The following is a 72,089-nucleotide window of genomic DNA, read 5'->3' as shown; positions in this document are numbered from 1 at the left end:
GAGGACATAAATAATCTTCCGGAAATAGTAAGGGACCGAGGGTCGAGTGAGATGGAGGAACTGAGGGAAATACATGTTAGTAGGGAAGTGGTGTTAGGTAAATTGAAGGCAGATAAATCCCCAGGGCCAGATGGTCTGCATCCCAGAGTGCTTAAGGAAGTAGTCCAAGAAATAGTGGATGCATTAGTGATAATTTTTCAAAACTCCTTAGATTTTGGATTAGTTCCTGAGGATTGGAGGGTGGCTAATGTAACCCCACTATTTAAAAAAGGAGGGAGAGAGAAACTGGGGAATTATAGACCGGTTAGCCTGACATCGGTGGTGGGGAAAATGCTAGAGTCGGTTATCAAAGATAAGATAACAGCACATTTGGAAAGAGGTGAAATCATCGGACAAAGTCAGCATGGACTTGTGAAAGGAAAATCATGTCTGACGATTCTTATAGAATTTTTTGAAGATGTAACTAGTAGAGTGGATAGGGGAGAACCAGTGGATGTGATATATTTGGATTTTCAAAAGGCTTTTGACAGGGTCCCACATAGGAGATTAGTGTGCAAACTTAAAGCATACAGTATTGGGGGTACGGTATTGATGTGGATAGAGAATTGGTTGGCAAACAGTGTTACACCTGTAGTCCCCTCCTTTGTGAGAATCGCAAGATCACTATTGATTTGGGTCAGGAGACCCAGGAAATGAGAGAGAGAGACGTGCAGAATGTCGTGTTCCCCGGCGATATAAAGCTACGGGACACGGCCATTGTCTCTTAGAGACGAACTTGTGTATTGCAATACTGGGCTACGTGGAAGCCCTCAGGCAAAGTGGGCTGGTTGAGGGAGGGATTGCATCACCCCCAACCTGATTGACATCTGAGATCCTGTGAGTCAGGATAAAAGAGGGTCTGTGGGAACAGCCCCTCAGACGCACCAGAAGAAATGCTAGTGATCCTATAATAGCGGAAGCCATTGGGAGGAGGCCATGTGTGTTTGGTTCCATTTGCCCCGGAACCGGTGGCTTTTACCACAGAAAAACGGCTTTTAGCTAACAACGGGGAAACCAACTCCCCCGACTCAAAGGATTGGCATCATAAAAGAACTGGGCAAGTTTAACCCGTCTCTCTCTCAAACCCAAAACGCTGCAGCTTGAACGAACTAACAGTGACTTTTATATTTCCATCGGACAATACGTTATCCCCTAGACAACGACAGAGCTATTTCTTATTGATTATTATTATACCCGCGCTTTTAGATTTAATATTGACGACGTATATTATCTGTATGTTTTCATTGATCTTATTTTGTGCCCCTTTATCAATAAATACTGTTAAAAAGAGTACCATCAGACTTCAACAGACCTCTCTATCTTTGCTGGTAAGTGACCCAGTTACGGGGTTCATAACAACAGGAAACAAAGAGTAGGAATAAACGGGACCTTTTCAGATTGGCAGGCGGTGACTAGTGAGGTACCGCAAGGCTCAGTGCTGGGACCTCAGTTGTTTACAATATATATTAATGATTTAGACGAGGGAAATAAATGCAGCATCTCCAAGTTTGCGGATGACATGAAGCTAGGCAGCGGTGTTAGCTGTGAGGAGGATGCTAAGAGGATGCAGGGTGACTTGGATAGGTTAGGTGAGTGGGCAAATTCATGGCAGATGCAACTTAATGTGGATAAATGTGAGGTTATCCAGTTTGGTTGCAAGAACAGGAAAACAGATTATTACCTGAATGGTGGCTGATTAGGAAAAGGGGAGGTGCAACGAGACCTGGGTGTCTTTGTACACCAGTCATTGAAAGTGGGCATGCAGGTACAGCAGGCGGTGAAAAAGGCAAATGGTATATTGGCATTCATAGCAAAAGGATTTGAGTACAGGAGCAGGGAGGTTCTACTGCAGTTGTACAAGGCCTTGGTCAGACCGCACCTAGAATATTGTGTGCAGTTTTGGTCCCCTAATCTGAGGAAAGACATTCTTGCCATAGAGGGAGTACAGAGAAGGTTCACCAGATTGATTCCTGGGATGGCAGGACTTTCATAAGAAGAAAGACTGGATCGACTAGGCTTATACTCACTGGAATTTAGAAGATTGAGGGGGGATCTTATGGAAACGTATAAAATTCTAAAGGGATTGGACAGGCTAGATGCCGGAAGATTGTTTCCAATGTTGGGGAAGTCCAGAACGAGGGGTCACAGTTTAAGGATAAAGGGGAAGCCTTTCAGGACCGAGATGAGGAAAAACTTCTTCACACAGAGAGTGGTGAATCTGTGGAATTCTCTGCCACAGGAAACAGTTGAGGCCGGTTCATTGGCTATATTTAAGAGGAAGTTAGATATGGCCCTTGTGGCTAAAGGGATCAGGAGGTATGGAGAGAAAGCAGGTACAGGGTTCTGAGTTGGATGATCAGCCATGATCATACTGAATGGCGGTTCAGGCTCGAAGGGTCAAATGGCCTACTCCTGCACCTATTTTCTATGTTTCTATGTCTTCTGCAAAGTTTTTGACCACAGCAACCCCTGTTCAATTGCTGGCTGCACTAGACCAATTATAAGTTACTGAAGACCAACAATTGAGTGTTTAGGACACCCCAGTTCACAGTCACAGCTTCGAATAAACATTAGTTTTGGCAGCAGAATACCTGAATAAAGTGTAATGGATTCTGATTAACTGTGCCATCAGTTAATCAGGACAGCCTCTTACTTGGGACAAACCCTAAAGAGCCAGGATTCTCTTTGTTTATTTGGGACAGGAGATTGTTGCTGAACAGTTTCTAGCTAACAACAGTCACGTACACTTGCATGGCCATTGGACACTGCACCGTGCTTAGAGAGAATAATTTTTAAATAGTGTCAGTTTCATGAGTTTGTGCTTAAAAGGCAGTCACTTTCTCAATGATAGTTGGCAAGAAATAAGCAGTAAGACGATTTAGAATAGTTTTGTTCACTGCATTTTCAAGTATTCCGGTTTGGAGATGCTAGAAAGATGGCTGTAAGTGAAATTAAAATGATTTCTCTATAGGTATTTTAGTCTGGTTCTATTATGGTTCTATTAGCAAGAATAAATAGATTTCTAACAAGACCCAGATGCAGGGCTTCCACCTGAAATGCTGACAATGCCATAAAACCATAAGATATAGGAGCAGAATTAGGCCATTTGGCCCATCGAGTCTGCTCCACCATTTCATCATGGCTGATCCATTTTCCCTCTCAGCCCCAATCTCCTGCCTTCTCCCCAGATCCCTTCATACCTTGAGCAATCAAGAATCTATCAACCTCTGCCTTAAATATACATAAAGACTTGGCTTCCACAGCTGCCTGCGGCAAGGAATTCCACAGATTCACCATTCTCTAACTAAAGAAATTCCTCCTTATCTCCATTCTAAAATAATGCCCCTCTATTCTAAGGCTGTGTCCTCTGGTCTTAGACTCTCCCACCGCAGGAAATATCCTCACAAACAAGAGAAAATCTGCAGATGCTTTAAATCTGAGCAACACACACAAAGTGCCAGAGAAACTCAGCAGGTCAGGCAGCATCTACGCAAAAAAGAACAGCTGACATTTCAGGACCCTTCAGCAGGACTGAAGAAACAAAGCTGAGGGGTAGATTTAAAGGGTGGGGGGAGAGAGAAACACCAGGGGATAGGTGAAACCTGGAGAGGGAGGGGTGAAGTAAAGAGCTGGGTAGTTGATTGGTGAAAGAGACAGAAGACCATGGAAGAAAGAAAAATGGAGGCGCGCCGGAGGGAGGCGATGAGCAGGAAAGGAGAGAGGATGAGAGAGGGGAAAGAGGATTAGGAACAAGTGCTGTACCTGCCCCTATACCTCTTTCCACACCACCATTCAGGGCCCCAAACAGTGCTTCCAGGTGAGGCAACACTTCACTTGTGAGTCTCTTTGGGTCATATACGGTGTCCAATGCTCCCAAAGTGGCCTCCCGTATATCAGTGAGACTGCTTTGCCAAGCACCTACATTCCATCCGCCAGGACAAGCGGGATCTTTCAGTGACCATCCATTTTAATTCCACTTCCCATTCCTATTCTGAAATGCCCATCCATGGCCTCCTCCACTGTTGTGATAAGGCCACACTTGGGCTGGAGGAACAACACCTAATATTCCGTTTGGGTAGCCTCCAACCTGATGGCATGGACATCAATTTCTCAAACTTCTGGCAATGCCCCCTACCTTCCCCCCACATCACTTTTCCCCATCCCCTTTTCCCTCTCTCACCTTCTCTCCTTGCCTGCTCATTGCCTCCCTCTGGTGCTGCCCACTCCTTTTTCTTTCTTCCATGGCCTCATTCACCAATCAATTTCCCAACTCTTCACTTCATCCTTCCCCCTCCAGGTTTCACTTATCACCTGGTTTTTAAATCTACTCCTCGGCTTTCTTTCTCTAGTCCTGCCGAAGGATTTCAGCACAAAACGTCACATGTATTCTTTTCCATAGATGCTGCCTGGCCTGCTGAGTTCCTCCAGCATTTTGTGTGTTGACAGGAAACATCCTCTCCACATCCACTCTATCGAGGCCTTTCACCATTCAATAGGTTTCAAGGAGGTCACCCCTCATTCCTCTGAATTCCAGTGAATACAAGCCCAGAGCCATCAGACACTCTTCATATGACAAACCAATCAATCCTGGAATTATTTTCGTGAACCTCCATTGAACCCTCTCCAGTTTCAGCACATCCTTTCTAAGGCAAGGGGCCCAAAACTGCTCACAACACTCCAAGTGAGGCCTCACCAGTCCTTAACTTGCTTTCATATTCTAGTCCTCTCAAAATGAATGCTAACATTGCATTTGTCTTCCTTACCAGAGACTCAACCTGCAAATTAACCCTTAGGGAATCCTGCACAAGGACTCCCTAGTCCCTTTGTGCCACGCATTTTTGTACTTTCCATTTAGAAAATAGTCAATCCTTTCCTTTACCAATGTGCATGACCATACACTTCCTAACACTGTAATTTCTTCGTCAATTCTCCTAATCTGTCTAAATCATCCGTATTTCTACTTCCTCAAAACTACCAGCCCCTCCATTATCTTTGAATCATCTGCAAATTTTTCAACAAAGCCATGAATTCCATCATCTAAACCATTGATGTATAATGTAAAAATAATCATTTCCAACACAGACCCCTGTGGAACATCACCAATCACCGGCAGCCAACCAGAAAACCCCTTTATTCCCCTTTATAAAACCCCTTTATTCTCACTCTTTGTCTCCTGCCAATCAGCCACTGCTTTACCCATGCTAGAATACCTTTCCTTTCCTCCCACAGATGCTGATGGTTTAAAGATTAGCTTTATTTGTTCCATGTACATTGAAACATGTGGTGAAATGAGTTATTTCCACCAGTGACCAGCACAGTCCGAGGATGTGCTGAGGGCAGTCTGCAACTGTCACCATGCTCCTTGTGTCAACACAGCGTGTCCACTGCTTACCTGTTGTCTCCGTGCAGTGGGAAGAAAGCCACATGGTCAATGGGAGAATGAACAAGACAATGGTGGCAATTGGACCAAGCTTTGTTAAGCTACTGTGCGAGCCTGTACTCTACAATACAATGAGGAGTTTGCCTGGGATGGATGCTGAGTGAACAGAAAGAAAAGTCCCATCTTCCTGCTCACGATGACAGGCCTGTACTGGCAGACGCCTCCCAGACTCCACTGGGCTCACCTGCCTCTCAATTCCAATCCATGACCTGCAGCCTATTGTAAGGGGTTTCTTCTTTTCTTGCTAAGGCTACTAAAATGGCTTCTTTGTTAAAAGTAAAAATGCTTTGTTATGCTAACTGGTGAGAGAGTGCTTTCTCTTGCAGCTTGTTTGGGTTATAATTACTGAGAAGGAGAATTGTATTCATTTGTTAACCAGTTGGGATAGCTGTTATTCTTTCCTGTGAGTCTATAAGCTAGTGTTGCGCGGACTTTTGAGGAGAAGATGCGAGGAGGTTGGAGACAGAAGACGTAATGTTGTAAACTGGGCAATGGAACGGAACAGTGATCCTCAGTACAGTTCAGAAGATACAGCACCTTTCCTGGTTGAAAACTTCACTTTCTCTAATTGCAGCTGGTGCTCCCAATGCAACCTCTTCTATTAGAGAGTCATAGAGAAGTCCAGCACAGAGGCATGCCCTTCAGCCCATCTAGTCCATGCTGCCCACTACAATTGTCTCACTTTGGTGAGACGAAAGTAAATTGGGAGATTGCTTTGTCAAGCACCTTTGTTTCATCAAAAAAAGCAGGATTTCTAGGCGGCCAATCACTTTAATTTCTATCCCAGTTCCCGTTCTGACATGTCAGTCCATGACCTCCGCTGCCATGATGGAAGCACACCTCATATTCTGTCTGGCTGGCCTCCAACCTGATGGTCTGCTAATTTTCCCCTCCCCTTACCTTCCTCTTCTATTCCCCACACTGGTCTCTTACCTGTTCTCATCGCCTGCCTATCACTTCCCTCTGGCCCCCCTTCTCCTTCCCTTTCTCCTATGGTCAACTCTCCGCTCCTACCAGATTCCATCTTCTCCAGCCTTTTGCCTTTTCCATCTATCACCTCCCAGCTTCAGCACGCTGGCCACAGCTGCTGCCTCCATAGTCGGACCTGTTGAGTTCCCTCAGCATTTCGTGTGTTGCTCTGCTTGCAACTCTTGTTTGTGCTTTCAGCTGAGTTTTTGTCAACAGTTATGGGAAGTCTGAACACCAGATAAATCCATTAACAAGGCTTCTGGGTGTTAATGTTCCCATTTTTCCATTAAAATGATCTGTTTGTTCACTAACTGATTGAGAGCATCACTAAATGCTGAGATTAAAATTCTTGAGCACTTATCTTAATTAACTGTGGCACCGACTCCCTTTTGAGGTACTCATTGTATTTTGTCAGGAAGTTGGTTAAAAGTGTGATCTCAGTTCTTTACGCTCCAACTTCATTCGTATTGTAATCTGCTTCTGAAATCTAATCGCATTGAGCACAGTGCCAGCAGTCAAAGTCACAGTCATTATCAATATACGTAAACTTCCTTCCGTGAAGTGCCCTCTCTGCATATTCTGTGTTTGTTAGTCTTTTTTTAATGGGTTCTTGTCTGTGGCTGCCTGAAAGGAGACAAACCTCAAGGTTTTATAATTTGTACATACTTTGACAATAAATGTACTTTGAAAATTCCTTTCCTTGCAGGCATTTACAGGAAAATAAGGATATACAATAGAACTTATAGAAAACTATACATAAAGAAAGACTGACAAGCAACCAGCGTGCAAAAGAAGACACACTGTGCAGATAAATAAGTGATACCGAGAACAGGAGTTGTAGAGTGGGTGAGAATGAACCTGAACGCTGCAGCAACAGTTCCGAGTTGAGGTTTGTGATGTTATTCACACCAGTTCAGGAACTGCATGGCTGCAGAGCAGTAACTCAGCAGGTCAGACAGCATCTGTGAATACGTACACAATGCTGGAAGAACTCAACAGGTCAGACAGCATCTGTGGAGCTTTGCTGTTGCTTGTGTATGGAAGGGTGGAGCTGGGGGGGCTTTGGGGTTCTAATAACTATCATTCATTCTAGGGGCACTGCTCTGTTTTAGTAGATGTTTGGAAAGAAAAATAATTTCAGGATGTATATTGTATACATTTCTCTGATATTAAATGTACCTATTGACCGCTGGCTTTGCAGGGAGGCACTCTATGTCAAATTCATATGAATTGTTTCACACTTACTGGGCCTCTTGTTATCCGGGCCCATGCTATGAGATTACTGGATTCCCTGCCACCACCTACGTCTGAAGCGTATGAAGCCCCAGCAATGTTATACAGTTCTCCGAGGATTGTCACCTCGTCATGCTGAGTTCCTGAGATCCCGAGAGTGAAGCTGTCTCGAGCTGAGCTCCTGCTAGGGTCAGCCACGGTGGTTACGTCAAGGCAGAGGTTCCAGACAACCAGGAGTTCAGTGGCGGAGATGGCAGAAGCTGGTAACACATCGCAATGGCAGTAAAGATGCCTTGCACTCCATGCCACTGGACCCTGACCCCAATCTGTCAAGGACTGCCCATGCACCAGCCTCCCCACGTTAAACACAGTCACGCACAGCCATTCTCCACCAAGGGAAGAACCCCTGAGGGGAACATTATACTCGACTCGAGTGATCACACTAACACTGTTTACTTTTTAACTTGTGTCGTAAATGCACCTTATGCTAAATCTAAATCTTCTGTGATATATTTTATTATTTGTTAATTTATTTGTCACCTGTGTTATGTGTGTGAGTTATATGTACTGTGTTGTGCACCCTGGTCCAGGGGAACATTGTTTCGTTTGGTGGTATATGTGTGTATGGTTGTATGTGAGTTATATGTACTGTGTTGTGCACCCTGGTCCGGGGGAACGTAGTTTGTTTGGTGGTATACATGGGTATGGTTGAAATGACAATAAACTTGAACTTGAACTTAAACTTGGATTTGAGGGACTGGGACTGCTGCAGTCTAGACCAGAGTTTCACATAAAAGCCAATGTATTCAACAAAGGAGTTAGCAGATCTGACAAGAACTGGCCAACAGACAGAACAGAAACCCAGCTGTCTCGTTTGTAAAAGCCACAGTAACTTGTGATGTTAACTTTGATTGAAGCATTTACAACGGTGTATTGAATGGAGGAAGCAGTTCATCACATGAAACATTACCACTTGTTCTAATCCAACACAAGAGATTCTGCAGATGCTGGAAATTTAGAGCAACACACACAAAATGCTGGAGGAACTCGGCAAGTCAGGCAGCATCTGTGGAGGGGAATAAACTGTCAATGTTTTGGACCGAGACCTTTCATCAGAACTGGAAAGGAAAGAGTAAGAAGCCAGAATAAGCGGGTGAGGAAAGGGGAAAGAGCTTATTCTGGCTTCTTTTCCAGTTCTGATGAAGGATCTCGGCCTGAAACATCAACTTTCTATTGATTTCCATAGATGCTGCCTGACCTTCTGAGTTCCTCCAGCATTTTGTGTGTTGTTCTGCACCGAATATTTACCAAATAACTGTAAATTAATGCATAGATTATAGTTAGTTCTTATTAATATAGTCTTAGATCTGAAAATATGTGTTTGGTTAAGAGACAGTTAAGATAAATTTGTCTTTATAAGGGCTCTTGCTCAAACAACACTGAATATTACATTTCATTACATTTTAAACTCTTGCTAAGTTACATTCAGTGCATTCAGAAGATTAAACCAATTACCAATTACCAAAAACAAAGGCGTGTACATATTTACAAAAATATACTGGACTGAGGGTTAGTTTCAGGAGAACACAGTTTTGCAATCTTTCTCGTCTAATGTGGACTTAAAATCATCTTGGTCTTCTACAGCAGATTAAAAATGTGTCATTTTATTTGGTTATTTATTGAGATAGAGAGCCAAACAAGCCCTTCCAGCCCTCTGTGCCATGCCACCCAACAACCTTAGGCTAATCACTGGACAATTTACGGTGACACGCCTTTGGACTGTGGGAGGAAACCTGAGCACCCAGAGGAAACCCGTGCACTCACAGGAAGGATCTACAAATTTTCTTACAGAGGATGTCGGAATTGAACTGCGAACACGGCCACCCCGAGCTGTAATAGCATCAAGCTAACTGCAATACGACCGTGGCACATCTGGATCCCATGTAAAATTGATTTCAAATTCCAAATCCGTAACAGAAACTCTAATACAAACTTGCCACAAACTTTCTTGAGAAGTTTAAACTGAAATCAAGAGTCAGAGTCTTACGGCATGGAGACAGGCTCACTCTGAAGGAGAGAACTCCCAGTCTTGACTGTAAGTGGATATAAATCACTTAGTTCATATTGTAACCTGCTCGAGGTGTCTGAAATGTTAGAGATTTCAAGAGCATGGATGTGGTGAGACTATTTCCCATTCTGCAGAAAAGCAGAATGAGAGGCCATCACCAAGAAATCCATTGAGGAATTGAGAGGATATACCCAAAGAAAAGTGAGACAGTGGGATTTCCTCCCACAGAGAGGGGCTGGGGTGAATGGTGGAAGATGGGACAACAGTGGGCGTGAAACAGAGGTGTTACTGGTGAGGCAAAGAGGGCTCAAATAGATCAAAATATAGACAGTCTTGACCGTCAGGATCTGTTCCCCAGCATAGAAATGTCAAACGGCAGAGAATATGCTTCTCAGGATGGAGGAGGGATGCTTAAAGGTGTCGTGAGGGGGAAGTTTTTGTATACAGGGACAGCCGATGCCTGGAAAGGGTTACCGGGGGGTAGCGGTGGACGCAGGAATGTGGCGGAGTTTAAGAGGCCTTTAGACAGACACAAGTCTGAAGGAAATGGAGAGATAGGGATGATACTCAGGAGGAGGATATTTGGTATGAATTGGCACAGGAGATTCTCCAGACGCTGGAAATCCAGAGCAAACACACACAAAATGCCGGAGGCACTCAGCAGGTCAGGCAGCATCTATGGAAATGAATAAGCGGTCAAAGTTTCAGGTTGAGACCCTTCTTCAGGTCCAGAAAGGAAGGAGGGAGAAGCCCAAATAGAAAGGTAGGAGGAGGAGGAGGAGGAGGGGGAAGAGGACAAGTTAGAAGGTGATAGGTGAAGCCAGGTTGAAATGAAAACAGTCAAAACATTTCTCCAGCATTTTGTGTGTGTATTACTCTTGTATAAATTGGCATCATATTTGGCACAATATTATGGGCCACGTCGCCTATCCAATGTTGTCCTGTTCTATGACCCATTTTGTTCTAATGGCCCAAATGCTCTGAATGGGCCTGTAACATCCCCTGTAATACTATGCATAAAGTCCCAGGCAGAGTCAATCTTTTTGTACACAGGAATTGGACGTACAATGGAGAAGGGGGTCGTCCTCCCTTAGCCAGCCCTCATCATCCTACCCTGTTCACTTTCCCCTACTTCCTCTTCCCCGCTTACTGCCCCTTCACTCTCGCTGTCTGCAGCCACCATCTTCTTCCACTTTTACCCTCCAATCCCTGCTCACACACCCGCACTCCCTTCACACATTCCTTTTCCTTCCCCAGTCCTTCACTCTTCCCTTTCCCCTTACTGCCATGTTTCTCCCCTCTCCTATCTTCTCCTCAGTCTTTTTACTTCCTGACGCACTCCCCACTCTATCCTTTCTTCTGATTCACCCTCATTCAGATTCCTGCCTCCCACATTCTTCCCTTCACTTACCTCAAACTCTTCCCTTCTATTTCCCTGTACACACATACACACACACACACACACTCACACACACTCACACACACACTCACACACACACTCTCACACACACACACACACACACTCACACACACACTCACACACTCATACACACACTCACACACACACTCACACACTCACACACACACTCACACACACACTCACACACACACACACACTCACACACTCATACACACACTCACACACACACTCACACACACACTCACACTCACACACTCACACACTCATACACACACTCACACACACACTCACACACACACTCACACACTCATACACACACTCACACACACACTCACACACTCATACACACACTCACACACACACACACTCACACACTCACACACACACTCACACACTCATACACACACTCACACACACACTCACACACTCACACACACACTCACACACTCATACACACACTCACACACACACTCACACACTCACACACACACACACACTCACACACTCATACACACACTCACACACACACTCACACACTCACACACACACTCACACACTCATACACACACTCACACACACACTCACACACTCTCACACACACACACACACACTCACACACTCACACACACACTCACACTCACACACTCTCACACACACACACACACTCACACACTCACACACTCACACACACACTCACACTCACACACACACTCACACACACACACTCACACACACACTCACACACTCACACACTCACACACACACTCACACACTCACACACACACTCATACACACACTCACACACACTCACACACACACTCACACACACACTCACACACTCATACACACACTCACACACACTCACACACACACACACACACACACTCACACACTCATACACACACTCACACACACACACACACACACTCACACACACACACACACTCATACACACACTCACACACACTCACACACACACACACACACACTCACACACTCATACACACACTCACACACACACACACTCATACACACACTCACACTCACACACTCACACACACTCACACACACTCACTCACACAGTGACCCAGCACCACCCTTTGATGTTCTGCTGACGGGTGCTGTTTGATGAAACATCTTTATCCCCCACACCATCCCCACCCACAAAACCTTTGAAACAGGCAGTGCTGTTTGTTAACTGACGGTTCATTGGGACACACTGGATTCTGTGTGCACTAACAAAACCTGGACAATAAGACAATTCACGACATTCAGGCAGTCTGTAAGCTCCAGAGAGGACAGACCCAATGCCGGCTGCGTGAGGAGGAGGGTTGAGCACGGGGCTAGTAGCCACATCCCATAAATTCCCAGGGCAACTGAAGCTCCAAAGACAACATTTCTGGATGAGGAAGAATCTTTGTCTGGAAGTCGGAAGATGGGCTCCACCTGCAGACAACGTGAAGGATGGCCAGGAGAGACAGGATGAACAGCGATGGACAGGCGAGCTCTGTCCTGGCTGGGGTGGTGGGTATCAGCAGAAGTGGTAATCTGCGAGGTGGTAAGGGAGGACAGGAGAAGGCTCGTGTGACCACAGAGAAGAGGGGCGGAATGCCAAGTCCTGAGTTCTAGGTACGACCATGTCTGCTGATTCTAACCCTACATTGGATTCTGGACATTCGCTGGCTGGCTGCGGTGGCTCCTTGGTTGCTGTGACTGCAGGCTTTGCTTCCTTCTCCGTGGGACCTCACGACGAGCTGGTGCCATTCGGATTCAAGCTCCACACCTCCGTTTCAATGTTTTCCTTTGGCTGCCTGGTGCCCGAGTAAGAGTAACGCCTGCGTCTGAAGGTTACAAACATAACTGTTACAACAGATATTTTACCCAGTCAATCACTTGAGATACTGGGTGGCTAATAATTCAGATTTTGTTATGGAAACAGCATTGAAGAATCCTTCTACATCTGAGTGTGACGGTATTCCTGAGTCTCCACGGGACTTACATGGCTGAAGGGAATAAAAAACCTGTCTTTACTACTAATCAGATTCAGTAATAATAATAATTCAGATTCAGAACAGTAGAGCACAGGAACAGTTCATCGGCCCACATTGTTATGCCAAACCAATTAAATTGGCCTGAACAGACTAGATATCCCCCGTGATAAGGGATTCTAGGTCATGACTTCAGGATTGAAGGACGTCCATTAAGAACAGAGATGTGGAGAAATTACTTTAGTCAGAGGGTGGTAAATCTGTGGAATTTGTTGCCAGGAGTGGCTGTGAGGCCAAGTCACTGGGTGTAATTAAGGCAGAGATAGATATGTTCTTGATTAGCCAGGGCAACAAAAGGTATGGGGAGAAGGCAGGGGAGTGGGGATGACTGGGAGAATTGGATCAGCCATGATTGAATGGCGGAGCAAACTCAATGGGCCGAATGGTCTACTTTTGATCCTATATCTTATGGTCTTATAAATTGATAATCAAATGGCCAACTAAACTAATCAGTCCTACCTACACAATGTCCAAATCCCTCCATTTTCCTCACAGTCATGTGCCTACCTAAACATTTTCTACAAGCCCCCAATGTTTGTGCCTCCAGCAGCACCCCAGGCACCCACCACTCTCCGTCTAAAAACTTCTCCAACCCGTCTCCTTTGAAATTACCCCCATCACCTTAAACACATGTCCTCTGGTACTACATTTCAACCCTGGGGAAAAGATACCGTCTGTCCACTCTACCTATGCTTCTCATAATCTTATAAATCTCTATCAGATCCATCTTCTACGGACATAGAAACATACAGTGACAACCAACACAGCCCAAGGATGAACTGGGGGCAGCCTGCAGGTGTCAACGCACATTTTCAGCACCGATGTAGTATACCCATAAAGTTTGTCAGAACAACACAGAACACGACAGCAAAACAACCCCCTTTCCTACTTCCAAACCACCCACACAAACAATCGTCCAACCCTAGGACTCCAGCGGACTAACAGACAATGGGCTTCTATTGGATCCAGGCTCAGTAATGGCTACGGCCATTGGGCATCAGCTGCCAGTCCTCCAATCACCCTTTGGGCTTTGGTATCGATGGGTATAAATGGGACGTTATTGATGAAGTTGTATAAGATGCCGGTGTGCCCTAATTTGGAGTAGTGTGTGCAATTTTGGTCACCTACCTACAGGAAAGATGTAAATAACATTGAAAGAGTACAGAAAAAATTTACAAGGATGTTGCCAGGACTTGAGGGCCTGAGTTACAGGGAAAGTTTGAATAGGTTAGGACTTTATTCCCTAGAAAGTAGAAGACTGAGAGGAGATTTGATAGAGGTATAGAAAATTATTAGGGGTATAAATAGGGTAAATGCAAGGAGGGCTTTTTCCACTGAGGTCGGGTGGGACTACAACTAGAGGGCATGGGTTAAGGGTGAAAGGTGAAAAGTTTAAGGGAAATGTGAGGGTGAACCTCTTCACTCAGAGGGTGGTGAGTGGGTGGAAGGAGCTGCCAGCGCAAGTGGTGAATGCAGGGTTGATTTCAACATTTGAAAGAAATTTGGATAGAGTGTGGATGAGAGGGGTGTGCAAGTCGATGGGGCTAGGCAGATTAATAGTTCACCACAGACTAGATGGGCTGAAGGGCCTGTTTCCATGCTGTAGTGCTCTATGACTCTAAGTGCCCATCAGGTGTGTAGCAAGGTTAAAAGGTTTTACTTTTCTTAGTTCATATTTTCCTCTTCAAGGAAAGGGCACTCACTCTGTTGAGCCTCCCAGCAGTCCCACTGTACCACTTCTTTCACTCTGATATTCATCCTCCAATTGAGTTTTCCTCTTGCCCATCTACACTACAGTCCACTTGACCTGCTATCCCACAAATCTATGTAGTATGGTCTTAGGAATCATAAGATATAGGAGTAGAATTGCACCATTTGGCCCATCAAGCCTGCTTCCCCATTCCACCATGGCTGATTTATTATCCCTCTCAACCTCATTCTCCTGTCTTCTCCCTGTAACCTTTGATGCCCTGACTAATCAAGAATCTATTGATCTCCATTTTAAATATACCAAAATGATTTGGCCTCCTCAGCCATCTGTGGCAACGAATTCCACAGTCTTGCTACCCTCAGGTTAAAGAAATTTCCCCTAATTTCTGTTTTAAATGCATGTCTCTCTGTCCTGAGGCTGTGCCCTTTGGTCCTAGATTCCTCCATTGCAGGAGACGTCCTCTCTACATCCAATCTATCTAGGCCTTTCAATATTCAATATGTTTCAATGAGATTCCCCCCCTCCCCCGTTCTTTAAAAGCTCCAGTGAGCAGGCCCAGAGCTATCAAACTCTTCTCACGCGTCTCCCCAATGGAAAGCTCCGTTCCTGATCTGGTATGCATTTTGATAACTCCCCCTCCCCCTCAGCCACAACCTAAGGAGGCTCTTACTTTTTCAGGAAGCAAATCAGGATAATCACGAGGGCCAGGAGGAGAACGAACACCACAACCAGCACTGTGGGTAAGAAAGGAAAAGGGGTCAATTGCGTTGCAAAGTAAAGCCGGTGATTGTGCAAGGCTTGAAGAAGGATCTCCATCTGAAACATCAAACTGTTTATTCATTTTTATAGGGACTGCCTGACCCACTGAGCTCCTCCAGCACCTTGTGCGTGTTGCTCTGGATTTCCAGCATCTGCAGAATTGCTGGTGTTGGTCATTGCTCAGGATCTGCAGAGGCTGTGGTTCTCTGAAGGGGAGATGAGGGAGGCAAGGGTAAGGAGAGAGCAATACTTCATCTTCACACCCAACTACTGCCCTGTGTCTCGATTGAAACCTGGGGGCAGGTGGGATTTCACAGAGGCACACTACGGCACAATGACAGGTAGAGGTAAGCCACAACATGGCAGCCAGGGAGCGGGTGTAAAAAGGAACAGAAGGAAGGGACAATGTATTGGTCTCCGTTCCACGGGGACTGACTGCTAACAGGCCTGATTTACCAAGGGGGGCCACGAGAAGCCCCACTTTTACTGTTAACCACTTACCGCAGTAGATAATTCTATTGCCCAAAAACATCCTGTTCCCCTTTGGGTCTGTCACCCCATTAACTTGTGTTGACATCGACACTTGAGTCAGGGTGGGCATAGTGGTCCTCGAGTCCTGAGGTAGGGTGGTCACCCTGGTGTCCAGGTGGGGCATTGTTTCAGAGCTGAACGCAGGGACTGTCCTCATATCTGGATCCACCGATGATAACTCTGTCACAAAGGGTGTGGGTCGAATTTCTAATGGCTCACAGGCATTCACCCTCTTGGAATCTGGGAAAGAGATGAAATTGACTTTAGATAGAACAGAGAACATTTTCAACATTTAAGAGGTTTGGATAGGTACATGGATGGGAGAAGCATGAAGGGCTGTGGTCTGGGTGCAGGCCAATGGAACTGGGAAGAATAGTAGTTTGGCATTATCTAGATGGGCCATAGAGCCTGCTTTTGTGCTGTAATGCTCCTTGACTGTATTACACTGCTCCACGACTGTATTACACTGTTCACTGACTGTAATGCTCCACAACTGCTCCATTACACTGCTCCAGACCGTATTACACTGCTCCACAACTGTATTACACTGCTCCATAACTGTATTACACCTCTCCACGACTGTATTACACTGCTCCATGACTATATTACACTGTTCACTGACTATAATGCTCAATGACCGTATTACACTGTTCACTGACTGTAACGCTCCATGACTGTATTACACTGTTCACTGACCGTAATGCTCCATTGTTGTATTACACTGTTCCCTGACTGTAATGCTCCATGACTGTATTACACTGTTCCCCTGACTGTAACAAGTATAATAATTTTTGTGTTATTTATTTAATTGGGTTTCCTAAGGTTGTCACAACTGGGGTGCTCCCACTAATAAAGTGCTCCAAATGGAGTGCGATTCTAACAGCCTCTGACAGCTAAGTCCAACTCTTGGCCTTCACGTGTGGCTTAGCTACTAGGCCCGGCGAAACCATTTCTACTGACAAGAGAAGGGGCAAAGAAGGACCACTGGCGCCTCAAAACCAGTTGCTTCGGGCAGGTGGGGCACATCAGCCTTGGACGGCAGCCCACCTCGGAGAAGAAAAACTGTAATTTTAAACCTCAGCTGCCTTGGGGCCATACCCACCCCTGGGAAAGGCTTCGGGAGTAAACCCCGAGGAAGAAATCCAGAGCCGGGGTCCCTAAGGCAGTTTGATGTTGTTTACAACTTCACTCTGGCAACCTCTGCGACGACACTGGTGCCAAGCTGTATCGGCGCTTGCCCTTCCCTCGGACTACATCAGTGGCGTGGAGAGGGGGAGCCCGCTGCATGGGCAACAGTTGATTCTTCAAATCTTCTCCCACAGTCCACCAGAGGCGCAAACCTGGGACCGACAGCTGCCTACTACTATTTAATTGGATTTTCTTTATCTAGTTTTAGGACTTATGTGAATATCTGATCACATTTTAAGTCATATTTATGCATAAATAGAGAAGATTCTAGTGCTCACAAACTTTCGAGTACCACTGTAGAAATGGGATGTGTCAGTTTCTTGAAGCATAGTGTTTGAGAAAGCCATTAATTCAGCTGATTTATCTTTCTTGAACTGGGATGGGTCTCACAAAGAGTTTTTGAGTGAGTTTGTTGACAGCAGATCCTTCCTGCTTCTTACAACATCCTGATGACTGTGCATTTCACCCTTATTGTTCTTCAACATGCCTCACTCTGCTTGCTTCCTGTTTGTTGCTGATTCAGGTTCGGGGTGTTTCCTATCATGTCCAAGACATCTTGCGGTGGGAGGGGTAACAGCCAGAAGTCGTGGTACATATTGGTACCAAAGACATCGGTAGGAAAAGGGAAGAGGTCCTGAAAACAGACTACAAGGAGTTAGGAAGGAAATTGAGAAGCAGGACTGCAAAGGTAGTAACCTCAGGTTTTCTGCCTGTGCCACGCGACACTGAGAATAGGAATAGAATGAGGTGGAGGATAAATGTGTGGCTGAGGAATTGGAGCAGGGGGCAGGGATTCAGATTTCTGGATCATTGGGACCTCATTTGGGGCAGGTGTGACCTGTACAAAAAGGACGGGTTGCACTTGAATCCGAGGGGGACCAATATCCTGGTGGGGAGGTTTGCTACGGCTACTGGGAAGAGTTTAAACTAGAATTGTTGGGGGGTGGGAACCGAACTGAAGAGACTGGAGAAGAGGAGGTTGGTTCACAAATAGTGAAAGCTTGTAGACAGTGCAAGAGGGAGGATAGGCAGGTGATAGAGAAGGGACATGTTCAGACCGAATGTTTGAGATGTGTCTATTTTAATGCAAGGAGTGTTGTGAACAAAGTAGATGAGCTTAGAGCGTGGATCAGTACTTGGAGATATGATGTGGTGGCCATTACAGAGACTTGGATGGCTCAGGGACAGAACTGCTTACTTCAAGTGCCGGGTTTTAGATGTTTTAGAAAGGACAGGGAGGGAGGAAAAAGAGGTGGGGGCGTAGCACTGTTGATCAGAGATAGTGTCACAGCTGCAGAAAAGGTTGACGTCATGGAGGGATTGAGTCTGTGGGTGGAAGTTAGGAACAGGAAGGGGTCAATAACTTTACTGGGTGTTTTTTATAGGCCGCCCAATAGTAACAGGAATATCGAGGAGCAGATAGGGAAACAGATCCTGGAAAGATGTAATAATAACAGAGTTGTCATGATGGGAGATTTTAATTTCCCAAATATCGATTGACATCTCCCTAGAACAAGGGGATTAGATGGGGTGGAGTTTGTCAGGTGTGTTCAGGAAGGTTTCTTGACACAATATGTAGATAAGCCTACAAGAGGAGAGGCTGTACTTGATTTGGTATTGGGAAATGAACCTGATCAGCTGTCAGATCTCTCAGTGGGAGAGCATTTTGGAGATAGTGATCATATCTATCTCCTTTACAATAGCATTGGAGAGAGATAGGAGCAGACAAGTTAGAAAAGCATTTAATTGGAGTAAGGGGAATTATGAGGCTATCAGGCAGGAAATTGGAAGCTTAAATTGGGAATAGATGTTCTCAGGGATAAGTATGGAAGAAATGTGGCAAATGTTAAGGGGATATTTGTGCAGAGTTCTGCATAGGTACATTCCAATGAGACAGGGAAGTTATGGTGGGGTACAGGAACCGTGGTGTACAAAGGCTGTAATAAATCTAGTCAAGAAGAAAAACTTACAAAACCTGTGGAGGGTAAAGTTCAGGCAGACTTTGGAGCTGGTAAGCACCTGATCACATGATGGTTAATTGTTTTGTGGTGAAGTGGAGTAGGGAAAATGGTTGTTCAAACACCATTTTGACGAAGGGTCTCGGCCTGAAACGTCGACAGCGCTTCTCCTTATAGAAGCTGACTGGCCTGCTGTGTTCCACAGCATTATGTGTGTGTTGCCATTTTGAATACCACAGGATCTGGTTTTGCAGGAATTTGGTTTTATAATAAAGCATGTGAAAGGTGAAGACAATAACATGGTAGATTGATTGTCTGGATGTTAAATTTAAAAATAAAATAGAAATTAGTATTAGTATACACTTCTATAATGTGCTACATGTTAATCACATATGTATTGCTTTATACTCTAATCTAGTTTAAAAATATTTGCTTCAAAATCAAAATTTTCCCTTTTTGGGGGAGGTGTTATGAATCCCAGTTTCAGCACCTGGGACAGTTTCTGATGTACACGGAATCTGTGTGTGTTATGTACCCAGTATCAATTCTTGGGAAAGTAAATGATATACTGGAAATCTGTCACTTTGTTTCCTGTACTGTCACACAATGACCTACCCGAACAGTGTAAAACGAGACGCACAGATTGCTCCAGGTACACACTTTGAGGGACACAGTTTGATACACACTTTGAGGGACACAGTTTGAGAGACAGTTTGAGAGGGACACACTGAGAGGGACACACTTTGAGAGGGACACACTTTGAGGGAGACACTTTGAGGGAGACACTTTGAGAGGGACACACTTTGAGACACACTTTGAGGGAGACACTTTGAGGGAGACATTTGAGAGAGACACACTTTGAGGGAGACACTTTGAGAGGGACACACTTTGAGGGAGACACTTTGAGGGAGACACTTTGAGAGGGAGACACTTTGAGGGACACATTTGAGAGAGACACACTTTGAGGGACACACTTTGATAGACACTTTGAGAGAGACACTTTGAGGGAGACACTTTGAGGGAGACACTTTGAGAGGGACACACTTTGAGACACACTTTGAGGGAGACACTTTGAGGGAGACATTTGAGAGAGACACACTTTGAGGGACACATTTGAGAGAGACACACTTTGAGGGACACACTTTGATAGACACTTTGAGAGAGACACTTTGAGGGAGACACACTTTGAGGGACACAGTTTGATAGACAGTTTGAGAGAGACACACTTTGTGAGGGACATACTGAGAGGGACACACTTTGAGGGACACACTTTGATAGACACTTTGAGAGAGACACACTTTGGTGGACAGTCATTGTGTTTGGACAGCAGAATTGTTAGTGAGAGTGAAGAGTGCAAACTTTGATCAATCCCAAAAGGGTAGTCGATAATGCTGTGCATTTCGGAGGTGGCTGACATTTTGTAATTCAAATGTGGATTTGTGGCAGCCACTTTGGTGACCCCTGCAGAGTCTCGGGTGTGTGGTGACCATTCCTGGAAAAGGGACTTCTGTCAGTTACGTGGTGAATTTCTCACTTTTTGTGGACTCTTCGAAACAGACCGTATCGTGAACTTGCTTACACTGTAATGGTACAATGGCCACTTTGGACTATAGCCAAACCATCAATAGGTTCACGCAGCTTGACGCGTACCCCCCACCCCGCATTGCGGATATGGTCAGTCAGATAGCTCAGTACAGGGTGTACTCAACAATAGATCTGAAATCCGCTTATCACCAGCTCCTCATCCGCCCCTACACCGCCTTTGAGGTGGGCGGCAGGCTCTATCACTTCCTGCGCGTCCTCTTCGGTGTCACAAATGGTGTCTCTGTCTTCCAGAGGGAAATGGACCGGATGGTGGACCAGTGCCAACTGAAGGCCACATTTCCCTATCTGGATAACATCACCATCTGTGGTCACGACTGGCCGGATCACAACGCCAACCTCCAACGATTTTTCCAAGTGGCCAAAGCCCTGAGCCTTACTTATAATAGGGACAAGTGTGTGTTCGGAACCACCCGTCTTGCTATCTTTGGGTATGTCGTGGAAAACGGGGTCATTGACCCTGATCCAGACCGTATGCGCCCCCTGTTAGAACTCCCTCTTCCCACCACCCTCAAAGCCCTCAGACGGTGCCGGGGCTTCTTTTCCAAATACGCCCAATGGGTCCCCCATTACGCAGACAAGGCCTGCCCCCTGGTCAAGTCTACCACTTTTCCCCTCTCTGCCGAGGCCCGAGCGGCCTTCAGCTGCATTAAAGGGGACAATGCCAAAGCAACGATGCATGCGGTTGACGAGACCATTCCCTTCCAAGTAGAGAGTGACGCCTCCAACTTCGCGCTGGCTGCTACACTCAATCAGGCAGGAAGGCCGGTAGCATTCTTCTCTTGTACCCTTCAGGGCCCTGAAATTCGGCACTCCGCTGTGGAGAAAGAAGCCAAGGCCCATAGTGGAAGCTATTAGGCACTGGAGGCACTATCTCGCTGGCAAAAGGTTCAGCTTGCTGACCAACCAGCGCTCAGCTGCATTCATGTTCAGCAACCAACAGCAGGGCAAAATCAAAAATGATAAAATTTTGCGGTGGAGAATAGAACTCTCCACCTACAACTATGATATCCTGTACCGGCCTGGAAGGCTCAATGAGCCCCCAATGCCCTATCCCGGGGAACGTGTGCCAGCGCACAGCTCGACCAGCTATACGCCTTCCATGCAGATCTTTGCCACCCGGGGGTCACCCGATTTTACCATTTCATGAAAGCCTGGAACCTGCCGTACTCCCTTGAGGACAACAGGACGATGACCAGGGACTGCCAAGTCTGCGCTGAGTGCAAACCGCATTTCTACCGTCTTGAAAAGGTGCAACTTATCAAGGCCACCCGCCCCTTTGAGCGACTGAGTGTTGACTTTAAGGGCCCCCTTCCCTCCACCGACCGCAATGTCTATTTTCTCAATGTTATCGACGAGTACTCACGGTTCCCCTTTGCCATTCCCTGCCCCGACACCACTGCCACGTCCGTCATAAAAGCCCTGCGCCAGCTCTTCACTCTGTTCGGATATCCCTGCTATATCCACAGTGATAGAGGGTCCTCCTTTATGAGTGATGAGCTGCGCCAGTACCTGCTGGCTCGGGGCATTGCTACTAGTCGGACCACGAGTTATAATTCCCGGGGAAATGGACAGGTGGAGAGGGAGAATGCCACAGTGTGGAAGGCCACACTTTTGGCCCTTAAGTCAAAAGGATTGCCGGTCTCTCGCTGGCAGGAGGTCCTCCCGAGGCACTCCACTCTATCCGCTCCCTGTTATGTACGTCCACCAATGCCACCCCTCACGAACGCCTATTCTCTTTTCCCAGGAAGCCTGCCACTGGGACCACCCTACCGGCTTGGCTGACGTCCCCAGGGCCAGTGCTGCTCCGGAAACATGCGAGGAGCAATAAATACTCCCCGCTGATCGAGAGGGTTCACCTACTTCATGCGAACCCCCAGTATGCCTACGTGGTCTTACCTGATGGGCGGGAGGACACGGTCTCCGTCCGCGACCTGGTGCCCGCAGGAGCAGCAGACCACTACCCCGAACACTCCACGGTAACTATGAACTCTGTACCCGAGGTGACACCGCGCACACCGAGCCCTACACAGACTCCTCACAACACTCCTATACCGGGTGTCTCGTACGCGTATATACCAGGCATCTCGCACACACATGAGGGATCACTGACGCCTAATGGGCTGACACCTCCAGTCAGGCCGGAACCAGCACAACCACCGTCTCCGGTGCAATCACCACCGGCACCTGTACAATCACAGCCGGTGCAATCACCACCGGCACCTGTGCAATCACAACCGGCACCTGTACAAACACAGCCGGTGCAATCACCACCGGCACCTGTACAATCACAGCCGGTGCAATCACCACCGACACCTGTACAATCACAGCCGGTGCAATCACCACCGACACCTGTGCAATCACAGCCGGTGCAATCACCACCGGCACCTGTACAATCACAGCCGGTGCAATCACCACCGGCACCAGTGCAATCACAGCCGGTGCAATCACCACCGGCACCAGTGCAATCACAGCCGGTGCAATCTCCACCGGCACCTGTACAATCACAGCCGGTGCAATCACCACCGACACCTGTACAATCACAGCCGGTGCAATCACCACCGGCACCAGTGCAATCACAGCCGGTGCAATCACCACCGGCACCAGTGCAATCACAGCCGGTGCAATCTCCACCGGCACCTGTACAATCACAGCCGGTGCAATCACCACCGACACCTGTGCAATCACAACCGGCACCTGTACAATCACAGCTGGTGCAATCACCACCGGCACCTGTGCAATCACAGCCGGTGCAATCACCACCGGCACCTGTGCAATCACAGCCGGTGCAATCACAACCGGCACCTGTACAATCACAGCTGGTGCAATCACCACCGGCACCTGTGCAATCACAGCCGGTGCAATCACCACCGACACCTGTACAATCACAGCCGGTGCAATCACCACCGACACCTGTGCAATCACAGCCGGTGCAATCACCACCGGCACCAGTGCAATCACAGCCGGTGCAATCTCCACCGACACCAGTGCAATCACAGCCGGTGCAATCACCACCGGCACCTGTACAATCACAGCTGGTGCAATCACCACCGGCACCTGTACAATCACAGCCGGTGCAATCACCACCGACACCTGTACAATCACAGCCGGTGCAATCACCACCGGCACCTGTGCAATCACAACCGGCACCTGTACAATCACAGCTGGTGCAATCACCACCGGCACCTGTGCAATCACAACCGGCACCTGTACAATCACAGCTGGTGCAATCACCACCGGCACCTGTGCAATCACAGCCGGTGCAATCACCACCGGCACCTGTGCAATCACAGCCGGTGCAATCACCACCGACACCTGTACAATCACAGCCGGTGCAATCACCACCGACACCTGTGCAATCACAGCCGGTGCAATCACCACCGGCACCAGTGCAATCACAGCCGGTGCAATCACCACCGGCACCAGTGCAATCACAGCCGGTGCAATCTCCACCGACACCAGTGCAATCACAGCCGGTGCAATCACCACCGGCACCTGTACAATCACAGCTGGTGCAATCACCACCGGCACCTGTACAATCACAGCCGGTGCAATCACCACCGACACCTGTACAATCACAGCCGGTGCAATCACCACCGGCACCTGTGCAATCACAACCGGCACCTGTACAATCACAGCTGGTGCAATCACCACCGGCACCTGTGCAATCACAACCGGCACCTGTACAATCACAGCTGGTGCAATCACCACCGGCACCTGTACAATCACAGCCGGTGCAATCACCACCGACACCTGTACAATCACAGCCGGTGCAATCACCACCGGCACCTGTGCAATCACAACCGGCACCTGTACAATCACAGCTGGTGCAATCACCACCGGCACCTGTGCAATCACAGCCGGTGCAATCACCACCGACACCTGTACAATCACAGCTGGTGCAATCACCACCGGCACCTGTGCAATCACAACCGGCACCTGTACAATCACAGCTGGTGCAATCACCACCGGCACCTGTGCAATCACAGCCGGTGCAATCACCACCGACACCTGTGCAATCACAGCCGGTGCAATCACCACCGGCACCAGTGCAATCACAGCCGGTGCAATCACCACCGGCACCAGTGCAATCACAGCCGGTGCAATCTCCACCGGCACCTGTACAATCACAGCCGGTGCAATCACCACCGACACCTGTACAATCACAGCCGGTGCAATCACCACCGGCACCTGTGCAATCACAACCGGCACCTGTACAATCACAGCTGGTGCAATCACCACCGGCACCTGTGCAATCACAACCGGCACCTGTACAATCACAGCTGGTGCAATCACCACCGGCACCTGTGCAATCACAGCCGGTGCAATCACCACCGACACCTGTACAATCACAGCTGGTGCAATCACCACCGGCACCTGTGCAATCACAGCCGGTGCAATCACCACCGACACCTGTGCAATCACAGCCGGTGCAATCACCACCGGCACCTGTGCAATCACAGCCGGTGCAATCACCACCGGCACCTGTGCAATCACAACCGGCACCAGTGCAATCACAGCCGGTGTAATCACCACTGGCACCAGTGCAATCACAGCCGGTGCAATCTCCACCGGCACCTGTACAATCACAGCCGGTGCAATCACCACCGACACCTGTGCAATCACAACCGGCACCAGTGCAATCACAGCCGGTGCTACGTAGATCGCAGCGACATATTCGACCACCTGATAGACTTAACCTGTAAATATACTTGTAAGAAACTTCGCCCCATGGGGACTCTCTTTTAAAACAAAGGGGGGGAGGGGTGAATGTGGTGAACTACATATACCTGTCTGGACACGCCCCCCCGCTGACTGAATGAAGGCTCTGTCCCCCACACTGTACTTCCTGCCTTTAGTTGCCACACTGTGTGTCTGCCAAATCGCCTTCGGAAGGGTACGGTGGCTGTTTTGGCGTATTTCTGCGAGACTCGCTTTGCTGTATTTTGAATTTCTGCTTTCAAGATCATCACTTCACTACACTTCGAAACTAAACGTCCCTCCTCTCAGTTACCCCATGAATCCCTGAAAATTTCTGAAATGACATTCTGAGACTGTGCTTCAGTGAGACTCTGTTAAGAATAGTTTCAATGTTTAACCGTTTGGGAGCTATAGACGCATAGCGCTGTTAACTTCGTTTTAAGTTAGTCGCTTGTTTAATTTTCTATGTTCTTGGTTGAGTGTTAATAAACTTAGTTGTTTTGCGATAATACTCTGTCTCCGTTCTACACCTATTACTGCTGGTTCCATGTAACATCATAAACTTCCTAATCAAATCTCGTTCACTAAACAACACTCAAACCTGATTTGCCATTGCTCTAGTGGGATCAACCACAAGCTACTCAAAATAGCCATCTTGTAGGCATTCTATAAATTCTCTCTCCTGGGATTCAGCACCAATTTTAAGTTCCTCGGCATCCACATCACCGAGGACCTCACGTGGTCTGTACACACCAGCTGTGTGGTGAAAAAGGCACAACAGAGTCTCTTTCACCTCAGACAGCTGAGGAAGTTTGGTATGGGCCCCCAAATCCTAAGAACTTTCTATCAGGGTCCAACTGAGAGCATCCTGACTGGCTGCATCACTGCCCGGTACGGGAACTGTACCTCCCTCAATCACAGGACTCTGCAGAGAGTGGTGCGGACAGCCCAGCGCATCTGTAGATGTGAACTTTCCATGATTCAGGACATTTACAAAGACAGGTGTGTAAAAAGGGCCTGAAGGATCATTGGAGACCTGGGTCATCCAAACCACAAACTGTTCCAGCTGCTAGCATCTGGGAAACGGTACCTCAGCCAGGACCGCTGATCTGCCCTCCCTGCCAAGCCACGCCCTGAGCCATGCAAGCAGGGTATCTCCCAGTGTAACCTGCGGCTGGCTCCAGTTACCGTTCTCTCGGAAGCAGTAAGCATCGAATAGGAAGGTATGGTCTTGCTTCCACGTCACTACGCCCGTTCTATTCTTTCCGCAGGGTTCCTTCGGGGTGATCCTTGGAATAACAGGGTATCCTTCTTCCACCCAGCCATACCTAGACAGAGATGTAATCGTTAGTGCCCAGTTGACACGGGGAGAATGGGGTTGAGAGGGAATATAAATCAGCCACGATGGAATGGAGCAGCAGACTCGATGGGCTGAAGGTCAGCCCTGAGGCTGCCTAGCGGCTGGACTCTAGAGGAACTGACCAGTGTTCTCAATCAGCCACGGGCAGGCAAATTCCCCGGCGTGACTGTGGGATTCATTAGAAAGGTCAAATAAAACAAGGCAGGGCAAGGGGAGCGGTTAGTGTGTGAGTGGGCCATCTAGGCCGTGCTCTGTTCTCTCTGCTGCCACCAGGTTTAGGAATATCATCCATCAAGCTCTCGAACAACTTTACTCAACTTCACTCGCTCCATATCTGAACTGTACCCACAACCAGTGAGATCACTTTCAAGGACTCTGCCTCACGTTCTCAATATTTATTGTATTTTGTATTTGCACAGTTGTCTTTTGCACACTGTTGCTTCATCAATCTTTCATTGACTCCACTTTGTTCATTTGTATTTGTCATGAAAGTCCTCAAGAAATTGCTGTGGTTGAGCCCACTATGGGATCAGCTATTCTGGAGTGGGTGTTGTGCAATGAAGCGGAGTTTTGCATCAGTCATCACTGAGGAAGACTCTAGCATTGTGCCGGAAGTTCAAGAGTGTCAGGGGCATGAAGTGAGTGGTTGCCACTACTGGGGGGAATGTACTTGGGAAACTGAAAGGTCTGAAGGTGGATGTCTACTGGACCAGATGGTGTACACTCCAGGGTTCTGAAAGATGTGGCTGAAGAGATCGTGGAAGCATTAGTAATAATCTTTAGTAGATTCTGGAATGGTTCAGGAAGACTGGAAAATTGCAAATGTCACTCTACCCTTCAGGAAGGGAGATAGGCAGTTTGTCTGACCTCAGAGGCTGGGAAGGTGTTGGCGTCAATTGTTACGTATGTAGTGTATATGGATTTCAGCAAGGCATTTGATAAGGTACCCCATGCACAGCTTATTGAGAAAGTAAGGAGGCATGGGATCCAAGGGGACATTGCTTTGTGAATCGAGAACTGGCTTGCCCACAGGAGGCAAAGAGTGGTTGTAGACGGGTCATATTCTGCATGGAGGTTGATCACCAGTGCTGTGCCTCACAGATCTGTTCTGGGACCCCTTCTCTCCATGATTTTTATAGATGACCTGGATGAGGAAAAGGAGGGATGGGTTAGTAAACTTGCCAATGACACAGAGGTTGGAGGTGTCGTGGATAATGTGGAGGGCTGTCAGAGGTTACAGAGGGACATCGATAGTATACAAAGTTGGGCTGAGAAGTGGCAGATGGAGTTCAACCCAGATAATTGTGAGGAGGTGCATTTTGGTAGGTCAAATATGATGGCAGAATATAGTATTAATGGTAAGGCAGTGTGGAGGATCAGAGGGATCTTGGGGTCCGAGTCCATAGGACACACAAAGCTGCTGTGCAGGTTGACTGTGTGGTTAAGAAGACGTATGGTGTATTGGCCTTCATCAACTGTGGGATTGAGTTCAAGAGCTGATAGGTAATGTTACAACTCTATAGGACCCTGGTCAGACCCCACTTGGAGTACTGTGCTCAGTTCTGGTTGCCTCACTACAGGAAGGATGTGGAAGCCATAGAAAGGGTGCAGAGGAGATTTACAAGGATGTTGCCTGGACTGGGGAGCATGCCTTATGAGAATACATTGAGTGAACTCGGTCTTTTCTCCTTGGAGTAGCGGAGGATGAGAGGTGACCTGATAGAGGTGTACAAGATGATGAGAGGCATTGATTGTGTGGATAGTCAGAGGCTTTTTCCCAGGGCTGAAATGGCTAGCACAAGAGGACACAGTTTTAAGGTGCTTGGAAATAAGTACAGAGGAGATGTCAGGGGTAAGTTTTTTTTACACAGAGAGTAGTGAGTGTGAGGTATGAACTGCCGTCAACGGTGGTGGAGGTGGATACAATGGGGTCTCTTAGGAGACCCTTGGATAGGTACATGGAACTTAGAAAAATAGAGGGCAGTGGGTAACCCAAGGTAATTTCTAAAGTAAGTACATGTTCGGCACAGCATTGTGGGCTGAAGGGCCTGTATTCTGCTGTAGGTTTTCTGTTTCTATGATAAGGATGCGGTTTCGGGGTACTTGGAGGCAGATGATAAAACAGGCCTCAAGGGAAATCTTGCCTGACAAATTTGTTGGAATTCTTTGAAGAAGTAATGTGCAAGGTTCCCTAAAGGTTAATTTGCAGGTTAAGTGGGTGTGAGGAAGGCAAATATGATGTTGGCATTTCGAGAGGACTAGAATATAAAAGCAAGGATGTAATGTTGAGGCTTCATAAAGCACTGGTGAGGCCTCATGGAGTATTGTGAGCTGTTCTGGGCCCCTTATCTAAGAAAGGATGCACTGAAAGGGTTCAAAGGAGGTTCACAAAAATGGTTCCAGGTTTGAACAGCTTGTCATAAAAAGAGTGTTTGATGGCTCAGGGCCTGTATTCACCAGAATTCAGGAGAATGAGGGATGAGGCATTTGATAAGGTTCCTGCAAGGCTCATTTAGAAAGTAAGGAGGCATGGGATCCAAGGGGACATTGCTTTGTGGATCCAGAACTGGCTTGCCCACAGAAGGCAAAGAGTGGCTGTGGATGGTTCGTATTCTGCAAGGAGGCCGGTGACCATTGGGGTGCCTCAGGGATCAGGTCTGGGACCCCAACTCTTCGTGATTTTTATAAATGACCTGGATGGGTTAGTAAGTTTGCTGATGACACAAAGGTTGGAGATGTTGTGGATAGTGTGGAGGGATGTCAGAGGTTACAGTGGGACATCGATAGGATGCAGAACTGAGTTGAGAAGTGGCAGATGGAGTTCAACCCAGATAAGTGGGAAGTGGTTCATTTTGGTAGGTCAAATTTGAAGACAGAATATAGTATTAATGGTAAGACTCTTGGAAGTGTGGTGGCTCTGAGAGAGCTTGGGGTCTGTGTCCATAGGACACTCAAAGCTGCTGCACTGGTTGACAGCATTGTTTAGAACGTGTATGGTATGTTGGCCTTCATCAACTATGGGACTGAGTTCAAGAACCAGGAGGTAATGTTACAGCTATATAAGACCTTAGTTAGACCCCACTTGGAGTTCTATGCCAGTCAAAATAAACTCAATAAGATTAAACAGAAAGTTTAATGGCTTAATGACTCATAAGTCGACAATTAACAAATCCAGGTGCACAGGCCCACAGGGCTCATGACGTTACTGGTGAAGTGGGAATCTGGTGGGAGAGCAGAGTGGACCATTAGAGAAAGGGAAGGAGGAAGGGCACCAGGGGAAGATGATAAGCAGGTGAGGAGAAGTTAAGGGCTAAGAGATCCGAGTGGGAAATTCGGAGGGCTGGGGAGCAGAGTCCACCACTTTCCCTGACAGCATTACTGAGACTGTTTGTTTATCCCAGACAAAATGCTGGAGGAACTCAGCAGGCAAGGTAGCATCTACGGAAAAAGGTACAGTGTTTCTCACGTTTCTGTTTATCCCAGATTATCCAATCAGAATTCCCTGTTTTTTCAGGATTTATTGAGATCAGAACAGGCCCTTCAAGCTGTGCCACTCAGCAATCCCTCAACTGAATCCTAGACTAATCATGGGACAATTTACAAAAACCAACTAACCTACCAATTGGTACATCTTTGGACTGTGGGGGAAACTGGAGAGAACGGACAGGCAGCAGTGGGAATCGAACCCTTGTAACTGGCACTGTATGGAGTTGTGCTAACCGCTACACTACCATGCTGCTCCAGCTGAAGCTCCTTCTTCTCCCAGGGATAAGGTCTTTGGAGCTCTGTTGCTGTTTCTAAAGCTCTAGGTTTTTAAAAGGATGGTATTGCTAGTCCCATGCCCCACACTCCTTCCACAACCAGGCTTGGTACAATCCACGGTGGAGTTTACAGATTCCTTCAATGTTGTGAATTGTTTTATTGCCCAGGTTGTGTCAGAGCACACAGAATCCAATGTGCTTGTTAGCCTGCATCCCATCACCCGAGACTAATCAGTGTAAGGGGCCTGCACTTACCTGCACGTTTCAAAACCCTGCGACCATGCCTGTTGTACCTGGGCCTCTGTCGCCAGCACCGTGTCGAAAAGTTGGCAGGCGCTCCGTGCTTGGGTCAGATTCAGATTGTAACCATGCCCCAGGTGGAGGTAGAAAACACCCGCGGTTCGGCAGTCACTGTAGCTAAAATCTGCAATGGGAGACAGATGTCGTAGATAAATCTGGATCTGTCCCAAGACACACATGTACCAATCCAAGCTCCCAGGAGTTTCAAATCCCTGGGAGTGCACACCTCGCACAACCTCTCATGGTCCCAGAACACAATCAGGAACGCTTCCTATCATCGCTACCTTCTGGGAGGCTGAAGAGAGCTGGACTGTGCACATTCGTACTCAGATCATTCTACCAATGTGCAGTACAGAGCATCCCGACAAACCGCGTCACTGCCTGGTACCAAACTGCTCATGGCGGACAGGAAGGCTCGACAACAGATAGTCAAAACTGCCCAAAGCACCACCAGCACCTCGACCCACCAATGAGTACATATACAGTGCCAATGAAAAGTATTCACCTCCCTTGAAAGTTTTCATGTTTTATTGTTTTACAACATTGAATCATAGCAGATTTAATTTGGCTTTTTTTGACACTGATATTTTGGGTCAAAGTGAAAACTGATCTCTACAAAGAGATCTAAATTAATTACAAATACAAAACACAAAATAATTGATTGCGTAAGTATTCACCCCCTTCCCATTTAAAATGACACACCAAATCATCACTGGTGCAGCCAATGGTTTTCAAAGTCACATAATTAGTTAAATGGAGATCACCTGTGTGCAGTCAAGGTGTTCAATTGTTTGTAGTAAAAATACACCTGTGGCTGGACGGTCCAACTGCTGATGAGTCAGTATCCCAGCAAAAACTACACCATGGAGACAAAAGAACTTTCCAAGCAACTCCACAAAAATGTTACTGAAAAGCACAAGTCAGGAAACGGATACAAGGAAACTCCCAAGTCACTGAATATCCCTTTGAGAACAAGAAATGGAAAGAATATGACACAGCTGTAAATCTGCCTAGCATACATCTTGAGCAGCCTCGCATGGTCCCAGAACACATGCTACACAATCAGGATTTTCCTCAAAAACTGAGTGACTGTGCTAGAAGGGGACTAGTGAGGGAGGCCACCAAGAGACCTCTGACAACTCTGGAGGAGTTACAAGCTTCAGTGGCTGAGATGGGAGAGACTGGATACAACAACTGTTGTCCGGGTGCTTCACCAGTCACAGCTTATGGGAGAGTGGCAAAGAGAAAGCCACTGTTGAAAAATCTCACATGAAACAAGTGTGAGGTATCGCATTTTGGAGGGACAAACCAAGGTAGAACATACAAGGTAATTGGTAGGACACTGAGCAGTGCAGTAGAACAGAGGGATCTGGGAGTACAGATACAAAATTCCCTAAAGGTGGCATCACGGGTAGATAGGGTAGTAAAGAGAGCTTTTGGTACATTGACCTTTATAAATCAAAGTATTGAGTATAAGAGTTGGAATGTTATGCTGAGGTTGTATAAGGCATTGGTGAGGCCAAATTTGGAGTATTGTGTGCAGTTTTGGTCACCTAATTTCAGGAAGGATATTAATGAGGTTGAAAGAGTACGGAGAAGGTTTACAAGGATGTTGCTGGGACTTGAGAAACTGAGTTACAGAGAAAGGTTGAATAGGTTAGGACTTTATTCCCTGGAGCGTAGGAGAATAAGGGTAGATTTGATAGAGGTATATAAAATTATGATGGATATAGATAGAGTGAATGCAAGCAGGCTTTTTCCACTGAGGCCAGGGGAGAAAAAAACCCAGAGGACATGGGTTAAGGGTGAAGGGGGAAAAGTTTAAAGGGAACATTGGGGGGGGCTTCTTCACACAGAGAGTGGTGGGAGTGTGGAATGAGCTGCTAGTTGAAGTGGTAAATGCAGACTCACTTTTAACATTTAAGAAAAACTTGGACAGGTACATGGATGAGAGGGGTATGGAGGGATATGGTCCCGGTGCAGGTCAGTGGGACTAGGCAGAAAAATGGTTCAGCACAGCCAAGAAGGGCCAAAAGGCCTGTTTCTGTGATGTAATGTTCTGTGGTTCTGTGAAATCTTGGTTTGAGTTTGCCAGAAGGCATGTGGGAGACTCTGAAGTCAGCTAGTAGCAGGCTCTATGGTCTGATGAAACCAAAACTGAGCTTTTTGGCCATCAGACTAAATGTTATGTTTAATATAAGCCAAACACTGCACATTATCAAAAACACACCATCCCTACTATGAAGCATGGTGATGTCTGAATCACACTGTAGGAATGCTTCACTGAAGCAGGCCCTGGAAGGCTTGTGAAGGTAGAGGGTAAAATGAATGCAGCAAAATACAGGGAAATCCTGGAGGAAAACCTGATGTAGTCTGCAAGAGAACTGTGACTTGGGAGAAGATTTGTTTCTCAGCAAGACAATGACCCCAAGCATAAAGCCAAACCCACACAGGAATGGCTTAAAGACAACCAAGTTAATGTCCTGGAGTGGCCAAGTCAGAGTCCAGACCTCAATCCAATTGAGAATTTGTAACTGAACTTGAAAAGGGCTGTTCACTCATGATCCCCATGCAATCTGACAGAGCTTGAGCAGTTTTGTAAAGAAGAATGGGGAAAATTACTGTGTCCAGATGTGCAAGGCTGATAGAATCCTGACAAAGGGTCTTGGCCCGAAACGTCGACAGCGCTTCTCCCTATAGATGCTGCCTGGCCTGCTGTGTTCCACCGGCATTTTGTGTGTGTTGTTTTAGAGATCTATCCACATTGACTCAAGGCTGTAATTACTGCCAAAGGTGCATCTACTAAATACTGACTTGAAGGGGGTGAGTAATTATGCAATCAATTATTTTGTGTTTAATAATTGTAATAAATTTAGATCAATTTGTAGAAATTTATTTTCACTTTTGACACATTTCTGTTGATCAGTGTCAAAAAGTTAAATTAAATCCATTGTGATTCAACGTTGTAAATCAATAAAACATGAAACTTCCGAAGGGGAGAATACTTCTTATAGGCACTGTATATAGAAAGGTGTCAGAAAAGGGCCAGTAACATTATGGAGGGTCTCACCCTCCCTGCTCACAGACTGTGTGTCCCACTCCCATCAGGGAGGAGGCTATGTAGCACCCACACCAGGACCACCAGACTCAAAAACAGTTCCTTTCCCCAAGCAGTGAGGCTGATCAACACCTCCACCCACTAACCCACCCTCCACACCCCCAAACACCACTACTTTATCATTTCCTGTCAGTCACCTTCTATACAGACACTCCTGTGTCTAGCGTCACTTTATGAACAGACAATCACTCTATGTATGTATATTTATTGTTCTTTTTTGTGCTGCATTGTATCCAGAGTAATAATTATTTTATTTTCCTTTACACTTGTGTACTGGAAATTGCACTAAACAACCTCAAATCGAAGGATGAACTCCTGATTGCCCAATCTACCTCATTGTGTACCTTGAACTTTATTTCTTTATCTGCACTTACTTGAAGTTCAATGTAAATTATCAAAGTACATACATGTCACCACATATAACCCTGAGATTAATTTTAGAGTTATAGAGTCATAAAGAAACACTGCACAGAGACACCCCCTTCTGCCCTTCCCACCCATGCTGAAACCAGCTAAAATGCCCCCCCATCGATCTGCACCGGGCCCATAGATCTCCATACCCCTGCCATCCATGTACCTATGCAAATAGAGAAGGGGGGAATGGGGGGAGAGGGAGGAGAGAGGGTGGAGAGGGGGAATAGGTAGGACAGAGGGTGGAAGAGGGAGGAGAGAGGATGGAGGAGGGGAAGAGGGAGGGGAGAGGGTGGAAGGGGGAATAGGGAGGTCAGAGGGTGGAGGAGGGGGAGAGGGAGGAGAGAGGGTGGAGGGGGAAGGGAGGACAGAGGGTGGAGGGGAAAGATGGAGGACAGAGGGTGGAGGAGAGGGAAAAATAATAACAAAATTTAAAAAAGTAAAAATAAAAAATCATACACTCAAGAGATTCTGCAGATGCTGGAAATGCAGATCAACTTAACCATTCAGGCAGCATCTATACAATTGAATAAACAGTTCATCTTAATCGGGTCGGGACCTTCATCAAGACTGGAAAGGAAGGGGAAGAAGACAGAACAAGGTTGGGGAGGGGGAGGAATACAAGCAGGGAGGTGATACTGAGACCAGGTGAGGGGGGAGTTGGGTGGGTGGGGAGGTAATAGGTGAAGAGCTGAAGAAGAAGGAATCTGATAGGAGTGGAGAGTGGACCATGGGAGAAAGGGAAGGAGGAGGGAGACCAGAGGGAGGTGATGGCCAGCTGAGGAGAAGAAAAGAGGTGAGACATGTCCAGAATAGGAAATGGAAAAATAGGGAAATTGGAGGAGGGAGAAATTAGTGAAAGTTAGAGAAAGAATTTTTCACGTCCTCAGGAGGCTTCCCAGACAGAATATGAGATGTTGCTTCCCTGAACAAGTGCTGCCTCATTGCGGCTGTGGAGACCCTGGACCAACATGTCAGAATGGGAATGGGAATGGCGGTTGCAATTGGAAAATCCCACCTGTTGTAGTAAATGCAGCAAAGGTGCTCGACAAAAGCCCGATGGGGGTGAGGCTGCGTCAGGAGCACTGTATATGGGAAGTGGCCACAAATGAAACTAGGGTGAAGTGTTGCCTCATCTGGATGGACTGTTTGGGACCCTGAGTGGAGGAGAGGGACGGGCTGTATCACTTCTTACACTTGCCAGGAGGAAGATTAGTGGCTAGGGACAAATGGACAAGGGAGTGATCCCTGCAGAAAGCGGAGAGCTGAGGGCTGGGGGTGGGAAGGCAGGAGTATTTAGTGGTGGGGTCCCATTGACAGATGCTCCTGGGTCAGTAGGTAAGGGCAAGGGAAAATGGTGAGGGTGAATGTCCAGGAAATGTGGGTGATGTGGGTGAGGGCAGCATCAATGGTGGAGGAAGGGAAACCACATTATTTGAAGGAGGAAGTAGTTTCTGCTATCCTGGAAAGGAAAGGCTCATCCCAAGAGCAGATGTGGAGAAGACAGAGGAAGTGAGAAAAGGCAATAGTAGTTTTACAAGTGACAGGGTGGGAAAAAATGAAATCATCTGTGGGAATTGGTAGATTTATAAAAAGATGTCATCAGACAGTTTGTCTCCAGAGATGGAGACCGAGAGATTGAGAAAGGGGAGAAAGGTGTCAGAAATGGACCAGGTGAATTTGAGGGCAGGGTGGAAGTTGGAGGCAAAGTTGATGAAATTGACGGGCAGCAGCACCAATGCAGTCATCGATGTAACGCAGAAAGAAAGGGGAGCATTACCAGTGAAGGCTTGGAGCATGGACTGTTCAACACTGCTGACAAAACATCAGGCATAGTCCATGTGGGCGCCCATGGGTTTGGATAAGGTGGGCGGGGCTGAAACAGAAATTGTTTATTGTGAGTACCCATCTCCCAGATGGAGGAGGGTGGTGCTGGAGGGGAACTGGATAGATCTGTTTTCAAAAAGAAGTAGAGAGCTTTAAGGTCTTCTTGGTAGAGGATGGAAGTGTATTGGGACTGACATCCATAGTGAAAATGAAGTAATCAGGGCCAAGAAACTGAAAATTGTTTTTTTTTTTAATAATTTTTTATTGCATTTTTAAATGATTACAAAGTATGAAAAAACAATGTATATAACCCATACCCCCTCCCCTTAACCCCTCCCCCCTAACTGCCCTATAGAAAAAAAAAGAAAGAAAGAAAGAAAGAATGCCTGGTGGTTGGAAGATCTCCACATGCTCCATGGAATTCGTAATAATTTTAATATGTATATTTATTTCTTTCCCCTAATAACCAATTGTTTCATCTTCAAAGCATCCATATATTTAATCCTGTCTTTTGTAAATAAGGGCTCCAAATTTTCAAAAATGTTTCATATTTATCTCTTAAATTATAAGTAATTTTTTCTAATGGAATACAACCATAGATTTCTTTCTTCCAAGAATCTATACTTAAATGTGTATCCGATTTCCAAGTAACTGCAATAGCTTTTTTGGCTACTGCCAGTGCAATTTTTATAAATTCTTTCTGATACTTATTTAGTTTGAGTTTGAATAGACTTATTCCTTTCACAATGGACAACCAACTTTTATATAATTGGATTCAAAAAGGGATTAGATATATAGGGAATTGTTTTGAAGGAGGTATATTAATGTCATTTGAACAATTAAAGAATAAATATAAAATATCAAACAACACTTTATTTTGTTACTTTCAATTAAGGGCTTATTTAAGAGAAAAATTAGGTCAAACAATGTTATTGCCGAAATCTAATGAAATAGAAATTTTAATTCAAAAAGGAAATATCAAAAAATTTATATCTTGCATGTATAATTTGATTCAAAGACAGGTAATTAAGCAAGGAGTCCATAAGTCAGAAACTGAAAATTGTTGAAGAGTTCAAGAGCATTTGAACCAAAGGGGACAAATGCCATTCCCTTTACTCAGTCCCACCATCTCTGCTGCATATTCTCTCAGGCTGAGGCTTTCCTATCCAGAACATCTGAGATGTATTCCTTCTTCAAAGATCAGGGCTTCCCTTCCTCCAAATTTGATGCTGCCCTCACCTGTATGTCCTTCATTTCCCAAACATCTGCATTCACCCCATGTTCCCACAGCAGTAACAGGTATGGGGTCCCCCTTGTCCTCACCTACCACCCCATGGGCATTGTATCCAGTACATCTTTTTCTGCAACTTCCTCCTTCCTTAACATGATCCTGCCACCAAACACATCTTTATCTCCCCCACCACTCTTCGCTTTCTCTGTAACTCTTGTCCGCTGCACAGTTTTTCATAAATTCTACAGCATTTCTTTATTTTTCCTGTAAATGTCTGCAAGAAAATAAACCTGAAGGTTGTATCTGGAAACACATACGAACTTTGATGATAAATTTACACTGAGTGACCACTTTATTAGGTACACCTGCAAGTATCTAATCAGCCAATCATGTACCATCAATGCATAAAAGCATGCAGATGTGGTCAAAAGGGTCAGTTGCAGTTCAGGCCAAGCATCAGACTGGGGAACAAATGTGATCCAAGTGACGTTGACCGTGGATTTATTGTTGGTGCCAGACAGGACACTTTCAGTATCTGAGAAACTGTTGATCTCCTGGGTTGTTTGTCAGTCTTTATTCATGGAGAGTTTCTCGTAAATTGTATTGTACTGGATTTCTTTATTTCTCTGTAAATGTCTGCGAGAAAGTGAACCTGGAAGTTATATATGGTGGCATATATGTAGTTTGAAAATAAATTTACTGTGGCTGTTGGTCTTTCTCTCCAGCTGAAACATCATCTGTTTACTCATTTCCATAGAAGCTGCCTGACCCGCTGAGTTCCTCCAGCATTTTGCGTGTGTTCCTCTGGATTTCCAGCGTCTGCAAAATCTCTTGTGTTTACCCGTTATTGCACATATCCTTGGAGATTAAACAAACAATGGGGAGAGAGGAAGTGAACTTGTGGGTTCATGTGCAGTCCGTTGTATGAGCACCAGTTTACCAATCATTTCCCTTGGTTACCATATCATCAAACTGTCTAAAAATATCACTCAGCCGCTGGGTTAATTCCCCTTTTCTTTGGTTGCTACAGAATCGATATGCCTCATCCTCTGGTAAAACCCTCTTCATGCCACTCAGGGTGACGGTGACTCAGTCTCGCTGTTCTTCCTCTTTGAATTTACCACATTCCTTTCTCTTTCAACCACGCAACTACAGTCACCAACACGTACAAAATCCTACTTCAGGAAGTAGCCATTCAGCCCATCTGAGCTCTGCTGAATCTTTGGAAGAGATTGCCAATTACTGAATTGTACATGCAAAAGCCAGCAGCCTATTGAATTTATGCTGGCACTGAGCTTGTGCAATTAGTGGATACTCTCTCAGCCTCTCCCTCACCCCCTCTCTCACCTTCTCCCTCATTCCCTCTCTCCCCCCTCCCTCAATCTCTCCTGTTGTATATTTGTATCTTATCTTAGTACTTAATCAGAGAGTGTGTCTATCATGCCAGAACACTTCAAGCTCTGAGCAAGTCTCGCTTCCACGCTCCCTCACATCACGTGTTGTTTTGTCCCAGACTGATGATATCATCACTGTACCTGACAAGTGTCAAACTCCATGAACTGACCTTTCCATTTCAATAAGTGACATCCCTCCTTTCCTGAGGAATGAACTTCAATGTTTTAGAAAGCAGTCAACTCAGATTTAACCATTTCAATTCCACACATATTCTCTGACATGCACGTCTATAACCAACACATTTTCTGTCTTAACATAATGATAACTCTGGAATTGAAAACTTCATTTACATCTTACAACAGCTTTCATTATTTCAAAACACACAGCTTCTTCAATACAAAATTGTTAAATTCAGAGATTGTTTTCTAACCCCTTGAGGTCTCTCCACCAGTTTCTCTTTGCTTTCAATGTCTGGCAATGGCTTTTGCTCACTGTGAATCTGAGCTTGTCCTTAACTGTACATCATATTGTCCTTCTGTCCCAGTAACTCATTGTCAAACTCTTGAATATCCTCCTGTTTGTCAGAAGTTTCTCACGTTGAACTTTTTTCCACATGTGGTGTTCCTTGCATGCTGCCCTCCATTTGGAGATTCAAATACCATTTGATTTCCTGTTTTCCTCACCACCCTGTGTGCTGTTGTGTGGTGAATTTGTCCACATTGAGCACAGTGTCCCCAGCTTTTACAGCAGGCTCCCGTGCTCCTCTGTCATTGTCTGCACTGCCCTTCTCGTTCTGCATCCCGATCTCGTACTTCCAGTTCTGCTGTGTGTATTTCCTTGATCCCTGGTAACTTCCCCCTCATTTTGCGACTGTAGAGAGATTTGACAGGACTTTTCCCTGCAGTGACAGGTTCCACTCATCTGTAAAGTCACCAACTTTCTCAGTCCACATTTCCAGTCAAATCCTTCTGCCTGAGCAATACTAATCCTTCTCAACAGCGATGCACTTCACCATTTGCCTGAGCCCACTTTGGTGTTGTTTTCAGATGTTTAATTTCATTATTCTCACAATAGTTCTTGATCTGTTCAGATCTAAATTGGGGTCCATTATCTAATTTGATAGATACGGGCAGTCCATGTCTGCTGGAAATGTTCTCCACACTGTCAATAACTCTCTCTGCAGTTGCATAAGTCAGAATGTCATATTTGTAAAATTGGCTGTAGTAATCTACTACTCCTAGAATGGAATGTTTGTTGATAATGTCCGAGCAAATCACAGCTACCTCCTGCCAAGGACCATCCAGTATTGGTGAGAGGGTCAGGTCTAGATACGGTTGGACAGCCGTGACAAGATTTGCAGTATCTTTCAGCTGCTTTATCCATACCAGGCCACCAAACCTTGGACTGAGATGCTGTTTTGTACCCAAGTGCCCTTCATGAGCTGGAGCTTGTGTGTGCAAGGCTTTCGGTAACACAGTCCATGTCCCTCTGAGGATAAGATGACCCACTACACATACCTACAGTTGCCTATTCATGACGGCTTTACGCACCTCCTGCAGCTCGGATCTGTGGCTGAGGCTCTCTCCACCTCGTGTTGTCAGGGCTTTAGGTGAAGCCCTCACAGCTACGAACCTGACATATTCCTCTGAATCTCGGAGCGCCTGGAGAAGTGGGGCCATGGGCTCTCCATACTTTTAGAGAAGTGAGGAGTGTAGCAAAGGGTGAAGAACTGGGAGACAAGTTTCCCGTAGCTGAGGGCAGAGACTTTAAAATCAAGTTGCTCTCTTTTCTGCAAAGTGAGAGGAAGGAGTTGTCAGATATGAAAGGTCCTTCAGCTGGTGATTTAAATTCTGAGCTCGCTTTGGCTCAACATCACTGGCTGATAAATGTAGACTTACATCTGCGGACAGCCAAAGTTATTGCAGGCTGGCAGTGTTCTCTGGGGTCAAGCCCACACCTAATGGGAAGAAGAATAAGAGGTTGGGCTGAGTGGACATCTCAGTCACTGGATGAATGATAATATGAAAAATCTGAGACTGGTAGAGAGCTTGAGGGGCCCAGTGGCTGATATAGTGAGGTTCCTCAAGGCAGAAAATCCATGAGCCACATCAGCTAATTATCTGAAAGCTCTGGAAGATGCTTTTAACACTGCTGCAAGTGCAGCTGATCTTAGGATGAGGTTTAGGCACACATTTCAGGAGGAAGGAGAGAAGTTGTCTGCCTACATTTTCAGTTTGGAGAAGCTGCTGCACTGTTTGTGCCACAAAGGGGACATTCAACAGTCTGAGAGAAATTGTTTGAGGACGGAGAAAGTTGTGAAGGGCACGTTGTCACATGACGTGATTGCTCTACATATTCAAATGCCCCTCCTCCATCTTTTACCGAGTTATTCAGAGAAGTGAGAGAGGTGGAAAACACGATGGAGGAGTGGAAGGCCTCTGTCAGCAAGGCAAAGTCCTCGGTAGTAGCCTCTGTTGCTAAAGCGACCCCTGATGCCACACAAAAGGGGTTTTGCATGTTGTCGTGAAAGATCTGAGGACCAAGGTATCTCAGAGATATTGGCTGATACTGCAAACAAGCACGACACGGCTGATAGGAAGCTGGACCCACTGGTAGGCCATACCAAGGCAAGGGCTGCTACTGAGCGGGATCCCTTGACCAGGGAAGTGACCGGTATTTTCTGCTACAACTGTGGAGAACATGGACATTTCAAGCGGGAGTATGAAGGACAGGAAAATCTTTGAAAAGTAAAACAGCAGTTAATCAAACAGAGAAGAAGAGGTAAAAAAGTACGGAGGGACCCATGTGGTGAACTACATATACCTGTCTGGACACCCCCCCCTCCCTGACTGCTCCTGTGGCTCCTCCCACGGACCCCGGTATAAAGACGATTGGGGACATAGACCTTTCCTCAGTCTCCAGGATGTCGTCTGATGGTCACTTGCTGCTGGTGCTTTCTTCCAGCCAATAAAAGCCTACCTTAACCCACGTCTCAGAGTTATTGATGGTGCATCAACCCAGTAAAGGAATGGGCTGGCATTTTGGAGTATAGACAGACAGACATACTTTATTGATCCCGAGGGAAATTGGGTTTCGTTACAGTCGCACCAACCAAGAATAGTGTAGAAATATAGCAATATAAAACCATAAATAATTAAATAATAGTAAGTATATTAAACATTCCTATCAGTGTATCAAGGGAAAAACTGAAATACAAAACACTATTCCTGAAGGTTTAGTGGGACCAAGCTGTGATGTATTCAAACGAATTGAAGGTGTTTATGTTACTGCCATATGTGACACAGGTTCTCAAGTTACTTTGCTTTTATAGATCCTTTTATAATCGGTATTTGACGCATCTACCATTGACGCCACTCAGTGCTTTTGAGATTCAGGGGCTCAGTACTGACGAGTATCCATACGATGGTTACTTGTTGCTGAAGATGGAGTTTTCAGAAGTAGATGTTGGAGTAACTGAGACTATTGACACATCAGTGTTGGTCTACCCGGATCCAGTTACAAAGGGTGGAGCTTCCATTCTTGTGGGAACAAACACTGCCATTGTGAGAGGCTCAAGGAGAGAAACAGGGAGAACTATTTGAAAACTTTGTCCGTTTACCCTGTGTTCAGAGCTGCTTTTGAGAAGGTACAAGTTCCTTCTAAGTAGGATGATGAGCAGAAACGAGGAACTTTGTGGTACACCCTGTCTAAACCTGTTATGTTTTATCCTGGAGGAGTAGCTAAAGTCACAGGAACCCCAGAATTTGACAGAGTGTCCGGGGAATGGAAAAGAACATTAACTGCTGAGAGGTTGGGACATGAAGATGTGTTTTCCACTGACGAATCTGATGTTGATTACTCGTCATACTATGAGAGCAGCAACCCTTTCCGAGAGAGGTTAACACCAGGAGGGGTTGAAGATGTTTGGCAGCATCTGCTTAAACTGAAGAAAGTTAAGTTCAGTCATGGAGTAGGGGGACCTGAGCCACTGGAAGACACGAGTGATGGATGGGGGAGACACCCTCTGGTAGATAGGAAGGGTCACAAGGGGTAGTTGAAGCTGGAGGAGCTGAAGATGAGATAAAGAGATCCCAAGAGTCAAGAAACCCACAGAAAGGCTTGCCTATGACACACTGGGGGAACAGAGTGTTGTGTCTGTCCCTCCCCCCCACCCAAGTTAGTTCTAGCTGGTGATAGCCCCATTTCATGTCTAGTTTGCCAAACACCATTACTCCATTCATATCTCGTCTACAGCTGGAATGGGATATCTCTCCCTCACAATTGCTTCATTTGCCCTTCTCACATCTAGGCACATTCTGGTTTCCCTGTCGGGTTTTTGTAAAATTAATACTGGGTTAACCCAAGGAGTTGGGCATTCAACTTTCTCAATAATATCCTTTTTCATTAGCTGTTCAATGTTTTTCACAACGGCCTCCTTTAAGTTGTAAGGTATGTGTCTGAGTGGCTGAACGTTCAGATCAATGTACAGACTGATCTGCTCAGCATTCCACTGTCCTACTCCTTCAAACACTTCTGGGTGTGGCAGTTTAAGTGACTCTTTAATGTCTGTCAAGACTGACACTTTCCCCAACCTTTCCCACACCCAGTTTAGTAGCTGTGTCTCTGCCTGGATGTGGGTTACCTTTTATCACCATGAACTCTGCCTGCTCTGTTCTGTTTCCAATACTTACTTCACATTCAAACGCCACTCAACCTCCAGTGATGTGCTGGATGAATATGGGAACAGCCTTCTCTTCTGCTTAGGAATATATGAATGGCACTTCATCTTCTCTGAGTGAAGTTTCCCCACATATTTTCAGCCAGTATATTACTGCTGGCCCCTGAATCTACTGACATGTGCAGATTCACACCACCTACACAAAAAGTAATTTTTCAGATGAATCAGTCTCACTAACAACAAATGCAAATTCCTTCCGTTCATCCTCCACATTGTTCACTTTTTCTGTCTTTAATCCTTTTGTCCGGGACAGTTTTGCAAAGTGGTCCTTCCAGTGCATTTTCTGCGCATCTGTCCACGAGCTGGGCTCTCTGGGTCTCTGCCCAGGTGATCTGAGTTTCCACATCTGTAGCATTTCCTTTCATTTGTGTTAGTAGACTTCCCTTACCCGTCGTTTTGCCACGTGTTTTGTCCTCACGGTGTGAAACACGGCGCACGGGCTCCAGTGGAGGAACATGGCTGACACTGTCCTGACGAAGGGTCTCGGCCCGAAACGTCGACAGCGCTTCTCTTATAGATGCTGCCTGGCCTGCTGTGTTTCACCAGCAATTTGTGTATGTTGTTGTGACAACTGTTCCTCTACTTTTCGCATAGTGTCGCTGTTTCCAGTGTGCGTGCAATTTCTCCACACATGGACTGAGTTACATTTTCCCACTCCGGCATCCCTGATTTGGTTGTCTGATTCAATTAGAAACTTACAGTCTTTTGCTGCCTGCCAAGGGCGCGTAGTGAACTGCCCTTGTTTTCGGGCAAGGCTGCCGGGCAGTGGAGTGAGCATTCACTGCTGCTGCACAGGCTGTGACTTGTCTGTGTTTGGTAACAGACAATATACCCCGCACATCAGGTCCTGTAAGGTACTCTCCGCCTCTGCGTCATCACCCACCTTTACCGTCCGTGTAAAGTTCAAATGAGCTGAGCCGGCATGTCCATCTCGGATCGAGCGTCGCTGGCTCGGTAAAACGCTGCAGGTAGTGGATCCCAGATTTCTCCATTCTCATCAACTCTGTCCATCCGTGACCGGGAGGAGTCAGTGTACCACGCTTATGTGGAGAGTGAGAGGCTACAGCCCCTGTTTGAGTACCGCACTCCTCAAATACAGGCACCCTGTACGGTGTGGGGGGGGGGGGGGTCATTTAGAGCAGGGGTCACCAACATTTTTTCCACCGTGGACCGGTTTAATATTGACAATATCCTTGCGGACCGGCCGACGCGGGGGAGGGGATGTTAATCACGACCGGAATATAGGTGATAAGTCAACTATAAGTCACTTATAAGTGGCTAATACACGCAATTTCGTTTCTAAAAGGGTTTATCTAACGAATTTACTATTAAACACAGCGCATATTTTCCTCGTATGAATATAGTGATAGATCAATTATAAGTCACTTATAAGTCAACAGCATCACACCATTTTAAGTAACGTTTGGATATTACACACAGCGCATATTTTCCTCGTATGAACATATAAAATCATTGCAACACCAATGGCGCTGAATCAGTGGGAGCCCTGGGCTTGTTTCCCAGCAACAAGACGGTCCCATCGAGGGGTGATGGGAGACAGCGATACGTGAAGGGGGGGGGGGGGGTTCCTTATGTCCCGTCTATTCCGCAATTTAGTTTTTGTTGCATTCATTGCAGAAAACCCACTTCACAAAGATATAATTTTGGAAATGGAAGCAATGTTTTCAGTGCTTTCGTGGCTATCTCAGGATATTCAGCCTTGACTTTGATCCAGAATGCTAGCAGAGATGTTATGTCAAACATACTTTTCAGCCCACCATTATTTGCAAGCTGGAGGAGTTGATCTTCTTCCCACACTGACATGGATGATTCACCGGGGACATTCATAAATAGGTCACGGACCCATTCCTTTGCACGTCTTGGGTCATTTGTGGTTGGGAAGTAATGCTCGAATTCTGTCAACAACGAAGATACGTGATTGTGCACCAGCTGTGAGAAGGACAGTGCAGCCTCAGTCTTTCCCAAAATTCCAGCTAATGTTGGGAACATGTCAAATATGCCCCTGTCCACTCGCCGTCCCCACAGTTCCAGTTTGGCTTTGAAAGCAGACACTTTATCTGCCAACTTGAAGACAGTTGTCATTCTGCCCTGAAGTGACAAATTGAGTTCATTCAGCAGGTTGAAGATGTCACACAGATAAGCGAGTTTTGCTATCCACTCCTTGTCACTGAAGTGTGCTGCCAGTGGTGACTTTTTTCCTGAAAGAAATCTCTGTAGCGGCTCTCTTAACTCAAAAACCCTGGCCAGGGCTCTCCCCCTCGACAGCCACCTGACCTCAGTGTGTGAGAGAAGGAATTTGTGCTCTGCATTCATTTCCTCGTAAAGTTGCTCAAATAGATGTGAGTTAAGGGCTTTTGCTTTGATGTGATTGATAACTTCAACAACGTCACTCAATACGCTGTTAAGATCAGGTGACATTTTTCGGCTAGCCAGCATTTCCCTGTGTATGACACAGTGTGTAGACTGGCATTCAGGAGCAACCTCTTTGACTCGGGTAGTGAAACCAGACAGCCGTCCAGTCATAGCTGCAGCCCCGTCTGTGCATATTCCAACACAGAATGACCAGTCCAGTTTGCCTGACATGTAGTCATTCAAAGACTTGAATAGTTCTGCCCCAGTAGTGTTAGTTGGCAGTAGCAGCACACACAACATATCCTCCTGCACATCGTCTTGAAATATATATCGCACATAAACCAACAGTATTGCCTTGTCAACACTGGTAGACTCGTCGACCTGGATAGCATACCATGGTGACTTGTTAAGCCATTCCAACAGCTGTGCTTTGATGGCCTCCGCTATGTCATTGATTCTCCTTGAAACTGCGGTAGCTGAAAGAGAAACCTGTGCCATCTTGTTAGCTGCAGCTTCTCCCAACAGTTCAGGGCACATGTCCTTGGCAGCAGGCAGAATCAATGCTTCACCAAACAGTGAAAGGCTTCTTAACCTTAGCAACACAGCTCGCCACTGAGAGCAGCAGCATTTGTGGAGGTGGTGGCTCTCAGCACTTGCTTCTGTCCCGCTTGCTCACGTTTTCTCCGCTCAAAATCCTCAACGGGGTTGTCTTTAAGTGCAGGGTGCTTGGACTGAAGGTGCCGAAGCAGTTTTGAGGGCTTCATTGCCTCAGTAGACAGCTTGTTTCCACAGATCACACACAGGGGGCTTGGAGCGACTTGCTCATGGGCCTGGCCAAGATGGTCATTCACAAGCCCAGGAGCCTGGCAGACAAGGGCTCTGCCAGGCCCGACTGCCTGGCCCTCTTCCGGGCCCTGACTCGTTTGTGCCCGAGTGCTGTTGGAGAGGGGAGCAAGTGGTCACAATGGATACAGGGGGGGATTTCTGGGAGTGGTTGGTCACCCCCCCCCCAGGAAAATGACTTTTATTGACAGTAATCATATTTAAATTTGTTCACTGTATAAATACTTGATGTTTGTATTTTGTATGAATAAACTTTTTTTGCAGTTTTGTAAACAAAAAGACTACATGTACATATTTGGGAGAACACTGTGATAGGACAGCGTGGGTGAGGTCAGGGCAGGATTAGTGAATCTGCCTGACACAAACTTATAAATAAACCAAAGGTTTTGGTAGAGGTTGTGACCTCGGGTTTTTCAGCAGGTGACATCTCTAACCACAGAACATTTTCCTCAGAGCAGTGAACTGCTAGGTGACAGAACCACAGGAGATGAGTGAGATAAGTGTCAGTGTACTAAGGAGAGGCGGAACAAACCGTATGTAGTTTACTCCATCAGTGTCAGGAAGTGAGAGTTATTACACATCCCTATTTACCCAGAAACGGGGCTGCTCTCTGGGTCTCGTTGGAGGGCATCTAAGCGTCTTCACTTGGAGGCTTTGTAGACTGACGCACTTTGACCAGATCACGTAAGAGCAACTGGTCTTTCCTCAGGGCTGCAGTTTGGAGTTTGTACAGGAAGTTGGTTTTCAAATTCCAAACTGAATTCTGCTTTCTCGGTTACCATGGAGGCTGTGACTCAGGCATGAGGGTCGCCAGCCAGTAAAAGCGCGAAGTAAATGTGTTATCAAAGTGCATCTATGTCACCACGTACAACCCTGAGGTCCATTTTCTTGCGGGCGTACTCAACAAATTCACGGAATAATAACCATAACAGAATCGATGAAGATCTGCACCAACTGAGCATTTAATCAATGTGTGAAAGACACCGAACTGTGCAAACAGAAAATAATAATAATAATAATAATAATAAATAAGAGGAACGTGAGATGAGGAGTCCTCGAAAGTGAGCTCCGAGGTTGTGCGAACAGTTCAGTGATGTTCGGTAACCTACTAAAGGACGCATTTCACAGTTTGTTTCGGTAGAGATGAAAAACAAAACTAATGGACTACTTGCCAAGGCAGCTGGGTAGCGAATTGCAAACAATGTCAACCACTGTATGAACAACATCCCCGTTCAGTCCTTTCACCCACCCACACTGTCCATCGACTCCAACATCTCACCCTCCCCGTCTCCGTCACCCCCTCCACCCCTCCCCGTCTTTGTAACCTCCTGTTGCCTCTACGCCCTCCCCGTCTCTCTAACACCTTCCCTGTCCCGCCCCCCGGGTCATCTGGGCCCTCCATGCTCCACCACATCTTTCACCTGCCCGGTGGCCAGGCTCCACGGTTCCTTTCTCAATCTCCCGAGTCTGTCTGTGTTTTCGTTATTGCCCTTACAGGTACAGCACGGTACGGTGCGGACTTTGGGCCCAACGAGCCGGTGGCGCTTAATTACACCCTCGTATCAATGAACCTACCGACCGGAGGGTGTGAGGAACCGGGGCACCGGCAGGAAATCCACTCGGTCGTATGGAAACTCCCTGGAGGCAGCAGCAGGAACTGAGCCCGTGTTCAGAACCGGGTTTAAAATTACTGGCCTCGGTCGTGAAGTGTTGTTTTGCACAACAGTACATTGTGATGCATAACAATAACAACTATAAATTACAATAATATATATATATATATTACATATATTAAAAAGACAGCAAACATAAAGAAAGTAAGGTAGTGTTGGGGTTCTTGTCCATTCAGGAATCGGATGGCAGAGGGGAAGAAGCTGTTCCTGAGTCGCTGAGTGTGTGACTCCCCCCTGATGGTAGCAGCGACATGTCCTGGGTGGATGCCGCCTTTCTGGGGCTAACCGCTACGATGGGGTCAAGCTCTTGTCTCTCCGACTGTCTCCACACACAGCTCGAGGGTCACTCCTGCTGTGAGCTGATGGACATTCTGCCAGATTAAAGGTGCAATTCACATTTACAAATTGTCGTTGTAATCGCACCCCACCCTCATTTGGAACTATACCCCCGTTCCTTCGCCGTCTAATCTGGAATTCGCTCCCCACCAGCCTGGTGAGAGACCCTTCCCCAGACGAAATGCAGCGGCTCGAGGTTGAGGGTGACTCGCCCCTACCTCCTCAAGGGGCAGTTGGCGATGTGTGGTAAACGCGGGCATTCTTCACCCGCCAAGAAAGAATAGAAATAGTTGGAAAAGCATTTCAAGGAAACGCTGCGTTGCTGTGGGACATCCAGGCAAAGGGATGAGCGTTCATGATCCTTTCAAATTTAGAACCGCACCGAATTAGTCCAGCACTCCCTTGTGCAACCTCCCTCACACACCCTTAAAGCACCCTCTCCTCTCTGTTCCACTCTTCTACCCTTCCCCTGCAAGCTATGTCCACCTCTGCCGCCAATTAGCCGAGTCAAAGCGGGACGGCCAGACCTGGGCGCGGTCGGCATCGACCGGCGCCGCTCTGCGCTGCGATGTCCTCCACCTTCCCCTCTCCCTGCTCGCTGCCCGGAGCGACGCACGGCAGCTGCCCGCTTTCCGTGTCTCCCTCATCGAGAACTGCCGCCCGCAGAGAAGCGTTAATCTGCAGTCGCTTCAACCTCTGTCGGGAGGAGGAGAGCCCGGGTGTGCCAGACTTTCTCAACTCTCTTGCAGTCTCCTTTCGAGCTCATGTCCACTGACTTTCGCCTTCTGCATTTTTAATGATTCTTGACTTTGACTTTGATAGCTTAATTTTCATTCTAAAGGTTAAAGATGCCACCACAGACTAGCAAATTCCTATAGAGCATTCTAACTGGCTGCATCCCCGTCTGGTACGGAGGAGCCACGGCACTGGATCGGATAAAGCTGCAGAAAGTTGTAAACTCGGCCCGCTCCATCGTGGGCACTGGCCTCCCCAGAATCGAAAGGCGGCATCCATCATGAAGGACCCCCGTCACCCAGAACATGCCTTCTTCTCATTGCCAGCATCAAAGAGGAGATGCAGGAGACGGAAGACAGATTTCTGAACATTTCCAAACTACTTCGTTCTCTTTTTGCGCAATTTTTAAAAATATTTCTTTTTGTGATTTATAGTATATTTTGCATCTTGCTCTGTTCTGCTGCCACAAAACAGCAAACGAACAACATGTCAGTGATTTTGATTCTAAAGATTAGCTTTATTCAACACGTGTACATCGAAATATTCCAGCTGCAAGCAGGCCAAATAACTTTAATAAATATTTACTAGTATTCAAAAGAATTAAAATAAATCTCTGGTCAGACAACAACAGGGCGTTTCCTTCCACAGTGATAAACCCTACAAGTCCTTAACTGCTTCATTGGAACCAGTTGACTTACCTTGAACATTGAGAGGAGCTTGAGGATGCACCGTCAGCGCCTGGCTGAGGGCAATGGCTGAGATCAACGCCCACCCTGCCATAGTGCAGTCTCCACACAAACCTTGCTGTGAGAAGTCACGGCGCAGAACCGACACTCAGGGCTGAGGGTAACCGTGTGACATGGAGCTGAGCTAATCTCAACTGCTTTAACCTTGGCGTCACGCCCTATGGAGTGGTGGTGGGGTGGGGGAGGAAACAGGAAGTCACACCAAATAGCTCAATTACCCAATAGCTCAAATTCGGTGATAGGTTCTTCTACTTCAGAGCCTCACACACTCAAGAAGATCTGCATTTATTTGGAGAAAAGACCATAACACATAGGAGCCAAATTTCAAAGTATATTACAAAGTAAAATTATTATCAAGGTATACATATGTCACCATATACAACCCTGAGATTCATTTTCTTGAGGTCATTCACAGTACACAATAGAACCAACAAACAACCACACCCAAAAGGAGAGATGGACAACCACAAGGAGAGATACTGCAGATGCTGGTGCTCCAGAGTAACACACACAAACTCAGTATCTATGGGAAAGAGCAAACAGGCTGAGACCCTTCATCAGGACCGGAAAAAAAGTTAGAGCAAGAAATTACATCGTACCAACCAATCTCTAATTGTACCACGGGTTTGTCCGCCTGATTCTGAATGCTCCACACATTTAAATACGGCACCTTCAGTTCTGCACTCTTCGCCCTTTTGAACTTTGCCTCTGTGGTACAATTTAACTCTTTGCACTGCCTGCATTTGTTCCCAATGATTGGCCTGTCCCTCCTTACATTCATGGTACACCCATCATCTACTCGTAAATCTGTGGCTCACCCTCACTCCTATCATCCTGGTTCCCAGCCCCCTGTCATATTAGTGAAGCACTCTGGTTTCCTCAGCTGCGTAGGTCTAGGGAAGACAATCTCTGGCCCTGCCAAACGCGTGGGATTGAGATCGAGCCCAGCCGAACCCCGGTTTGTGTGGATGCTATGTAATTTGTAACCCTGGCACAAGTGAGTGCTACAAAATAACAGACAGCTCACCGCATACAAAGACTTAGCTTTATTATTCTTAACTTGACTAAAGGGTTAGTAAAGAAAGGAACAAAATAGAGAAAAGGTCCCATTTTAATGAAGCAGTCAAATGAGCTCACCATTTCCCCAAGACCCCAAACCTGAATCGATCTCAACCCGGGCTTCGGTGAATCATGGCCCTGCTCCGGGTTGAACCCTATGACATCTTCTCTCTTCATCTCTTTTGAACCAGAAAAAACCCCAAGCCCAACCTCAGTGTCCCTCAGCAGAGAAAGCTCCCCTTCAATTCAACCGTCCTAATCAGATGGCAGGCATGTCTCCTCATCCCTTATCTTCAACAAAAACCCAAACATAAGCTGAGAACAAGCAGCTCTCACAGAAGAGCACAAAATGAAATACATACAGTAAAAATATGAACCAGGGCATTACATTAGTTTAAACCACTCCCAACAGCTCCAGTAAATCTGCCCACAAGGATATTGATTCACCTCAGATTCAAATACAAACAATCCCTTTTGTACAGATCACACCTGCCCTAGAAGAGGTCCCAATTATGCAGAAATCTGAATCCACAGAATCGTCTGTCTGTCCCCCTGACTATAGAGACCCCTGAATGTTGCCATGCTGAGCCTTTGCAAACTCCTCAGCCAGTAGAGGCACTGTGTGCTTTCTTCATACACTTATGTGCTGGGCCCAGGGGAGGCCCTCCGGTATAATAACATCTCAGGATTTAAAGTCGCTAATCCTCTCCTCTCTCATCCTCCAATGATGCCAGAATCAGAAGATGGGGGGAGGGGAAGGAGGATGGCTAGAAGGTAATAGATGAGACCAGGTGGGTGGAAAGGTAAAGGGCTGGAGAAGGAGGAATCAGACAGGAGAGGAGAGTGGATCATCAGAGAAAGGGAAGTGGGGCACCAAGGGGCGGTGATGGGCTTGTGAAGAGAAGAGGTAAGAGGTCAGGGTGGGGAATAGAAGAAGAGTGAAGGAAGAAGGAAAACATTTAATGGAAGGAGAAATCGATCTTCATGTCATCAGGTTGGAGGCTACCCAGACGGAATATGAAGTGTTGATCTTCCAACCTGAGGACCAATGTGTCGGATTGGGAATGGTGATTGGAATTAAGATGGTCAGCCACTTGGAATTCCAACTTTTTGGAGATGGAGCGGAGGTGCTCGATGAAACAGACCCCCAATCTATGTCAGGCCTCACCAATGTAGGGGAAGCTGCATCAGAAGCAGTGGATACAACAGATAACCCCAGTAGATTCACAGGCAACATGCTGCTTCACCTGTAAGGATGGTTTGGGCTCTAATGGAGGTGAATGGGCAGGTGTAGTACTTTGGCTGCTTGCAGAGATAAGTGCCGGGAGGAAGATTTGTGGGGAGGGATGAATGAAGATTACTGAGGAGTGAAGGAGGTGTTCAGCACAGTGCCCTTCATCAGTCAGGTCCAGTGAAGGAGGTGTTCAGCACAGTGTATATGCACAGTTGACTGAAATGTTGTCACAGGTAGACAGATGGTAAGGGAGATATTCTGCCCTTCATCAGTCAGGTCCAGTGAAGGAGGTGTTCAGCACAGTGGCTGAACACAGGTAGACAGATGGTAAGGGAGATATTCTGCCCTTCATCAGTCAGGCCCAGTGAAGGAGTTGGGAAGTAATGTTGCAGTTGTAGAAGTCATCAGTGAGGCCCCACTTGCAGCTTTGTGGACAGATTTGGTCACCCTGTTGTAGGAAAGATGTTAATAAACTAGAAAGAGTGCAGAAAAGATTTACCAGGATGTTTCCTGGGCCTGGGATCCTGAGTTAAAAAGAGCAGTGGGATTAGGACTTCATTCTATGGAAAGTAGGAGATTGAGGGATGATGTGAGAGAAGTGTATGAGATCATGAAGGACGTAGACAGGGTGAAAGCACATCATCATTTTTACCAGGGATGGGTGCTGAAAACTAGATGGCAGAGGTTTAAGATCAGAGGCGAGGGATTTAATTGGGCCATAAAACAGGGTGGCCAAAGGCATGTGTGGCCTCATGGCACATAACTTCATACTGTAAATGGTAGGGCACCGGGGAGTGTGATGGGGCAGTGGAACTGGTGAGTACAAGGACAGTGTTCATTGAAAGTAGTGTCATAGGCGGACAGGCTGGTGAAAAAAGATGTTTAGCACATTGGCCTTCATCAATCAGGGCATCGAGTGTAGAGATGGTACGACACTTTCTGGCAAGGTAGCATAATGGTTAGCATGGCACCTTTGCAGTGTCAAAGTTCAAATCTGGTGCCCTCTAATAAAATTTGTACATTCCTTCCTGTGAGTGGGTGGGTTTCCTCCCACATCTACAGACCTATCGTTAGTAGGTTAATTGGCCATTGTAAATTGTCCTGTGATTAGGGCAGTGTTAAATCAATGTGGACAGCACACCTCGAAGGGCCAGGAGGGACAGTTCCATGCTGTATCTTAAATAAAATAAAGTTATATAAGTCATTGGTGAGGACGCACTTGCCAGTTGTAGGAAGGAAATGGTTAAGCTGGAAAGAGTGCAGAGAAAGTTGACAAGGATGTTGCCAGGACTCAAGGGCTGAGAGGTTGGTCAGGATAGGTCTTTATTCCCTGGAATGTCCAAGAATTTAGGGTTGATGTATTAGAAGTAATTAAGTTATAAAAGGCATTGGTAGTGTGGATGACAACAGTGTTTTTCCTGGGGAAGGTGAGTCCAAAACTAGGGAGCACATGTTTAAAATGAGAGGGGAAAGATTTAAAAGGGACTTTAAGGACAACATTTCACACAGAGAGCAGTGAGTGTATAGAACAAACTGCTAGAAGAAGTGGTGGAACAGGTACAGTGGTATCTGTGAGGGAGCTCTCGGATAGGTTCAGGGAGGAAAGGGGCCTGGACGGATATAGGCCAGATTGCTGGGTGGGTGCGGTCAGCATGGACTGGTTGGGCTGAATGGCCTTTATCCATACACTGTGATAGTGCACTGACCAGTTTTGGGTTCGAGAGCCTACAAACTGAACACACAACATTAGTCTAAAGCCCTCCCCACCACTGAGCACCTAGACAAAGCAGGAAGGCAGATTCAATCATCAGGGACCCCCACCACCAGGTTCAGGAACACATTGGTTGTTTGTCATCCTGTTGGGTGCAGTCTTTCATTGATTCAATTGTATTTCTTCCATCTACTGAATACGCCTGCAAGAAAATGAATCTCTGTGTTGTAGATGGTGACATAGATGTACTTTGATAATAAATTTTCTTTGAACTTTGACCCCCAGTAAACAGGGTTTTCCCTTCTCAACAGGACCTTAAACTAGATCTATTTCCGTGGTGGAAGTAGGGTGTACGGTATATCCCGTTCTTTCTGGGCCAATATTTACGGGGCAGATGAACGAGACATCGTCACTCCATTTATTAGACAGATTCTCTGGGGAGATACACATTATCAATATTCCAAATCAAAATCTTTCCAGTTTCCTCTCCACAGCTGCTGACTGATGCTTGAGAGTCTGCAACATTTTAACTCTTCTTTATTCTTTATTTGCAGCGTCTGCACCCATTTTATCTTTGCTATCACCTTCCAGAGTGCGGAAACTTGCTGTGCACAGCTGTCCACCCACATTTTATACATTACAACCCACTTCTTCACCAGAAATGATTCATACACTTCCTGAGGATGTAAAATGCATCAGCAAAATCTCTCTCCCCTTCTCTCTCCCCTCTCTCTCCCCCTCTCTCTCCCTCCCACCTCCCTCCCCCTCTCCTCTCTCCCTCCCTCCCCACTCAACCCCCTCTCTCTCCTCTCTCTCTCTCTCCCTCTCATCTCTCTCTCCTCTCTCCCTCCCCCTCCTCTCTAACCCCTCACTCTCCTTCTTTCTCCATAAAGCAGGTCGCTCTAAAACGTATTAGAGCAAAGAACAGGGCCAGATGCATTCAGAGAGTCATGGAGCCTTTTGGCCCATCTAGTCTGTGCCCGGCCTTCTGCCTAGTCCCATCTAGCTGCACCATACTGCTCCATATCCCACCCACCCAAACTTCTCTAAACGTTGAAATGAATCTGCATCTGCTACTTAAGCTGGCAGCTTGTTCCACACTCTGAATGAAGAAATTTTCCCTCAGGTTCTCCTTAAATATTTCACCTTCCACCCTTAACCCATGACCTCACCCAACCTCAGTGGAAAAAGCCTGCTTGTCTATACCCCTCATAATTTTGTGTACTTATACCAAATCTCCTTTCATTCTCCTCTCTCCAGGGCATAAAGTCCTACCTATTCAACCTTTCCCAGTAACCCAAGTCCTGATAACAACCTTGCAAATTTTCCCTGCATTCTTATCGATACCTTTCCTGACTCTCTAACCGTTTCTGGCCCTGTAGGGAGCTATTGACGAAACATGGACTGATGGGACCAGCTCACTGAGCAACATAGTCTGAATGTACATTGGGCCGAAGGTTCTGTTCTGTGGTCTATAACTCTTATTGTGGAATATATCACTCTTATAGAAGGAGGCATCCATCATTAATGACCCCCATCACCCAAGACATGCCCGCTTCTCATTGCTACCATCAGGGAGGAGGTACAGGAGCCTGAAGACACACACTCAATGTTTCAGGGATAGGGTCTTCCCCACCACCATCAAATTTCTGCATGGACAATGAACCCATGAGCACTTCACTAATTTTTTTGCTCTTTTTGCACTACCTACTTAATGCTTGTATGTATTTCTTATTGTGATTTATAGCTTTTTTATTATTATGTCCTTGAATGTATTTCTGGTTCAAAACAACAAATTACATGACACACCAACAGAAGCTCCGAAGACCTCGTACCTGGGAGAGGGAGGGTACACCAAGAAGACGGGACAACCTGAAATACTGGCCCAGGAGAAAGGACTCCGGTGAGCTACATTTGGCAACCCATGGCCTAGTCAGGGGGATGGGTTTAAGTAAGTAGGTAAGTTTGACATCTAATTCTTTGACAAGCTTCTGTAAATGTGTGCTGGAAAGACTATTAACTGCATCACAGTCTGGTACGGACCCTTGAACAGAAAATCTGACAATGAGTCAATCACAGGTAAAACTCTCCCCACCACTGAGTACATCTATATGTAACACTGGTGCAGCATCCATCATTAAGGACCCTCAGCATCCTCTGATAATAAAATTTACTTTGAACTTTGAAGTGTACCAGCTATGCCTCAATGTAGTCTGGGTTGTGTTGTGCACAGCAGCAAGCTGCTTCACTGTCTGGAATGGAAGTGAACACAGTTCACACCAGAATCAGGTTTAATATCACTGCGATACATCATGAAATGTGTTGTTCTGTGGCAGCAGTACATTGTGATACATAAAAATACCATATTGAAAATAAGAAATATATATATATATATATATATAAAAAATAAAATTAGCTAAGGAGGGCAAAAAAGGAGAAAAAAGAGGAAAAAAATTGGTGAGGTATATACATGGATTCAAAGTCCTTTCAGGAATCTGATGGCGGAGGGGAAGAAGCTGCTTCTGAATCGCTGAGTGTGTATATCCCCCCTGGTGGTAACAGTGAGACAAACGCATATACTGGGCGACAGAGGCCCTTAATGATAGATGCCACCTTTTTGAGTCATCGCCTGTTGAAGGCGTCCTCAATGTTTCATACATTTATGCATTACAAACTTACATCTATGACTTCCTTCACCTGAATACACACACACATACACACACGTATGCAAACACATGCACAGACAAGTACACACACGCAAACACACATACACACACAAACACACACAGACGTGCAAACATATACATACAAACACACGCACACACACATTCAATTATGTGCACACATGTATATTGTGTACAGTTTTTGTCACCTACTTACAAGAAAGATATTAATAAGGTTGAAAGAGTGCAGAGAAGGTTTACAAGGATGTTGCCGGGACTTGAGAAACTGAGTTACAGAGAAAGGTTGAATAGATTAGGACTTTATTCCCTGGAGCGTAGGAGAATGAGGGGTGATTTGATAGAGGTATATAAAATTATGACGGGTATAGATAGAGTGAATTCAAGCACACTTTTTCCACTGAGGCCAGGGGAGAAAAAAACAGAGGTCATGGGTTAAGGGTGAAGGGGGAAAAGTTTAAAGGGAACATTGGGGGCGCTTCTTCACGCAGAGAGTGGTGGGAGTGTGGAATGAGCTGCCAGATGAAGTGGTGAATGCAGGCTCACTTTTGACATTTAAGAAAAACTTGGACAGGTACATGGATGAGAGGTGTATGGAGGGATATGGTCCAGGTGCAGGTCAGTGGGACTAGGCAGAAAAATGGTTCGGCACAGCCAACACTCACAAACACACATACATGCACACACATGTATACACACAGATACATGCACATATACACACACAGACATGTATATAGACATGCAACCACGTACACACATGCAAATACATGTACACACATACACACACAAGCATGCATACACACACAAAACACACACACATATGCAAACATGTATACAGACAAACACACACACATGCACACACACATACACACACATGCACACACACACGTACACTCACGCGCGCGCGCACACACCCACACACAAGCACATACACACACACACACACACACACACACACACCCACACACACGCACATACACACACACACACACACACGCACACGCACACACACACACACACACACCCACACACACGCACATACACACACACATACACACACACACACACACACACACACACACACACACACACACACACACACACACACACTGAGGAAACCTATGCCCTGATACTTCAACATCTATATCCTGAGAAGGGAGACGGCACCCCAAAGCAGTAAAGAGAACAGATTCAATAAAGATAAAGATCTCATGATTACAGTGGATTCTGCAGGTGCTGGAAATCCAGAGCAACTCACACAAATCACTGGAGGGACTCAGCGGGCCAGGTAGTATCTATGGGGGGGAATAAACTGTCAACGTGACCCTTCATCAGCACTGGAAGGGACAAGGTAGAATGCCAAAATACAAAGTGCAGAGAGGGAAAGGAGGACAAGCTAGAAGGAGATCCCTGTAGCACATAAAGATGTGACAGATTGACACATAAAGATTCACTTTATTTCTCACATGTACATCAAAACATACAGTGAAATGTGTTGTTTGTGTCAAATCAGATCCATGAGGATTGTGCTAGGGCAGCCCATAGGTGCCCACACTTACTAAACCTAACTCATTCATCTTTGGACTGTGGGAGGAAACTGGAGCATCAGGGGTAAACCCTAGTGATCACAGACAGTTGCAGGGATTGAATCCCGATCTTACTGTTGTGGCTGTGGTAACAGCTACACGACTGTACTGTCCCCGAGGACAGTCAAATGAGAGGGAATATTCTGTAGGTTGATGAGAACAGAGCAGGGGAGATAGTTCACGGCTGAACAGTCTCTGCTTTCACAGTGTACGTCTGAAAGTGCTGAAGCCCCGCGGGCTCTGGTTCTGTGGGTGGGTTTCTCGTCTGCTTCTGTCTGACGTAGGGAGTGGATGCCAGCTTCAACTCATGGGCATAAACCAATCACTGCCTCGGCAGATATACATCACAGCCTCCTCTGTAAACACCCTTCCCTGACCTCCCAGTGTCTTTAGGTGCTGAGTATTTCGAGACCGGTCATGACTCAGTGACCGTGCAGTTGACTGAAGCAGGAAAGATGTGGGAGAGCTGTCGATTGCCAGATATATTCCACTGTAACAGTGACATCAGCAGCCGGAGAGCCCTCACTACTCCGTCAACCTCAGTGGTCTTTGACTGCAGAGAATTGGTGAGGCTTCTCAGACCCTCTGCTGCTTCCTTCACCCCCCCTCCATCTGCCCCCCTCGCTTCCTCACCCTTTGTGCAATCGTCCCCTCTCCGCCCTTCCACCTGGTCCCTCAACACCACCTCTTCAGACAAGAAAACACAGCAGCATCTCCACTTGCTGAGGATTTTGATGTGAGTGAGGCTCCCCCGACCCTCCTGCCATTCTAACCAATATTTGCAGGAGCACCATCGAGTGTCCTGACCAATTGCATCACTGTCTGGTTGTGGTGAACTATGTGCCTGTCGGGACACGCCCCCTGCTGACTGCTCCTGTGGCTCCTCCCACAGGCCCCTGTATAAAGGCGATCTGAGGCCTGACGCTCGGCCTCAGTCTCCAGGACATAGTATGATGGACACTCACTCCTGGTTCCTTCTTCCAGTCAATAAAAGCCGATATCTCGCCTTATGTCTCAGTGTGAGTTATTGATGGTGCATCACTGGTACAGGAGATACAAGGCATCTGACTGTGTCACTACAAACGATTGTGAGCATGCTGAGAGGATCATTGGGGAGGGGTCTCTCTTCCCCCCATCGGAGATATTTTTCAAAAGTTCTGCGTACTCAGTTGTCATATCCCTGCAGGCCTCTACAGCTTGCCATAGAGCATTGGACTTCCAGCCTCCTCAAGTACCTGTGTTCCTTTAACGAGAATAATTAAACCCTCATGCTTTCCGTCAATCTGGTCAAGTTCATTGTGAAGGGCACAGAGTTTCCACATTCTACGATTATTTAATTCAGACTCTCGTTACTGCTGATCAGGGAGTCCCTGTGCCCTGAGAATGATTTGCCCCACAGTGATGCTCGGTCATGCAACCAAATCTCTTTGCATGGCCGCACAGAATCTCTTGTGTTTATCTCTGCACGGCGAGAGTTTGCTGTTTACGTTGACTCATGGCCAGTGAACACCATGACAGAAGGGCCCTCAGGATTACCATCAATCCCTCCCATCTGTCCCACAGACTCTTCAGCCCCTACCACCAGCCAGGAGGAACCAGAGCACAGGGAAAAGGAAAGTTAGGATGGGAAACAGCTTTAACCCCCAGGCCGAGAGAGAACAGAACTCCCAGCCACCAGCCACCTCTCATCATGTATGAAGCACCAGCAGCATTATACTTGTTGCAAAAGCACCTTACTATTTGTTAATTTATTTGTGGTAATATTACTTTATGGGTTGTGTTTGAGTTCTATGCATTGCATCCAGAGGAACATTGTTTCACTTGGTTGTATACATATTGAATATCAATAAACTTCAAGTTCAAGTTTATGGGTATCTAATTGTACGTACATAGATCCAACTGAAACAACGTTCCTCCGGACCACGGTCACCCACAATACATATATACAACCCAACGAAACAACGTTCCTCCAGACCACGGTCACCCACAATACGTATATACAACCCAACGAAACAACGTTCCTCTGGACCACGGTCACCCACAATACATATATACAACCCAATGAAACAACGTTCCTCTGGACCATGGTCACCCACAATACATATATACAACCCAACGAAACAACGTTCCTCCGGACCACGGTCACCCACAATACGTATATACAACCCAACGAAACAACGTTCCTCTGGACCATGGTCACCCACAATACATATATACAACCCAACGAACAACGTTCCTCCGGACCACGGTCACCCACAATACATATATACAACCCAACAAAACAACGCTCCTCTGGACCACGGTCACCCATGATACACATATACAGCCCAACGAAACAACGTTCCTCCGGACCACGGTCACCCACAATACATATATACAACCCAATGAAACAACGTTCCTCTGAACATTGTTTATTGAATAAGCTTCTGAACTATGCTGCTTCCACAAAGCAACAAACTTTACAACACGCACCAAATGCTGGAGGAACTCAGCAGCTCAGGCAGCGTCTGTGGTGAAGAATGAAGAGTCAATTTTTCAGTTCGAGTTTCTGCATCAGGAATGAAATGATGACTATTTATTCCTCTCCATACTTGCTGCTTGGCCTGCTGAGTTCATCCAGCAGAGTGTGTGTTTTTGTAGAGGTGTCCCTGCAGAATCAGAATCTGGTTTACTATCATTGCTGAAGGTTCTCGGCTCAAAACTTCAACTGCTTATTTCCTTCCATTGTTGCTGCCTGACTTGCTGAGTTCCTCCAGCATTTTGTGTGTATAACTGTGGATTTCCAGCATCTGCAGAATCTCTGTGTTTAAAAATTCCCGGCATATGTCAGTGCTAATAAGCTTGATCCTGAACCTCCTTTGAAAAGGGGGAAAGTGGCAGTGGTGTGTGGTCATGTTTGTTTTGACGATGTGAATGGATGTCATCTGGTTGGAGGAGGTGCAGGAAATCTGGTTCTTGCTGTGGGCAACCTCACCCTGTTAGGTTTTATTCTGAGTTTCATTTGTGGTCTGAGGTAAAGAGGCTGGCCTTGAGTGTGTTCCTCTGGCATGTTGCAGAGGCACAGTGTAGCACAAACGCTCAAGATGAGTATGTTTTCCGAAGGGATTGAGTGGACTCCTTTAACGCAGGACTCTAGAACGGCCATTCTCAACAGGGGCCATATGGCCCCCTTGGTGGCCCTGGCACATTTGAATGGGGCCACCGACTGAAAACTATGAGAAGGGGTGCCCCAACTGTTTATGGGGGCCCTGGTGACTGAACCGATGAAATACCCAAGCAGCAACCTTCATTGGAGTCAGTATTTTCCCTCTTATTTATAATATCTTTCCAACACACAGTTTGAATTCAGCACACCTGGTACATTCATTGCTTAAGATCCTCCCACACAGCCTCGCTTTAGAGCCAGTCATGAATCAGACTGCACCTGGTTAACGAATTCAATCAAGGGTTCTCACATCCATTATCACCATACTTCATCCTCTGAAGATCAGCATGCCTTGCTAGGCCTTTTTTAGCCCAGTAACCTTAAAGTGTATGTGTTTGGATGTATTATACGTTAAGGTAGGTTGTGAAAAGTGTTTATTACTGCATATGAACAGAATTGACATCGCAACAAGAGGCGACCTCCCACTTTCATTGTCCAGCTTGGAGCCCGATATCATGAATCTTGCAGAAAAGCACCAAGCTCAAGGATCGCATTAGGCCTGACAGATGTTTAATTTCTTTTAAAACAGTCTTTTTTAAAGTTTCGTCCAGTATGTCGGAATGTTCTGTTTTCTTGGTGTTCAATAATAAACAATTTTCTGTCTATCTGTTCGTGTTGTATCCCTGTTTGAAAGGGGGGCCCTGGAACCTGAGAAGAGCTCCTAAGGGGGCTGTGGCCAAAAAATGGTTGAGAATCACTGCTTTAGATCTCAGAGAATATAGAACATAGAACAGTACAGTGCAGGAGCAGGTCATTTGCCCCATAATGCTTTGGCAAACCATCTGAGAAGCAAATCAAAAATACACAAAGACTAATTTCTCCAACCTACACAATGTTCATATGTCTCCATCTTCATCACATCCACGCGCCTATCTAAACAGCACTTCAAACCTCTAATGTATTTGCCTCCAGCACCACACCGGGCATTCATCACTCTCAGTTAAAAAGCATACCCCTCACATCTCTCTTGAACCTACCCCCCTCCACCTTCAATGCATGACCTCTGGTATTAGATATTTCAACCCTGGGAAAAAGATACTGTCAGTCTACTCTATCTATGCCTCTCATAATCTTATAAACCTCTATCAGATCTCCCCTCAGCCTCTGATGTTCCAGAGAAAACAACCCAAGTTTGTCCAGTCTCTCATGATAGCCCATGCCCTCTAAACCAGGCAGCGTCTTGGTAACCTCTTCTGCACCCTCTCTAAAGCCTCAACATCCTTTTTAAGGTGGGGTGAACAGAACTGTACTCCAGATGTGGCCTAACCAGTCTTATAAAGTTGCAATGTAACCTTCTGACTTTTGAACTCGATGCCTTGACTAATAAAAGCAGACATTCCATAAGCCTTCTTAACCACCCTATCGTCCTGTGTAGCCACTTTCAAGGAGCTATGAACTTGGGTCCCAAGAGCTCTCTGCTCAGCAACACTGTAAAGATCTTGTCCTTAACAGTGTACTGTCTCTTTGCATTTGCCCAACCAAAGTGCAACACGTCACATTTATTTTGGTTTAACTCCATCTGCCAATTCTCAGCCCATATCTGCAAATGATCTAGATTGCACTGTATTCTTTGTCAGTCTTCTACTCTGTCCACAGGTCTACCAATCTTGGTCTCATCTGCAAATTTACTAAAACACCTATCTACATTTTCATCCAGGTCATTTATATACATCGCAAACAGCAGAGCTCCCAACAGGGAGCAAATAAGGTGCTTGAGGAGTATAAAAAGTGCAAAAAAATACTTAAGAAAGAAATCTGGAGGGCTAAAAGTAAACATGAGGTTGCTTTGGCAGTCAGGGTGAAGGATAATCCAAAGAGCTTCTACAGGTATGTTAAGAGCAAAAGGATAGTAAGGGATAAAATTGGTCCTCTTGAAGATCAGAGTGGTTGGCTATGTATGGAACCAAAAGAAATGGGGGAGATCTTAAATGGTTTTTTTGCATCTGTATTTACTAAGGAAACTGGCATGGAGTCTATGGAAATAAGGCAAACAAGTAGTGCGGTCATGGAACCTATACAGATTGAAGAGAAGGAGGTGCTTGCTATCTTGAGGCAAATCAGAGTAGATAAATCCCCAGGATCTGACAGGGTATTCCCTCAGACCTTGAAGGAGACCAGTGTTGAAATTGCAGGGGCCCTGGCAGAAATATTTAAAACGTCGGTACCCACGGGTGAGGTGCCGGAGGATTGGAGGATAGCTCACATTGTTCCGTTGTTTAAAAAAGGCTCTAAAAGTAATCCGGGAAATTATAGGCCGGTAAGTTTGACGTCAGTAGTAGGTGAATTATCGAAAGGAGTACTAAGAGATAGGATCTACAAGTATTTAGGTAGACAGGGACTTATTAGGGAGAGTCAACATGGCTTTATGCGTGGTGGGTCATGTTTAACAAATCTATTAGAGTTTTTTGAGGAGGTTACGAGGAAAGTGGATGAAGGGACAGCAGTGGATGTGGTCTACATGGACTTCAGTAAGGCCTTTGACAAGGTCCCGCGTTGGAGGTTAGTTAGGAAGATTCAGTCGCTAGGTATACATGGAGAGATAGTAAATTGGATTAGACATTGGCTCAATGGGAGAAGCCAGAGAGTGGTAGTGGAGGATTGCTACTCTGAGTGGAGGCCTGTGACTAGTGGTGTGCCACAGGGATCAGTGCTGGGTCCATTGTTATTTGTCATCTATATCAATTATCTGGATGATAATGTGGTAAATTGGATCAGCAAATTTGCTGATGATACAAAGATTGGAGGTGTAGTGGACAGTGAGGAAGGTTTTCAAAGCTTGCAGAGGGATTTGGATCAGCTGGAAAAATGGGCTGAAAATGGCAGATGGAGTTTAATACAGACAAGTGTGAGGTATTGCACTTTGGAAGGACAAACCAAGGTAGAACATACAAGGTAAATGGTAGGACACTGAGGAGTGCAGTAGAACAGAGGGATCTGGGAATACAGATACATAGTTACCTAAAAGTGGCATCACAGGTAGATAGGGTAGTAAAGAGAGATTTTGGGACATTGGCCTTGATACCTCAAAGTATTGAATATAAGAGTTGTAATGTTATGGTGAGGTTGTATAAGGCATTGGTGAGGCCAAATTTGGAGTATTGTGTGCAGTTTTGGTCACCTAATTACAGGAAGGATATTAATAAGGTTGAAAGAGTGCAGAGAAGGTTTACAAGGATGTTGCCGGGACTTGAGAAAATGAGTTACAGAGAAAGGTTGAGTAGGTTAGGACTTTATTCCCTGGAGCCTAGAAGAATGAGGGGAGATTTGATAGAGGTGTATAAAATTATGATGGGTATAGACAGAGTGAATGCAAGCAGGCTTTTTCCACTGAGGCTAGGGGAGAAAAAAACCAGAGGACATGGGTTAAGGGTGAAGGGGGAAAGTTTAAAGCAGGGGTTCCCAATCTGGGGTGCGAGATGGAATTTCAGGGGGTGCGAGAAAGAGTGGCTTGTGTCCTTGAGTGACGAGTCACGAGTCATCACTCAGCCAGCTGCCAGTGTGCCTTGAGAAGTGGTAGTAACGTTTGTCCCAAGCACACTCCAGTCTCCCGCTGCCCGAGTCCAGAGAGACGTAAACTCAATCCAGTCTCCCGCTGCTTGAGTCAGCATTGAGGATTCTCATCAGTGTTACTTGGGAAGTTACATTTCAGAGTCGAGGAGTCTCATCAATTTTAGCTAGGTTACATCTCAGTGTTAAAAATCATCTCATAATGCCAAAATCTTTATACATCTCGAATCAATCATCGAGCAACGACTTCGCGTTAAAACCAAATCTGCAGACAGTAGGTAAATTATTCAATTATAAAATTTTAAAAAGCCACATTTTGATAAAAAGCAGCTGAAGTCATTCATTCGTATTTGTCTCAATGCATTAAAGAAGTTTTTGAATTTCAAAGGTTTTTTTTCCTTGTAAAAGGTTTTTTTCTTGAATCGTTGATAATTTTGAATTGTGTTAGTTGAGGAGGTATCATGGTTAGAACCAAGGACTTTGAATCGTGATGGGAGTTCATATCTCCAGTATCATTGGAAATAGGTGTGTAAATTCAGTACAGAGTAGCCTAAAAAGTCACGTTGCGTTCCTGTGGCATTTCCACCTGACGACTTATCTTGGCGTAACCGCAGTTAATATCATAATATAATATTCAAAAGCGTATTTCTCACAATACTTTGCTATAGGCGTGTCTGGTTGAGTAAAGTGGTCATCCCTGACTTAGATAGTTTTTCTCATATTAGCATATTTTTCTCTTTACCCTTAACCCTTCATTAACCCTTCATCATGTCAAAAAGAAGAAAATGGAATGATGACTATGTGTGCTTTGGTTTCACTTGCACAACAGGAAATGATGGCTTGCAAAAACCCCAGTGCATTCTTTGTAGCGTTGTGTTTTCCAACTGAAATCTGAAGCCATCCAAGCTTCAAGAGCACTTCAAGAACAAGCATGGTGGAGCTGATGTTGAAGGACATGATGTTGGGTCATTGAAAATCAAAAGAGCTTGTTCTGATTCACAAAGAACTCTTCCAAAATTAGGTTTTGTTTCTGTTGAGAAACCACTACTTCTTGCTTCATACTAAGTGGCATATAAAGTGGCCAAATCCAAGAAGCCCCATACAATTGGGAAAGATCTCATCAAGCCATGTGCACCGGAAATGGCAACAATTATCCTGGGCAAAGAAGCAAGAAAAAAATTTGAAAAGGTGCCCCTATCAAATAATGTCATTCACAACTGAATCAGTGTTTTGAGTGAAGATATTTTGGACCAAGTCATCTTAGATGTCAGAGCTAGTCCTGTTAAAATCTCTATTCAGTTGGATGAGTCAACTGATGTCTCCAGTTGCAGTCAACTCACCACATTACTGAGGTATGTCAATGATGGTGCTGTGAAGGAAGATTTCCTGTTTTGTAAAGATCTGAAAACAAACACAACTACAAAGGATGTGATGCAGCTGGTGAAAGACTTCTTTGCCAAACATGATTTAGATATCAAAGTCATTGGTTCTGTGTGCACTGACGGGGCACCTGCAATGCTTGGAAATAAATCTGGCTTTTTTGCATTGATGAAAAAGGAAATTCCAGATTTGCAAGTTACCCATTGTTTTCTTCATCGGCATGATTTGGCGTCAAAAACTTTGCCTCCAATCTTGAAGAACATCCTTGTTACTTGTGTGATGATCATCAACTGGATCAGGGGGCATGCTTTGAACCATCGCATCTGCAAATCATTTTGCGAGTATCTGGGAAGGGAGCATTCAGTTTTGCTTTCCCACACAAAAGTCTGTTGGTTGTCACGAGGACAAGCTTTAACCTGCTTCTTTGAACTGCGGGAAGAAATCAAAGTTGTTCTGGAGGAGTGTGAATGTGATCTGGTTGGGGCAATGGAATCACAGGAATTCACCCAAATGCTGGCTTACTTAGCTGACATTTTCACTCGTATGAATGACCTGAATGTTTCTCTTCAAGGAAAAGGAATAAACATATTGAAGGCTTGTGAAAAGTTGAAAGCCTTCAAAGAAAAGTTACGCCTTTGGTGTCGAAGGATGGAAAGAGACAGTCTCTCAAATTTTCCTTCACTAGAAGAGATGGTTGACGATGCTGGATCCATAACTGCTACTGCGTGTGAAGAAATTGTGGCTCATTTGGAAATGCTGTCAGAATCATTTGATGGATATTTTGCTGCTGGAGACCTGAAGATTTCAGAAGAATGGATCATGAATCCATATTCCTACAATTTGGAGAAAATGTCAGATGATGAAAAGCTGAAGGAAGATCTTATTGATTTGTGGACAAATCGAGCTCTTGAAATGCAATTTGAAAGCAAGACTTTGGAGGAGTGTTGGTGTGCAGCACTGGATATGTTCCCAAGACTGGGTGGAAAAGCACTCCGTGTCCTCATTCCATTTGCAACAACATACTTGTGTGAATCTGGATTCAGTTCTCTTTTGTCAATCAAGACAAAATCTAAGAATCGCCTGAATCCACAGGCAGACCTGCGGATCACAGTCAGCAAGGAAGTTCCACGTTTTGACAAAATCATGAATGAGAAGCAGCAGCAAAGAAGTCATTGAATTTTATGTTCACAATTGGGATTGATTTTACTGTTTACTTTTTTCCCGAATAAATTAGAATCTAATTACTCAATTTATATTTGCATTTTATGCACTGAATTAAAAGCTTATTTTTTAAAGTTCAATTTGTTCACCTGCAGTATTGGATGTGGTTCAAAAATTAGAAATTAGACTTCTTCATCTTCAAATGTGATATTACTTTTGGAGGGGGTGTGAACATTAATCAAACATTTCCTAGGGGTGTGGGGCATAGAAAAGGTTGGGAACCACTGGTTTAAAGGGAACATTAGGGGGAGCTTCTTCACACAGAGAGTGGTGGGAGTGTGGAATGAGCTGCCAGATGAAGTGGTAAATGTGGGCTCACTTTTAACATTTAAGAAAAACTTTGACAGGTATATGGATGAGAGGGGTATGGAGGGATATGGTCTAGGTGCAGGTCAGTGGGACTAGGCAGAAAAATGGTTCGGCACAGCCAAGAAGGGCCAAAAGGCCTGTTTCTGTGCTGTAATGTTCTATGGTTCTATGAATCTCTAGATTGTATATGGTATAAATACTTAGATATTAAATGTATATGGAACATTTGAACTTTGAACAAAAGTATCCTGGAAGTTAGCTACACAACCTTCAACTGGTCACATCCTCAGAGACCTCAGCATGAATTTCCATGACGTGTCAGAAATCCTACAATTCTTTTGCAAGATGCGTGATTCAATCCTACCTCAAAGAAGACCAGTAGATTAGTCAAATGTTATTAGTCAGAAGCGATTAGTCATTTGCGATTAGTCAGGTGCTCTGATTCCTCTATATTTACGAGTGCCCTTTTTTATAAAATTTTTTTGTGGCATGGATCCCAAAATGCAGAAGTTCCCACAAATTTTTAGAGTTCCTTGAAAAACTCTAATAGTTAACAAAAAACAAAAAATAATCATCAAAAATTACAGGGGGACCTTGTTTAGCTGGATAACTTGGCCGAGGAATGGCAACTGGAGTTTAATTCAGATAAGTGTGATATATGGTGTTTTGAAGTCCAGGTAGGACATTCATAATGAACAGTAAGTCCTGGGGAGGGCTGTAGAACAGAGGGACCTGGGGCGACAGACGCATGGTCCCCTGACACTGGTCTTACAGGTAGATAGGTTTGTGAGGAAGGCTTCTGACACACGTCTTAATAATTCAGGGCACTGAGTATAGAAATTGGGATGTTATGTCGCAGTTGTACAAGATGTTGATGAAGCTGCACTTGGAGTAGTGTGTCCAGTTTTGGCTGCCCTGTTAGAGGAAAGAGGTGAGGTCTTTATTCCTTGGAGTCTAGGAGACTGAGCTGTGACCTACATTCTCTAAGAAATTTATTTAGAGATACAGCACAGTAACAGGCCCTTCCAGCCCAACCACCCAATTCCATCCATGTGACAAATTAGCCTAACCCGTGCATCTTTGGACTGTGAGAGGAAACCGGAGCACCTGGAGGAAACCCACACAGTCACAGGGAGAACATATAAACTTGCTACCTGGCAGCAAGCGGCAGGAAATGAACCCTGGTCGCTGGTGCCGTAAAGCAGTGCGTTAACTGACACGCTACGTGCTGTATATAGGAGTGTATAAAATCATGAGGGGCATAAATAGGGTGAACAGACATAGTTTTTACTCCAGGGAAGGGGAACTAAATACTAGAGGGCATAGGTCTAAAGTGAGAGGTGAAAGATTTAATAGGGATAAGAATGGTAATTAATGTCTTGGTGTAATGGTGAGTGTATGGAACCAGCTGCCAGAGGAAGTGGTTGAGGCAGGTACATTAACCACCATTTAAAAGACACTTGGACAGGTAGACGGGTGGGACGTGTTCAGAGGGATATGCGTATGGTCAAATACAGACAAATGGAACTAGTTCAGTGGTCAGTCGGGAGACGTCGAGCCGAAGGGCCTGCTTTATGACAATGACTCCAGATAGTCACCGGATCCTTGCTTAGGGAATGTTTCTGCAGGACCCCAATGAGGCTGCTTCGGACAGTCACATCTGGTTAGTTTGTCACAGGGATTAAAGACAGAGACACGAGAGACGGCAGAGCACCACAAACAAAACACTGGAGAAACTCAGGCAGCTTCTACCGAAATGACGTTTCAGGCTGAGACCCTTCATCAGGACTGGAAAGCAAGGGAGAAGAATCCTCTCCTCCCACCTTCTTATCCTGGCACGTTCCCCCCATCCTTTCCGGTTCTGAAGAAGCGTCTTGGCCCGAAAGATTAACTATTTGTTCATTTCCATAGGTGCTGCCTGCCCTGCTGAGTTCCGACAGCATTGTGTGTGAGAGTGTGCGTGTGTGTATGTGAGAGTGTGCGTGTGTGTATGTGAGAGTGTGCGTGTGTGTGTATGTGTGTGTGAAGAGAGTGTGTCTGTGTATGTGTGTGTGTGTGTATGTGAGAGTGTGTGTGTATGTGAGTGTGTGTGTGTATGTGAGTGTGTGTATGTGAGAGTGTGCGTGTGTGTGTATGTGAGTGTGTGTGTATGTGAGAGTGTGTGTTTATGTGAGTGTGTGTGTATGTGAGAGTGTGTGTGTATGTGAGTGTGTGTGTATGTGAGAGTGTGTGTGTGTGTGTGTCAGTGTGTGTGTATGTGAGAGTGTGTGTGTCAGTGTGTGTGTATGTGAGTGTGTGTGTGAGTGTGTGTGTGCATGAGTGTGTGTGTGTGAGAGTGTGTGTGTATGTGAGAGTGTGCATGTGTGTGTATGTGAGTGTGTGTGTGCGTGTGTCTGTGAGTGTGTGTGTGTGTGTGTGTGTGTGTGTGTGTGTGTGTGTGTGTGTGTGTGTGTGTGTGTGTGTCTGGATTTCCAGCATCTACGGAATCTCGTCTTTATTAGTCTCACTGGCCTTGTCTTGTTCTTGCGTCCCTTCTTAAACAAAGACACATTAGCCACCTTCCAACCTCCCCTGACCAGGTACAGTACCTTTGCCTCAAGTTTGTAAACAGCGGTTGAAGGAACGCTACACGCAACAGCCTTTAAAGATCGCATCTCGCCTGTGTCAAAAATGGAGGGGGGGGGAGGGAGGGAGGGAGGGAGGGAGGGAGAGAGAGAGGGAGAGAGAGAGAGAGGATTTCTCATGTAGTTCCCTAACTGTGTTGTGATGTTGCGATTCACTGTGAGGCTGTTGTAGTTCACTGCTGGCTGCCGGCAGTCAGTGTGAAAATAGAACTATCCCATCTATAGAAATGAATTAACAGTCGGCATTTCAGGCTGAGACCCTTCATCAGGTCTGGAAAGTTAGAGAGAAGACAGAATAGGAAGGCGGGGGTAGGCGAAGCTGGGAGGTGATAGGTGAAGGCGGGAGGCTGAAGTGAGAAGCTGGGAGGTGAAAGTTGGAAAAGGTAAAGGGCTGGAGAAGAAGGAATCGGATAGGAGGGAGAGTGGACCATGGGAGACGGGGAGGAGGAGGCGCATCGCTGGGGGAGAGGGGTGGGTGATGGGCAGGAGGCCAGAGGGGGAATTGAAGAAGATGGAAGGGCAAGGGGAGAATTTGCCAGAAGTTGGAGAAATCCAATCACAAACAGGAGAAAGTCTGCAATGGCTGGAAATCCAGAGTGACACACAAAATGCTGGAGGAACCCAGCAGGTCAGGCAGCATCTATGGAAATTAATCAACAGACAATGTTTCAGGCCGAGATCCTTCATCAGGACTAGAAAGAAGGAGGAAACTGGTATAAAAAGCTGGGGAAGGGCATGAGGAGCAAAAGTTAGCAGAAGACTGATGGATCCAGGCGAAGGGCTGATAGACACGTGAGGGAGGGGGAGAGTGGGAATGATGTGAGAAGCGGGGAGATGATAGGTGGATCCAGGTGCGTGGAAGGAGGGTAAAAGTGGTGTACAAAGCTGGGAGGTGATAGGTGGATCCAGGTGCGTGGAAAGAGAGTGAAAGTGATGTACAAAGCAGTGAGGTGATAGGTGGATCTAGGTGAGGTGGTTGTTAGACACTTGAGGAGGGGGAGATTGAGAATAATGCAAAGAGCATGTATGTTTAAGATAATGAGAGGCATCAATCGTGT

The 72,089-nt window shown here is 45.9% G+C and overlaps 1 protein-coding gene across 1 annotated transcript; it reads right to left on the bottom strand.

Moving 5' to 3' along the window:
• Window positions 1–12,115: 12,115 nt before the first annotated feature.
• lyve1a (lymphatic vessel endothelial hyaluronic receptor 1a) lies at window positions 12,116–50,659 on the bottom strand. Its single transcript, XM_059974003.1, has 6 exons — window positions 50,467–50,659; window positions 31,044–31,212; window positions 26,856–26,995; window positions 16,189–16,458; window positions 15,599–15,662; window positions 12,116–13,010 (listed from the first exon to the last, which is right to left on the bottom strand). The coding sequence occupies exons 1-6, from the start codon at window positions 50,546–50,548 to the stop codon at window positions 12,914–12,916; spliced, it is 822 nt and encodes a 273-aa protein (XP_059829986.1). The 5' UTR covers window positions 50,549–50,659; the 3' UTR covers window positions 12,116–12,913.
• Window positions 50,660–72,089: the final 21,430 nt, after the last annotated feature.

Source organism: Hypanus sabinus, chromosome 7 (genome assembly GCF_030144855.1).
Source record: "Hypanus sabinus isolate sHypSab1 chromosome 7, sHypSab1.hap1, whole genome shotgun sequence".
NCBI classification, from domain to species: domain Eukaryota; kingdom Metazoa; phylum Chordata; class Chondrichthyes; order Myliobatiformes; family Dasyatidae; genus Hypanus; species Hypanus sabinus.
Note: the sequence above shows the minus strand (reverse complement) of the source record. Positions and strands in the feature narration are given on the sequence as shown.

Excerpts from the sequence above, each read along its gene's own strand:
- lyve1a (XM_059974003.1), bottom strand. The coding sequence starts at position 50,548 with ATGGCAGGGTGGGCGTTGATCTCAGCCATTGCCCTCAGCCAGGCGCTG. Across the intron at positions 26,996-31,043 it reads CAGGGTTTTGAAACGTGCAG|GTATGGCTGGGTGGAAGAAG; the intron begins GTAAGTGCAGGC and ends ATCTCTGTCTAG. Across the intron at positions 15,663-16,188 it reads CAATAGAATTATCTACTGCG|TGCTGGTTGTGGTGTTCGTT; the intron begins GTAAGTGGTTAA and ends TCTTACCCACAG.